Source organism: Gastrolobium bilobum, unplaced genomic scaffold (assembly GCF_033153095.1).
Source record: "Gastrolobium bilobum isolate Gb01-03AN ecotype WA unplaced genomic scaffold, APGP_CSIRO_Gbil_v1 utg83583, whole genome shotgun sequence".
Lineage (NCBI taxonomy): Eukaryota > Viridiplantae > Streptophyta > Magnoliopsida > Fabales > Fabaceae > Gastrolobium > Gastrolobium bilobum.
The window spans coordinates 130273-202038 of NW_026896548.1; the positions used below are offsets into that span (position 1 = coordinate 130273).

The 71766-nt window shown below is 35.2% G+C and overlaps 7 protein-coding genes across 7 annotated transcripts; 3 read left to right on the forward strand and 4 right to left on the reverse strand.

The window, feature by feature from the left end:
• Window positions 1-4717: 4717 nt before the first annotated feature.
• On the forward strand, window positions 4718-6246 carry LOC133300447 (probable disease resistance protein At1g61190). The gene is given in 2 exon segments (XM_061499991.1): window positions 4718-5261; window positions 5264-6246. Coding segments are annotated over 2 exon segments (1527 nt in total).
• A 3-nt stretch (window positions 6247-6249) lies between these two features.
• Window positions 6250-12687, forward strand: LOC133300448 (uncharacterized). Its single transcript, XM_061499992.1, has 6 exons — window positions 6250-7275; window positions 8098-8162; window positions 8451-8919; window positions 10261-10740; window positions 10898-11713; window positions 11938-12687. Exons 1-6 carry the CDS (start codon window positions 6250-6252, stop codon window positions 12685-12687), a joined length of 3606 nt encoding a protein of 1201 aa, XP_061355976.1.
• Window positions 12688-14501: 1814 nt separating this feature from the next.
• On the forward strand, window positions 14502-18229 carry LOC133300459 (probable aquaporin SIP2-1). Its single transcript, XM_061500016.1, has 3 exons — window positions 14502-14821; window positions 17460-17720; window positions 17846-18229. The coding sequence occupies exons 1-3, from the start codon at window positions 14531-14533 to the stop codon at window positions 18008-18010; spliced, it is 717 nt and encodes a 238-aa protein (XP_061356000.1). The 5' UTR covers window positions 14502-14530; the 3' UTR covers window positions 18011-18229.
• Window positions 18230-19349: 1120 nt separating this feature from the next.
• Window positions 19350-21961, reverse strand: LOC133300453 (magnesium-protoporphyrin IX monomethyl ester [oxidative] cyclase, chloroplastic). The gene is made up of 5 exons (XM_061500005.1): window positions 21401-21961; window positions 20999-21063; window positions 20566-20893; window positions 20117-20215; window positions 19350-19841 (listed from the first exon to the last, which is right to left on the reverse strand). The coding sequence occupies exons 1-5, from the start codon at window positions 21863-21865 to the stop codon at window positions 19578-19580; spliced, it is 1221 nt and encodes a 406-aa protein (XP_061355989.1). The 5' UTR covers window positions 21866-21961; the 3' UTR covers window positions 19350-19577.
• A 1714-nt stretch (window positions 21962-23675) lies between these two features.
• LOC133300455 (probable protein S-acyltransferase 4) lies at window positions 23676-34231 on the reverse strand. The gene is made up of 6 exons (XM_061500008.1): window positions 33649-34231; window positions 32919-33107; window positions 31624-31932; window positions 26572-26787; window positions 24372-24964; window positions 23676-24073 (listed from the first exon to the last, which is right to left on the reverse strand). Exons 1-5 carry the CDS (start codon window positions 33748-33750, stop codon window positions 24407-24409), a joined length of 1374 nt encoding a protein of 457 aa, XP_061355992.1. The 5' UTR covers window positions 33751-34231; the 3' UTR covers window positions 23676-24073; window positions 24372-24406.
• Window positions 34232-55081: 20850 nt separating this feature from the next.
• LOC133300449 (probable protein S-acyltransferase 1) lies at window positions 55082-58115 on the reverse strand. The gene is made up of 5 exons (XM_061499994.1): window positions 57978-58115; window positions 56700-56879; window positions 56306-56608; window positions 55750-55971; window positions 55082-55504 (listed from the first exon to the last, which is right to left on the reverse strand). Exons 1-5 carry the CDS (start codon window positions 58113-58115, stop codon window positions 55082-55084), a joined length of 1266 nt encoding a protein of 421 aa, XP_061355978.1.
• A 3871-nt stretch (window positions 58116-61986) lies between these two features.
• On the reverse strand, window positions 61987-66238 carry LOC133300454 (histone-lysine N-methyltransferase, H3 lysine-9 specific SUVH1-like). Its single transcript, XM_061500007.1, has 3 exons — window positions 66124-66238; window positions 63262-65693; window positions 61987-62334 (listed from the first exon to the last, which is right to left on the reverse strand). Exon 2 carries the CDS (start codon window positions 65491-65493, stop codon window positions 63310-63312), a length of 2184 nt encoding a protein of 727 aa, XP_061355991.1. The 5' UTR covers window positions 65494-65693; window positions 66124-66238; the 3' UTR covers window positions 61987-62334; window positions 63262-63309.
• Between the last annotated feature and the right edge of the window lie 5528 nt (window positions 66239-71766).

Genomic DNA, 71766 nt, shown 5'->3' on the forward strand with positions numbered 1-71766 from the left:
AAAGGTAGAACATATGTCAAGTTATGACCTCACCATTTGGTTAAGTATAGCCCAAGTTATGCAACTCAGAAGTTGGTCACTCCAAATCGAACTTTTGGCAATAGAGCATCAACTTGAAAACGGAACTGGATTTACTCTACTAATACAATGGTCCTAATATTTTGTATTTTAGGTTTGTGTTATCTTCTCGTAGGTTCAAACCACAATCAATTTGGAGCTCTGTAGCTCAAGTTATGACCATTTTACTAAAATATGTTTCTGCCTAGAGTGATTTAGTGAGCTGAGCAGGTATTTTTCACGAATTTAGCGTATTATAGCCCACTCCAGAGCGCTTTAGCATATGCTTCGGGTATTTTTCCCCCATATTTAGCATGCTTTAGCGCTCTCAACTCGAAAGAAATGACATTTCTAGGCCACTTAGAGCGCTTTAACACTCCCAAGGATGTTGGAAAGTTATTTTGAGGCATTGGACCTCTATTTCAAGTACGAAGCATTCCTAAGTGTACACAATAGACTAATTCAACATTTTACAATAATGTTTAACTACACAAAACACATTTTTGCTTGAAATCATATGTCATTCTTAGAATAATCACAATATGCCTCTTAGCATCCATTCTCACAACATTTATATACATGAACTTTAATCAATAGCTAGATACCAAAACATACATCTCATTCACAATTGAAAGCTAATTATACATCTCTTTATATACTTAAGTTTACAAAATATGGCTCAAGGCCCTCCAAATGACATAAATACATATATGACCAAATCATGCTTTCTCAAAAACAATGGACATCAAAATAGGTCCTAACATGCTACTTTGTCAAAAAGGATCAACATACGTAATAATATGTCATCTATCCACAAGTTGGCCTCTTGCCAAAACACATCTCATCTTCACCAGTCAATGCACCTGAAATATAATCCTCACACGGGGTGAGATACAATCTTAGTAAACTCAAGGTCCTTGGAGACTTCTCTAATCCTTGAGCTCACTCCATAATATACAATCATTAAAATAACATTTAGCACATTTCGAGAGAAGATACACAAAGGATGCACATCTCCCATCAATCAGTATATATATCTATACATAGCACTCCTGAGAGGAAACACATAAGGGATTCACATATCTCATATGACACTTCCAAGAGAACGCACACAAGGGATTCAGTTTATCCACGTAACTCTAGCTCCAAGGGAATTCCATATTTATTCTACTGGCCCGAGAATTTATCCGATCATGTAGTTATAAATAGCATAAATATGATCAATAGTTTAAGCAATAACACCTAATTTTGATTTCAGTGCACATCATGTCATGCAAACCATTATTCCTCATGTAGTATGGTGGAACATCAAGGGGAAAAACCCCCACTGTCCAAGAGTTTACCCTGTCATAGCTTTCCTTAATTCTCTTGTCTTTCCCAAGCAATTGCCAATTGCACAACAACCACAACACAACCTATTCCAAGGTAAATACTCAATCATTAGAACAACCAAAGCAACATACTCTCATTTATCATACCCAATGTCTCAAAGTCATGGTTTAGGGGCTTTCCCTCAAGTTCTTTAATCCCAAGAATACATCACTAACTCCCGATAGGTTCCAATGGTGATTCCAACATATAATCACAAATAGAATCAACACTCCTACATCATACAACAATGATTCAAGAATCAATACCATTACCAATGCACTAATTTTGAAATCCCCAAAAATCCTCATAAAACCCTAACACCAATCATGATATTCAACATAATACATAAAAACAAGATTTACTTACCTTATAATCCCCAAAGTCTCCTTCAATGAAGGATTTCCAAGCTCCAAGGAGGTTCAAAACTCCTTTCAATGGCTACTCGCCATGGACCCACGAAAATGGTGTTGAAAGTTGGAAGCTTTAGGGTTCTTTCTTGAGATCTTAGTGTAAAGATGATGGTGGGGCGAGGAGGATGACAATGGTTGTTTGATTCCAACATATAAAGTCGAGTCATAACATAGACAATTGAAGGTATGTTGGTGTATAAAGATAGGTTGTGTCTTGAATAGGAGTTGAAAAGGACTTTTATTGTTATGTAAAGGGCTAGGCATTCTATTTATGACATGGATAGAATGGATAACAACATAGTTCTATAGTTTTTTTAGAAGTTTAGATTGAAATAGATGGCATGAGCTACACCAAGAATATATCATTGTTTGCATCCTATAACACCATTTTGTTGTGGTGTTTGAACTCAATTAGTCCAATGGAGAATTTTTTTTGTTCATAACAATCATTCATTAGGAATTCAATTCCATTATCTATCCGGATACATTTAAGCATAGTACTAAATTTGTTTTCAATTCAGATAGTAAAATTCTAATATAAGTATGTGCAAATCTCATACTTGTGTTTCATAAGAGCAATCCAAATGAAACGAGGAAAACCATCGATAAAAGTAAGAAAGTTCTGATTTTCTTAAACTGAATTTATTGAGTAGAGCCAAAATCTATCAGAAATTAATAGTTTAAAAACATGAGTGCTTTTTGTAATACTAGAAGTAAATGACAGTCTATGATACTTGGCTAAATCATATACATCACATGGTGCAACATGAATTGAAGGAATGAAGGGAAATTTTCTAGCTACTTGTGTTAATACATATTCATAGCTATGGCCATTGTTAGTGCTATAAGAGAGGACTATCTAAATTTGAGTTGACAAAAGAAATAATTGTTGGTTTGATATTATGTATTAAGTTTTGGGAACCACCATAGCATAGAGTCTGTCCTGTGGATCAGTTGTACCAACCATCGCCTGAGAATGGGTTTATTTGATCAAGCAACAAGAATAGAGAAATTGGAAATATGTGTTGACTTTAATATGTTTATTACCAAAGAATCATGAAAGATTAGAAAACAATTGATGGACTTTAGCAACTTTGTGACAAACAATAATTTGATTTTAAATTCAACTACGCATTACACATCAAACAAGGTAATATATGTTGAAAGGATAATTGTTCTAGAGTAACAAGCATTCACATGTGAGCCATTTCGAAGAGAGATAGAGATAGACTTGATCTTATAAAGAGTAGTGAAATTGGAACGCAAATGGGCTATTTGGTCTATTGAACCCGTGTCAAGGATTCAACGATTTTGATGAGTACTTTTGAAAAGGTAATTATGCAATCATAATTACAAAGTGTGCAAGATTTAAGTTATGTACAGATGAAGTAAGGATAATGTGAACGTATGAGTGAACATGAGCAAATTGTACTTTTAGCCCCATCAAGATATGAATGCCATAACCTTGATCTCTGTATTTATGAACTTGTGCAACTGCTCCACAAGAATAGCTTAGTAGAGGTCTCAAACTTTCTAATTCATCCATAACTGGGTATAATATTTGTGGTTGGCTTTTCACCTTATTGAATGTGAAACAATTCTTCTTGTAAATCTAAAATGCAGAAGATATCTACCAGCAAGAACGAGCACGCAGGTCTTTCCACGCTTTTGAGGTAAGATCTATACATAAACTAAAACAACTTAAAATAGAAATCATAATTTAATAACATAGTGATTACTCATGAGAGAATTAAGTCTAAGGCGACTTCACCTTGTTGATAGTCCATTCCCCATAAGGGTGAAGGTTACATTAATTGTTTTATATTTCTCTAACACGCCCCCTCACACGAGAGCTCACTAGGCTTGAAGTATGGAAAATGCACAGGTCTACCTACCTATACTTAACAAACTCCATAATACTTAATTATTAATTAATTAAATTGAGGGCGGTGAGAATTGAACCTGTGACATTGATGCTCTGATATCATGTAGAAAACCAATTCAACCCAAAATATTAAGGTATTGAGTGATGATATATTATTTATTTTGTATCTTTTGCATCTCTCTAACATTTCCCCTAGGGGCGACTCCATCTAAGGGGCAGCCCTCTCCTTTCTCAATTAAGGTCAAATCATAATATCTCATCGAGGGCGGCTCCATCTCAATGATAGCCCTCTCCTCTGAATGTTGACCTTTCCCTTGGAGAGGCTTCATCGTACAGATAACCCTCGCCTCCAAGAATAAAGTATCCATATGTCAAATAAGGTGTGCCTAGACTGTTACCCTCGCTAACGGTTATAGGATTCTAACATGAACCCCAAAAATATATATACAAAATTTTGACTAATCATTTTTTTTTGGTTCAAAACAATTCATTTCTAATTACAAGTAAAATTATTGTTTGTCATTTGCCTACCTAATATAGCATTTAGATTGGTAATAACAAAATTTATGTTACCTGGAGCGTTCTACCTTTGATTTATTAGAATCTCCTCTCTGTCTTTGCCTTGAAATTGGTCATTATTAGCTTTGAAATTTATGTTACCTTGAAATTGTCGATTTTGAAAATGTCTACAATTTTTCACAGAAAAGAAAAGAAAAGAAAACAAAAAGTGAAATTTAAGTATATATCAAGAAAATAAAATATAATTTATCTTTTTTTTTAGTTGAACAAGTTCTTGAATTTTAATTTTTTTCCCTTTCAACTCACTTGTACTTCATTAATACCTTCTTCTAGCAAAAAAAAAAGGACAAAAATGCTTTTAGAGGAGACCATTTGCTAATTTTATTTGTTAAGCTAATTACTTTTCTTGATTAATTCATTCTCTGTTTTTTCTCTTTTAAACTTATACAGTGTAGACATTTGGAGAAAGAGGAAGATGGATTGTGTTACTGCAATTGCAACAGGAGTTGTATCCAAAATTGGAGAATTGCTTGTTGAGCCAATTGGTCAACAATTAGGCTATTTGATTTGCTATGATTACAATGTCAAAAATGTGAACAATGTGGTTCAAGCTTTAAAAGATAGGAAAGTAGAAGTCCAAGGAATGGTGAATGCTGACAAAAAGAATGGGCGTGTAATTGTACCACATGTGGAAAACTGGTTGAAAGAGGTTGATGATATGTTAGTTTTGCTACAAGAATTCAATGAAAATGAAGTCAGCAGGAACAAGAAGTGCCTTGGTGGATTGTGTCCCAATTTGAACTCTCGTTATTCATTAAGCAAGAGGGCTAAAAAGATGAAGGAGAAAATTGTGATCTTAAAAGAAGAGAAACTTGAGATCATATCCAACCCAGCAACTCCACTGAAATTGTCATCCATCTTTGCAAAAGACATTAAAGGCTTTGAGTCTAGAAAATCAATCATAAGAGAAGTCATAGAGAAGCTCAAGGATGAAAGGTTTAAAAGAATCAGCATTTGTGGGATGGGGGAGTGGGAAAAACCACTTTGGTGAAAGAAGTGATCAAAATTGTAGAAGCAGAGAAACTATTTGATGCAGTTGCATTCACGGTGGTCTCTCAAACTCCAGACCCTAGGAAGATCCAAGGTGATATTGCTTATAGTCTTGGCTTGAAACTTGATAGCGAGACATTGCAAGAAAGAGCACAACAACTCCTTGAAAGGATAAGCAACAATGCTACAACAATCCTTATAGTGCTAGATGATGTTTGGACAGAGCTTGATTTTGAGTCCATTGGTCTTCCTTCAAATAAGGATCACAAGACTTGCAAATTTATATTCACATCAAGAAATGAAGGAACATGCCACAAGATGGGAAGTCAAAAAACTTTCAATGTTAATATCTTGTCCAGGGAAGAATCATGGGATCTTTTCCGGGATATAACAAGTAATGATCTTGTCAATAGTCCTGATCTCAATTCCATAGCAAAAGATATTTCAAATGAATGTGGTGGCTTGCCTATTACCCTTGTTACTGTTGGAAAAGCGCTAGTAGGAAGTACACAGAAGTATGTTTGGGAGGATGCACTCAAACAATTAAGAAAGTCGTCAGGTTCTTTCTCAGATGTGCAAAAATGTATTGAACTGAGTTGCAATCTGTTGGATGAAGAAAAAGCCAAACGTTTCCTTTATCTTTGTTGCTTATATCCAGAAGATACTGATATCCCTATTGAAGATCTAATGCGGGACGGATGGGGTCTACAATTATTCGAAGATCAAGATGCATTATGGGAAGTAAGGAATAAAGTGCATACCTTGATAAATAATCTAAGGAGGCGCTACTTGTTGTTGGATAGTAATGATGAAGAGTGTGTGAAGATGCATGATTTTGTACGTGATGTTGTCATATTAATTGCATCCAGAAATGAAAATGATTTTAAGATACAATGTGATGCTGAAAAGAAGTGGCATGAAAAAAGTACATGGAATTCTAGTTGTGTAGTTTAAAGTATGATTGATGAGGTGAAGGAGTGCCCCAATATTGTTGAATATCCAAAGCTTGAGCTTTTACAAATGGCATCAAAAGAGGGAAAGCCCATCCTGATAAATTTCTTTCAAGGCATGACTAAGCTCAAGGTTTTAAGTTTGCAAGAGTTGAGCATTCCAAAAGTCCCATCTCTATTTCAAACCTCAAACAACCTTCGAACACTGCGTATAGAAGATTGTCAGGTTGAAGATGTATCCATAATTGGTAAGGAACTTCTGAAACTAGAAATTCTAAGTTTTGCAAACTCAAACATCAAGGAATTGCCAATTGAAATTGGGCAATTAAAAGCTCTAAGATTATTGGATTTGACAGGATGTGATGATCTTTGTAAGTTTTCTTCTAATGTCTTGACAAACTTATCTCAATTGGAAGAATTTTATTTTAGTGTAGAAAATTTTCCTTGGATGCAAAACAATGACGTCCTCATTGAGTTAAAAAAGATATCCCATCAGTTGAAAGTTGTTGAGATTCGATTAAGGAAGGTTGAACTATTCCCCAATGATTTGATTTTTGAAAATGAGCTGAGATTTTGGGTCTACGTGGTACCTTATGATAATTTTTCCCGTGGTGGATATTTGGAGTCAAATGTATTACAATTCACAAATGTTGATTACAACTCCATTAAATCTAGTATGACAACCAAACATTTGGTGAAGCAATGTGAAATTCTGATAGTTAAGAATGTGAAAAACTTGAAAAATGTTTGCGGGTTAGAAGAAAGTGCAGAACTTTCACGTTTGAAAGATCTAAAGATTAGCAAGTGTTCCAGTTTAGAGTATCTCGCAGAAGAAAGGGCCAAACTTCCACTTTTGAACTATTTAGCAGTGAGTGATTGTTCCAATCTCATGTATCTCATTGATGGCAGTAAAGCTCATAAATCGATGATTGATTTCTCAAATCTTGTGAACATGGAGTTGGTAGATCTCCCAAGCTTGATCGGCTTTAGTAAAACCATTGATTTGAACAAGTCACATCCATCTATACCACATGTAAGTAAATTACTTTGGTTTATTTTTGCATAATTATGATATATTTTTAGCAATTATTTTGATTTTGTAGTTATGCATTACATGTCACATGGTAAAATATAGTATTTCAAATGCTAGTTTAAATTATATTCTAGGTGAATTTCATGTAATCAACTTATCATTTATCTCGGTTTATACGTATCAATCTAATTTTTTTTTATTTCTATAAGAAAGATATTGAATAATAACTTATTTTCATGTATATGATGATGTTTTTTGGTTATGATCAATAATTTTCTCATTCGTGCTATGAAAAGTGTTTATTTTTTCAATTATTGAATTTTGAGAAATAGTGGAAGATTATAGGAGAACAAATTATTTGCTACTTGAACCAATAGTTATTGGAATAAATATCTGGACTTAAAATTTTGTATTTATGGCAAGTTACTCAATGGTATATCTGAATATATTAATATCATTCTATTATATTCAGATAGCATCCTCATTTTTTATGTTAATTTTTACTGATTATTTATTTTTTAAATAATTTGGTAAGAAGAATATATTCTTTTTATATGAAGTTCTAACATCAATTAAATAATTGATATTAACTTTTTAATCTACATGAATTTAATTAGAGTTAAACACAGGCTTAATCTCTATATATATATATATATATATATATATATATATATATATATTTTGTCTACCATGATAAAATATTTCTCCCAATTTTTTTTTTTTTGTTGCATTTGAGTAGAGATTATATTATATCACTAAATTAGTTTACTAAACAAATTATTGGTTAAGGAATGTCAACTAAATTTTGTTGCACTTGTTTAGGGGTTTAGCTCTACCACTGAATTAGATGATTCAACAATGGTTAAGGATGATGAAGTATTGAGCAGGTCCAACTCACCAATCAATACGAAGTGGTTTTCATCTAATTGGATGAAACAATTCCAAAAATTGGAAACAATTTTATTACAAGAATGCATTTCCTTAGAGATGGTGTTTGACTTGTAAGGATATTCAAAGTCGAATAGCCAGCTACAAGCTTTGTTGTTTCCTCAATTGAAAGAGATCGAGATATCATACCTCAATAGTCTAACATATGTGTGGGGTAATGTTCCACACTGTGTTCAAGGCTTTCAAAATTTGAGCTCCATGAGAATCTCAGATTGTGACTCTTTAAGGCATATATTCACTGTTGCAGTTGTCAGAGCAATGGTGAATCTTGAGAAATTGGAAGTACGCTCTTGCGAGTTGATGGAAAATTTAGTTGGATGGGGCATAGAGAAGGAAGAGGACAATGATAAAGATAAAACACAAGTGACAACTATTATGTTCAATAAATTATATTCTATATCACTTTCAACACTTCCAAAGTTTATCAGCACTTCTTCGGATTTTTTTGAGTTAGAATTGCCATCCTTGAGAGAATTCGAGATTGATGATTGTCCTATGTTGGAGATATCTATATTACCAAATCATATGGATGCGAATGGAAAAAATCTCAATTTCAAATGTTATGCAAACATAAAAGATGATGGTTTTCCCAATTTAAAAGAAAACAACTCAAGGTGTTTCAATTTGCCCATTGGTTTAATTTCATTGGTGCCCAAAATTATTCGCAAAGGAAGCACAAATAAGACAAGTAGCAAGGTATGAAATCCCTTTGCATATATTTTCTTCTAGTGTATATGCAATCTTTTATAATATTTCTCTTTCATCTTAATCTTTCAAAGCAAATGTATAATGGTGAGAAATATGCAAATTTAATTTAGAAGATATGAAATAGAAGTAAATGTATCACTCAAGTACTTTAATAAATTTCTAATTTTTATTATATTTTTTTCCTTATCCTATAACTAGTTTTATAGTCAAGTGTGGTAGTTAACCACAATGTTAAGAAACCCGGACCGACCAGGCCGGGTCGACCCGGGAACTGGTAAACCGGTCATATAATCGATCCAGTTCAAGCAATGGACCGGTCATGCATCAGAACCGGTGCGATCCGGTCTGACCCGACCGGTTTTCATGAAAATCGGTGACCCAGTCGGTTAACCGGCCCGGTCCCAAAAAATAATTCAAATTTTTTTTTTCAAAAAAAAAAATCATAATGGACATATTTGAATATTTTTTTGCTTATTGACTTACATAAGTTATGTACCTACAACACTAATATTATCTCAATTATGTACTATGCAGAAAATTTTGATTTGATTTATAGTTAGAGATGTCATTTTCTGAACCTAAAGCTCTGTATCACGATCATTATATTTTTGTTTGATCTTTTATTGGATAATAATATGTGATTTATTATTTTTTATGTTAAATATTTGAAATTTTTATCATTTTTTTAGATATTTGAGTATGTTTATAATTTTTTAATATAAATTATAAAATTGTATATAATTACCGGGTCATGCGGTTGAACCAATGACCCACTGGTTGAACCAGTGACCCAGTGCCTCGACCCGGTCAATAACCGGACCGGTTTTAATAACATTGGCTAACCAAGAATAGAATGATAAAAACAAATATTATTTTAATGAAATATAAAAAATGGAGAAAGAGAATTTATTTATTTTTTGGAACCAATGGAGACTTTTGCCTCTCTATCTTAATTCCGCAGACAAACATGAGGACATGGTGGGTAATGAAGTTATTTTCTGCTAGTATTTGGTATTTTTCTATCAAACATATAGATGAAAAATTGATTGTTAATAGAGAGACAAAGTAGCAAAGAAATTATGTTATAAAAATATTAATAATTCACTTAAACCGAAATGCATAATTTTACAACACTACATGTCAAGTTAATTTTTTTTTTAAATGAAAAATATTTGCTATACAGACAAAGATTTAAAATATCAAACATGGTAATTGAGGAAACTCAGACAATAATGATTGTATTGCTTTACTCAATGAACAGGGAATATAGCATGAAAAAGGTGAATTATGAAATAGCAGAGTTTGAAAATGATTTCCTTAATTTTGTAGGGTGCATATGAGGGAGATCACAAGAGGATAAAACTTGACCCTTTTATTGATGGATCCTTATTCTCAAACTTAACATCTCTGTTCATAAAAGCTTGTGACAAAATCTACAACTTGCTCTCCTATTCATTCTTGACAAGTCTTGAGAAGCTAGAAGTACGGGATTGCAAGAACATGGAAGAAATAATATCTCAAGAAGAAATGCGAACGAGTGAAAATAAGATTACTATTTTCCCAAGATTGCATCATCTATGTCTTGGAGGCTTACCTAACCTCAAGGCCTTCTGCAAAGGTTCCTATAATTTTAATTTCCCATCATTGCAAAAAGTGGAAATTAAAGATTGCCCCAATATGGAAGTGTTTTCACGAGGATCTTCTGACACACCTATGCTTGAAGATGTCACCATAAAGATCGAAACACACAGTAGCAACTATATACAGAGGAAAGACCTGAATGCAACTATACAAGGATTTAAAGCATTTGTATGCATCTTCTTATAAATTACTCATAAACTATAACTTTGATAATCAGTTACACTTAAAATAATCTTAATAGTTGATTAGGTCGCCATTAATTAGTAATTTTAGCAATAAAAGTAAGGCAATACTTTTGGAAGATGCATTAATGAATGTTTTGCAGGTGGCATTACAAAGATCCGAGACGCTGGAGTGGAGCAAGCTCAATGACGATGGCTTATTTGGATACTTCATCAAAAACTCAGAAATGAATATGACAAGATATCATAAACTTTTGGTGCTTGTTCAATTCAAGGAGGCACAGATGCTTCAACTTCAACATGTGAGAGAACTCAAAATAAAAGAATGTGATTCATTAGTTGAGGTGTTTGAATCGGGAGAAAAATTGGGTACAAGAAAAAGGGATGCCACTGCACATTATGAGTTGGAAAAGATGAAACTAAAAAATTTACCAAAACTGAGGCACATATGGAAACCCAATATCACGGGGCTTGTAAGCTTCTTGAAGCTAACGTCAATTACTATTAGAAATTGCAACAGTTTGAAGAGCTTGCTCTCCCATTCCATGGCCAGAAGTCTTGTGCAGCTTCAAGATCTAAATGTTTATCATTGCAAGATGATGGAGGAGATAGTTACAAAGGAAAAGGAGAATAACGAAGGAGGCAGTAAAATCAAGATATTATTTCCTCAATTGAAGACTTTGGATCTTAGTCATCTGCCAAATCTGGAATGTGTTTGTTCAGTAGATTATGACTATGATATCCCATTGTGCGATTTTGGAGAGGACAAGGATGTGAATAATAAAATTCATATTTTATTGCCACAATTACAGGAATTCTATCTTCTAAGAGTGCCGAAGCTAAAGTGTTTTAGTTCAGGAGCATACGACTATGACATCATGATGGGTTGCAATGGAGAAATAATTGAAGAGAGTCCAAACATCATAAATGTAACTCTAAGCACACCCAACCTTCATAACGTAAGAAGAAATGTATGGGGGCGGAGGCCAATGCGCACACTGGGAGACCTTAACTTGACAATACATTATATAAAAAATTCAGAGAAATACAAGGTATGTATGTATGTACACACATGAGTTAGTTTCCCAACTCTTCTTGAGTATATATATGGATTTCCTCAATTAATTAATTAATTAATTAAGTAATATGAATTTAAAGTAGACATACATTGGTGATTGTGCAGGTGGAGTTGCAAAAATTAGATACATTTAAAGGTATTGAGCAAGATGAAGGGCTTCTGGGCTACATCACAAGAGAAAGCGACCTTGTTATTGAAAGCTGTGAGAAGCTATTGAATTGCATACCATCTAACATGAGTCATTTATTCTCTCATTTGTGGTATCTCACTGTGCGAGAATGTGGCAGCTTAGATGAGATATTCGAATCAACAAATGATCATTACGAATACGAAAGGGATAGTATAATTCAATATGAATTGAGGTACATAAAGTTGGACCGGCTGCCAAAATTGAAGCACATTTGGAAAAATCATGGTCGAGTTTTAGGCTTTCAGAATTTAACACATCTAATTATCAAACAATGCCATGGTATGAAATATGTGTTTCCGGATGTTTCCATGGTCGGAAGCCTTCGTATTCTCGAAGTGAGTGAATGCAACAAGATGGAGGAGATCGTCCAAAGTAATTCTAATTCTAATTCTGTAGAGTCAAAAGAGGCTAAGATCGTATTCCCATCTTTGGAGTATATCAAACTTGAGAAGCTACCCAACCTTACTTGTTTCTCTCCAAGCTCTTGCTCTTGCTATTTTGAGTTGCCTGAATGTCAGCGCATAACAGTTAAAGAATGCCCAAAGATGGAGACCTTCTCTTACGATGGACCCGTATATACTCCAACTCTTGGATCATTATTTCTGGAGCACATGAAATTTGGCAGAGACGAAGAGTTGAATGAGGTGATACGACGTCGTAAATGATTATAGGGGCGAGTGTTGGTGTTGGTGTGAGGTATGATTTAAGAAGGAATCATGATTCATTTTGAATTTCAGCATTTCACATTTCATATTCACGTTTCTCTCTCTCCACTACCTATGCCTCCTTCCTCAGCCATTCTTTCTCCACTTTGCTCTCTTTCCATATATATATATATATATATATATATATATATATATATATATATATATATATAGGGTTTTATAAGAGTTATGTTGTAGGAAAAGTGATTGTGTAATGTTGTAGAGATTCGTTTTGCGTGCCTTAATTTTTTATTTATTTTTTTGTTTTAAAAAGTGTGGACCCCACAAAATGTTGTGAGTGTAGAAAAGTTTGTTGTGTTATGTTAAAGGATAAAATGAAAACCCATATATATATATATGCTCAGATTTATGTTTTCATAAAAACCCATCGTGCCCATGACTATGATGTTTTGATATATTGGTAATCAAATGATTATTTGGGTGTCCTTATACATTTTCCTGATCTTGTGTGCTGGATATGATACTTGTTGAGTTTCAATTTGTGGGTTCATTTGGACAACAATAAAGCAAAGAAATAGAATGCTGTAGGAATTATCTCTAGTAACGAATGCTGTGTGGAATAATATATTACAAGTCAAACTGTAAAACAAGCTTTATTACAAGAACTTTGAAATTTATTATTTATCCCTTCTTGTCATATATTTTGTCCGGAAATCATCACCATAATGCTCACACCCTATGCAGGCTGTGCTTCAAATCTTAAGTAATTTAATTTGTTGCTTTCTGGTGTCGAGCGAATGAGATGATTCTTTAACGTAGTGCCATTTTAGGATAAGGAATGAACTCATGAAATGACATCATTGTGTAAATAATTATGTTTTTTTGACAAATTTTTCTTTCTTTTCTTAACTCCAAATTTGTTAAGTGAGATGTTTGTAGGGACGAATTTAATTCTACTTATGATCAAAATTGCAAATTTTATGTTCCTATAATGTGTACCTTATCATTTCGTCCATATTAGAGGAAAATGTGATTTGTGAGGAATATTAAACTAGACTTTTATAAGAGTTATATTGTAGGAAAAATGATTGTGTAATGTTATAAAGATTCGTTTTGTGTGCCGTAATTAATTTTTTTTTTTTTGCTTCAAAAAGTGTAAGCCCCACAAAATGTTGTGTGTATAAAAAACTTTGTTGTGTTATGTTAAATGACAAATGCAAACTCCATTAAACTATAACGATAAATGATCTCCTGAGTGAGTGAGTATTAAAAGGAAATTATTGTAATAATTTAATTATGAGTGAGCGGGTACTTAGAGGAATTTTTTTCTTTCTTCCATGACCTCCTCCGATCTCCATTCTCTCTCTTAACTTTTTTTTTTTCTTTTTCTATTATGTTTCAGTTATTATTATCAAACGGTTATAAATAAGTGAAAAGAAGTGATAAATTTACGGGTTTGATGTTTTTGATTTAAAATTGCATGAGTTGTGTTATTTTAGAAGAGAGAGATAAGCACAAAGAATAAAATTCATTAGGAAGAAAGTGAGTGATTTTATTTAATTTAAATTTTAAATAAAAAATATTATTTTATGTTTATTTCTTAATAATTTTACGTCACTTAAAATAATAAATATTTTTCTCTAAATTTAATTTGATTGGTGAAAACTATATTCTACCCCTAATATTACTATTATTATTTTCTAGTTTCATACAGGGTCGAAGCATTGCCTTTGACACCCAGTTTCATACATAGATTTCGATGGGCATATATATTCAAACATAAGAGAGAAGAAGAGACATGGCCATGTAGTAGATTCTCTTGTTGTTGTTGTTGTTGTTGAAGATGGGAAGAAGTAGGCTTGTGGTGTCGGATTTTGTTATGTCTTTCATGTGGGTATGGTCTGGTGTTCTGGTTCGGATTTTTGTCTTCAAAATTCTGGGGTTGGGTCATGGTAACGGTCATCTCGGTGAGTTTCTGAAGGCTGCGTTCTCCGTCGCCAACATGTTCTTCTTTGCGTTCCTTTCCAAGGTTACCCGTGGTGGGGCCTACAATCCCCTTACCGTCTTTGCTGATGCTATCTCTGCTGATTTCAACAATTTCCTTTTCTGTGTTGGTGCCAGAATTCCCGCTCAGGTTGTGGTTTTCCAGTACTACAATTCCGGTTCCTTTCTTTTTCTTTTTCTTTTTTTCTTTTTTTAATTTTTGATAGTTTGGTTGATGGATTCTCTTCATTGAATTTGTGTTGTGGATTCTGTCTCTAGTCTTGTTATAAATTAAATGATGCAATTTTTTTGTTTTGGTCTTCTTTTTTTAATATCTTTGAGTAGGTTTTGGGTTTGAAATGAGCATGTTCCTGTTGTTGTTGTTGTTGTTTTACACCTATGTAATTCTTGTTGGCTATGCTAGAAAGCAACCCCATTACTGTTTTCTTTCCTTTAGTTGATTGTTGTTCATTTTCTGGGTACAGGCACCCTGGATAAGAGAGGAGAATAGGGGTCTAGTGGAGGATTGAACCTTTAACATCATCATCACACCCTTGTCTATGTTGGGGCCACTGCCAGTTGAGCTACAAGCTTTTTGGCATAGTTTCTTGTTTTTTGTATTTCTTCAATAAGTGTTCTGACTGTTTCTTGTTAATAATATTTGCAAATTTACAAGAGTGGGCCTCTAAATTGATGGCTGATGGTCTTTAGGATTGAATACGATAACAACAATAAAAAGGGCAAATACTGATACACAAGGCTCTTCGACCTTGCAAAGGTAGGGACCAAAGTCTTCCTAGACTTGAACTCGTGATTACCACTGTTCCAAGACTTGCCCTCTAATATGATAACAGTAGTAATTGAAAAAAAATTCTCATATGAAAATAAAATAGGTCCTGTCCTCTTCCCTTTTTTTTTTCAATTTACTTATAGCTCACCATTAAAGGGGGTGAACCGGAACAGTAGTAAAGCTGTTCTTTCATGACTGAAAGGTTATGGGTTTGAATCTAGAAAATAGTCTTTTTGCAATTATGCAAGGGTAAGGTTGCGTACAAGGATTGCCTCCACCCCATACTCGCTAGTGGGGTTTAACGGAGAGTGGTTTTTTTTACTTATAGCTCACCATTCTTTGTAGTTATGTAAGGATAAAATTACGTACAAGTATTGTCCTCTCCACATCCTTGCTAGTCAAGGTTTAATGAGGAGAGGTTACTTATAGTTCACCATTATTTGAGGGATTTGAAGGAAGGCAGTTATCTAAATGTAAACATTTGCTTACACTTTGTGCAAGTTTTTACTTTTGAATGCTGTAGGAGTATTTATACTTTTTGTCGAATACTTGTGGCCTAGGCTACAAGGCTAGGAAATTGTGTTTGGATATTTAAGAAGCACTAGATTGAATTTTAAGCATCAAAGAAAATCAAGGGTGCTAGTGATTAATTGATAAAACAGGACATTTGATATATATTGCCAGATGACTTTTGGAGGTATCTCATCTGTCGCATTGTCCACCCTGATTGGGTTGGGGCATGTGATGGTGAGGTCAAAAATAAAACCTCGTGATTTAGCCCTTTTGTACTCTGTCTTCCTTGGTCCTCTGTGATTTTTCTGATATATGTTTCTGCTCTTTTAAGCAGATTACACGTACCTATCAGCCTTTGTGTAGTAACAGAGAGTTTTTGTTTCTTGTGCACACAGTCCCCCTCTCTGCCTCACACACACACACACACTAGAGAGAGAGAGAGACACTGTCCCTAGGACAATATGCTTATATATTTCCTGAAGTGGGCTTATTGCTTGGCTTGGCTGAGCTTCATATTACTGAGATACTGCTGGAATTCTACTTTAGAAAATTCTCATTAAATGTATTTGAGCTCGTGATTGAATTTAATAAATTAATTAATGAAAATGATGATTTTAAATCTGTATCTTCTGTGTTTTGTCAAAATGGTGGTGTGATTGCTTTCAATATGTTATTGCCCCTGACCTCTACCATATCCCCAAAGACATATGAAATATGAAAATATTAATAACATTACAACATGCCTATCTTGCTTTATTACGAAGTACACACACACCATTGGCAGCCTTGGGTTATCAAGTTTTATGGAAATCATGTCTTCAGGACAAAGGTTTAATGTCACTATATATAATCTTTTTAAATTTTTGTAAGCATAAAACAAGCAAATATGACAAAGCCTTGCTGCAAAGTCTTTTTTATGTATGTTATTCAACTGAGAAGAGAAACGGATATGCTGTATGCTTCAAGATTTTACACCTTGAAAATTTGCCTAATATGTGTCTTCTGGAGATCAAACACTAGTGATTGTACCCACTATTATTATGGAGGATCTGTTGTGCATGTGATTCAGTATCAGGTCAAAATATGTAGAGTAATGCTTTCCAAACAGAAATGTTTTAATCATGCATTTGATTACGATGAAACTCTCTCTCCTTGGCCTGACTGAATATTTTATTGTAACATCATATCTTACTTGAAGCTCTAGCATTGCTCGGACCAGAATGAGTTGATGAGATACAAAAACAGAGGAAACATAGCAATGCTTAGATATAAGATTCTGCAGAAAACCAGTGTAAATATGGTGATGTCTAATTGTGAGGAACCAGGGGTATTATTTAAATTGACATTGCTCATATGTACAAAGTGTTATATCAAGTTTTAGTATAGCTGGACCATTTTTTTATAAATCTCAACCAATGAAGTGTGTCTCAAACTCAACTTGAATTGAAGATTATCATTCTAATATGTATGGTTTTAATCTCTCCAGGTGGTTGGATCTATTGTTGGAGTTAAGCTTATTATTGACACGGTTCCTGAAGTAGGACGGGGACCAAGTTTGAATATTGACATTCATCGTGGTGCATTGACAGAAGGATTACTAACATTTGCAATTGTAACCATTTCACTTGGTCTTGCCATAAAAGTTCGTGAAAGTTTCTTCATGAAGACTTGGATCTCCAGCCTCTCCAAGCTAACACTTCATATACTTGGTTCTGATCTGACTGGAGGTTGTATGAACCCTGCGTCAGTAAGTAATGCTGTATCTGAATTTATAAGTCATTACTTTGGTCAGGGAACTTTGGTTACATGAACCATAGAAGAAACCTTTGTTGTTTTCCTGCTAAAATAAGAAACCTTGTTTGACTTGTTTAGGTGATGGGATGGGCTTATGCTCGAGGGGATCACATAACAAAGGAGCACATCCTTGTATACTGGCTTGCCCCCATAAAGGCAACTATTTTGGCAGTGTGGACATTCAAATTGCTATTGAGGCCTGTAAAAGAAGATAAAACGGGCTCAAAAAGTAAATCGGATTGAAGAAACTCCATTTTGTGTGAAATGTCTGTTTCTATCTCGCATTCAATCATTGATCACAGTGTGTTATATTATGAACTATTGGTTTTTGTGTACTATTTCGTTCCCTACCAATTGTCTTGTTTGAGTTCTTGCACGTCTCGTGCATGCTCATGCATGACTCATGCATTGTACTTTCCACCATAATTTATACAAGTAACATATTACACTACATTTTCTATCTTTTCCTTCTGAAGAACACCCCAATCAAATTTCTCATTGGGTATGTTAGACATGGTTCTCAGTCCCACCCCAATACAGGTACTTCATTCGAAAGCTATATAAACCAAGAGATCCAAACTGCAAGCTTTCTGGTCTTAATGCCACTGGTAGTTGGTGGTGGCTGTGGAGGGAAAAATACATTTTTTTTTTCTTCTCTAATAGAGGAGCTATGATACACAGACTAAGCTGAAAGACAAAGAAACTTAAAAATGGAAAAATGTTCCTCAACCGTACAAACGATGAATTTTTCAAATGCAGAACTCCAATGCATCATCATAGTTGACAAGCTTAAAAAAGTCAATACTCTTTGCAATTGTCCAACTATGGTTGTCTTAGCATAATTTCTTTCTTGATTATTGAGTTTTTCATGACAAATCACATTAATCAATTGGTTTCCAATTTTAAATTCAATTCTTCATCCTAATAATTGAATATTAAGGCATGGTTATCTCATTGACTTCGACTTCAGCACTTTAGAAATGGGAAATTGTACCATTGTATTTTATAATAAGAGCATTTGAATATAAATTTTTTTGTACGCACATAGAAGATGAGTAATACAAAACCATTTTCTAATCTTTAATACGATATCACTCACCATCTTTATAATTGAATATTAAGGAATGATTTGCTCATTAGGTTTGACTTCAATCCAAAAGCAAACCTTAATATTCAATTATAAAGGTTCTGAACTCAAGCATGGTGTATTTAGAGTACCAATTTAAATATTTACTTTAACAATAATTATAATGACTTATGCCAAAAGGAATCAATTTTTGGTGTCCCTTGAATATTGTTTCCCAAGGAATCATTTTGTGGGGTCCTTTCTATACTGTTGCACGTTGGCACCTAATACTTGTATTCACATCCTTCCTTTTTTTTATAAAAGAAAACTATGCTGAATTTTTTGCTGCAATTTTTTTAAGAAACAGCATGTGCTGTCTAAATAGCAATATGAAAGCATGATTGTTAAACGCATAACACAGTTCGACCAACCAAAATCAACAGCTAAGGTACCGGGTTTGAAGGCAACATGATCAATGTTTGCTGTTTAGACCTTCCAATTGGATGATAGTGTGAGGAAAGAAAACATCTCCTGATAAGTAACTCATAAGGTGGAGATTTCTACTGAACTTCTAAAAAAACAAAAAAATAGATACAAAAAAAGGTTGAGAGAAAAGATGATTAAAACTAAAAAGGACCTCATCATGGTAAATTTTTCCTTACTGTTTGTGGCAGCAGTAATAGTAGCACTCAAGATGAACATTATGCTGCAGATCAAAAGGAAATAAGGAATTTATACACAACTTCAGTACACAAGCTGTGGTTCAAACTCTGCCAAATCTACAGATCCTGACTCAATTGGTGGCATTAGATATGTAGCCAAGAGTTCAGAGGCCAGGGCAGCAATCAGGGGGATCCTCTTTAAGTTCTTCACCACAGGAATGTCATCACTCTCACCAACAGCAACAAGCTTCTCATTTATCTCCACCATCCGGTCCAACTTCCGCTTGAACTCGGGGTTCTCAACATCAAGAACAGCTGGGAAAATCCGAGCTGTAGTGCGGTTTGTCTGCAAAAACAATCCAGAAATGAAGCTTCAGTAACTGCTTGTGATTTATGAGTTCAGCATTTGTTCTTTGTTGATCAAATCTTGTCACATATGTTTCTAAGGGTAACTTAAGGCTCCAGATTTCTTTCATTTGGTAAGTCAGTTACCAAATTCATCAAGAAGTATTTGAGAATGACTAGAAACAAATATTGATTATACCAAATAGAAATAAAAGGTAACACAAATTTAAATGGTTGTCAATGGTCATTATAGCAGATATTATAACACAAACTAACCTCAATGATGACATGCATGTCAAATTCTTTTGTGTTAAGTCCAATGCCTTCATAGAAATCTGTGCGTTGGCAATCATTGAGATACATCGTGACGTAAACCTGCAGGACAAATTTGATAATTATGTCTTAAGTAGGGTTATGATGGAGAATGACCACAAACTTATAATGAAAGACATGACAAATGTGATCTCTATGGTTAATAATAATATAAATTGTTTCATGATTCTAACGAATGCGTCTGAATGAGATTTTGCATATTGGATGTACTTGTCATCCATGTTCAATATTGGCTAAGGTTTCTAGTATTCTTTATGCCTACTTTTCTCTTGTAATCTCTATTACACTCTTTATAGCTGCTTAACTTAGGAACGAATTGGCACTAGCTATTGAGGTTTCAACTTAAGAATGTTAAAGGAAGACAAAAAATTGTATTCAAAAGAAAAATTTACCGAGAGACAGAAGAATCTAGCCCACAACTTTGCCTTCCAATCATTCAGAAATTGTGGCTGTGCCTTCATCAAGGCAGAGAAGAAGTCTCCATGCCTATTTTCATCCTGGCACCAGTTCTCAAAGTACTTAAAAATGGGATAACATTGGTATTGGGGATTTTCCTTGAGATGTCTGTAAATGGTTATGTATCTCCAGTATCCAATTTTCTCAGACAAATATGTAGCATAGAAGATAAATTTGGGCTTGAAAAATGTATATTTTCTAGCTTTTGTCAGGAAACCCAAGTCCAAAGCCAAATTGAAATCAGATAAACCCTTGTTCAGAAACCTGCAAAGAATGAAAAGGATGAGGGCATGCACTACCAAAAAAAGATATTAAATAGAAAATAAAAGGAGAAGAATTAAGAATTAAAGGCACAAGGTGTGTCTATACCCAGCATGCCTGGCTTCATCCCTAGACATCAGAGAGAAAATCTCAGCCACCACAGGATTGGTTTTCTGTAATATCAACATCCCAAGCAATAAATCAGAACAAGAATAACAGACCACAAGTGCAAACGAAGAACAATCTTGTCCAACATAGCCCATTACAGGACATGAAATACAGCCGAATTACATTAAACTTCCCAAATAATCATAAGACCATAACAAAAATTATCTTAATGATGACTTATATTTCCCAAGTCCCCAAAATATTTTCTTTGACACTTCTCTGAAAAAAAAAAATTTTTTTTTTTTTATAATTTTCCATTTGAATTAATTAAAACCACAGTTATCAATTATGCCAAGTTGAATGTTGAATCAGATTCAGGAGAAATAAAGAAAAGAACCAAACCTTGAGCCTCCTTCCAAGCTCTTTGTAGAGAAGGAATCCAGAGAATTCAGCAGTGCAAGACCTCTCAAGGAACTCAACAAAGATCTGTCTGAGAGGGCCTTCAAGTTTGTCAGCAGCTTCCTTGAACTCCTTGTTCCTAACAAAGTGAGTCTGGTTGTAGTCAGTTTTGAACTCCTGAAGCAAAGCTTCAAACTCAGCCTGGTTCAGGTTCTTGTTGATCTCAGTGTTGAAAAGGGTCTCCATTTCATCAAAGTCAGTGGTGTAGAACCTTGGTGTCAAAAGGGTCTCCTTAATGGCAGTTTTGTTGACTTTCTTGCTTGGCTTTGTGGCTGTTGCTGTGGTGGGGGTGGTGGACATTCTTATGATGCTGAACTTTGAGTATGAACCCATTCTAGGACTCCCAAATTTGGGTGTAACATTGCTGAATTTGGAAATTGGTTTCACAAGTGCCATCTCTGCTGCCATAATTGGAGCAAAACTTTGGTGGGGTTATGAGATGTTCGGAGGAACCAAAGCTCTGAACTTGAGATTGAGAACTAAGGAGTTCTTAGGACAAGTGAGAGAACCATAACTTAGGATATGAAGAGTGATAGAATCTCATCCTATGAAATCTTTGAGCGTTAATTGAAACTTGACACGTGGCAGGAATTTTTAAGTTTCTCCTTGTAACATGATTGGTTGTGATGATTACATGTGGATGAGAACTTGTGGCTTCCATCTACTTTTGTATTGGATACTTGTTTTAGGTTTTAACTCAAGTTTGTTTAGATTATTGTTTGCGGAATTAGCATAGGATGAAACTGATTTTTTAATTTTTGATGTTAATTAAAATTGAATTTAAATAATTTATGTATAAAAAAATTTATCGGCAGTAACATTATAATTTCAGACTAAAATCTTACTAAACGTGAAGTAGAATATTTTAACAACCAATTAGGATTATTACCAATCAATTTTTCCGTTAGATCAATTATGTTGATTCAGCGATTATATTTATTTTCATCTTTGTATGGTTATGATTTCTCATATTTAATGTGAAAGCATTAAATATGAGAATTGTAACCATACAAAGGTGAAAATAAATATGAAAAATTAAATATGAGAAATCATAACTTTACAAAGATAAAAATAAATATAATCATTAGATCAACATAATCGATCTAACGATGACATTGATTGATAATAATATTGATAGTAACTCTAAATAGTTATTACGATATTCTTTCCCAACTAAACGTACCTCAACTAAGATTTTATCAAATATGAAATTCAATTTGCACTCCGGCAATGTAATTAGATATTTCATTTTTCAGCATTTTCTTTTTCTAGCAATATATATTATTTTTTGAAAAAATATTTGTTAATATAATTTTATGTCTTTTTCTAATATATTATTTGTTAATAAAAATTTAGCAAAATAATAACTATTTTTTTAATTAGTGTTAAAATAATGGTCTAAAAGGAGGAAAGGAAAATAATGACCAAAATAAAGGGTAGCATAATAAAACCAAATCATGAAGGAAATGGAAGGATTTATCCCTGGAGAATTTGCTGCGTGTTGCAATAATAATGCCATCCAACAACAATAATGTATCTGATATTTTTGAAGATTAATGTATACAACTCAGATTTTGTTTTTCTCCGGCCGCAAAAGCACCAGCAATCACGACATAAAGCCAAACAAATTCAATAAAAACCACAATTTCATGACATTAGAGCTAGACCACAAAATTTCCCTTTTTTCTTTATTTCATTTTTTTTTTTAAGTTTCTTCAGCAAAAAAGCACACTCCACGACATTTTATTTCGGGTCAAAAAACGTATATACAGCTCTTGGAAAATTAAACAAAAAAACTATTTTATGTTTACAATCATTGCATATATAAGTATATAACAACGTTAGTAACAGAAGTATTTTTTTTTTTCCAATTATACAAATCATAGTGTAAACTTTTATTTCCCTTCAGTTCCCTCTTGGTTTAAAAACAAAGAACATAAATTAATTTCACTCAGCAAGAAAAATATTTCATGTATATACTACTTAATTAAAATGAGATTATTAGAAGATAAAAAGTGTAATTATTCCTTACCAAATGAGTTTAGTGAATCAATAAGAAATCATTTCCAACCCGATCAAATTGAACTGTCTTTTCCCTTTCATAATCCTAGATTTAAGTTTGATTGAGTGGAACTTTTCCTAAACAAAATTTTCAAGGTGACATATCATTTTAACTTTGTTCCTTTAAGATTTCAGCCTTCTCTAACGAGAACCTGAGGAGTGGAAACATACATTGCATTTTACAAAGAGAAATCAATGCACTACTTACACAAATTCTAAATTTCTACAGGCAAATAAAAAACAATCCAATCTAAATCTTAACAAATGGAAGAAATAGGCACACCTAGAACAATACCTAACATAAACTTAGCCAGACAATCTTTCTGCATTATTCTTTAATGCAAGTGCCATTTTACAATTTACAACAAACGCCATAATTATATACTAAAATGAGAGAGAAGGTGCAAGGTCATTCTCCCCATTTCCATCATGAATAGCATCAATCAACTTGCATTGAGTCCTGAATATTGGAAATTCTGACAAACCATTAATTGCTGCAATTATGGAAGAAAACTATCCTCTGTGTCCTACTTCAAGAGAGGACCTGCAGCAAACCTGAAATAAAGACCAATCAAGGAAACAGCTCTAGTTTGAAACTCAAATCACTTTTATTTTTTTTGGTTCTTTTGCAGTACATTATGCATATTCAGCATGAGGGTATTTTAACCAGATTATAGTATGATATATAGAGCCATGTTACTTAAGATTTAAGTCAGAATAAGCACTTTTCACTGCCAAGGACAAGGATCAATCTTAAGAAACATCTCTTTCATGGACAAATGCTGGCTTAAGCCAGAGTTGGCAATACCCAAAATTTTCAAAAAAAAAAGGGGGGGAAGACTGAGAAGAAAACCTCATCCAATAGAAATTAAATGCTGCCATTGTGGCTTAACATGAGTTATTCCTATCGTCAGGTTCTTTAAATGCATTTGTTCCATCTGCAGTAATTGGCCTTTGGGCAGATTCTCTGACTCCAACCCCAGCATGAGAGCTATGCACAGACTCTTCAATTCCATCTTCAGTTGTGCTGATTTGGAAATTTAAAACTGTAGCAACTGAGGTTCTGGCTGAGTCCTTTATGTCTTCCTCAACACTATAGAATGGATCAAAAGAAGGTTGTCCTTCCTCATCTGCAAACCTCAAGTCATCTTCAAAATTATCAAAATCAAAATTCCGCAGAAGTTCAGGAATTGGAATACCATCATCTTCTGCATGCATAGATCCCATTTCAATGTCAATTTTCTCCTTTGGACTCAAAATTCCTTGCATAATATTTGGTGTCAAAGACTCGGCCATCATATGTTCATCCTCCAGCACAAGTGATCGAAAATTATTCTTTGAAATGGGAATACTGGAACAAAGTGTTTCTCTAATATTTCTCAGTGATCCCCTATTGTATGGGTTCCCCTTCTTATCATATTGGTACCGAAAGTTCTCATATGTTGTCTGCAAGACAATAAAAGCAAATAATAATAATTCAGCTTGAACTAATAAACAATCTAATATATAAACAAAACAATCTACGAAGATAATGGCCATATGGACAAGTCTTTGACTATGAAAGTCCAAGTAGAAGCATTTATCAGTCCACTTAAACCCTGCAAATCAAATTTATAATGATCACTCAAAGAAAATGGAGTTATCCTAAAATGGCCAAACTCAACATGATGAAAGAATTAAAAGTTGAGGATAAACCTCAAACCTGAATTCTGCATGACCAAAGAAAAAATAGATGTAGTCATATTCTTGGTTAAGATCAAAATCGAAGTTTGGAGGCCAAAATTTAATTACCTATCTAATCTGGAAAGGAAAAAAATAAAAATAAATTCAAGTAAGCAGCTAAGACATCTGTTTTAAGTTTGATATGCCAGTATCCAACATCTTGGATTGCTTTCTCTTTCCCATTTAGAAGTCGTTTTGGAAGTTCATCAGAAAAACTGCACAATCATGTTATTTAATTTTATAAAACCATCCGTACTCTTGCAAAAGTATTAATATTGTTTATTCCGCTACAGTTGATGTCAACTAGATATCCCAATGTCATCAAGAGTACTTTATTTATCCAGAGCTAGCACAATAAAAAAAAAAATCATTTTTCCATGAATTCGGGAAAAGTAAAGATGAACTTGACAAGTATATTAGCTTTTTTAAGTTAAATATCTACTTCAAACTCAGCTATAGTACCTAGTGTTTTATTCTTCTCTCACCTTTTCTCCATTTTCCTTCCTCTTGGATAATAATAATAATAATAAAAAAAAAAATCTTTTATCATTTTCATTATTATACTTATCCTCTCCTACTAAGTTGTTCAATAAACTTCTAGTTTATTGTACCTATCATGAATTAACTCTTCCAAAAGCTTAATTTGTTAGATGAGGACACGTGAATGGTTTTATATTATATCTCTAACACGTCTCCTCACACAATAACCCTTTGATCTTGAAACATGGACAATGCACAGGCCCATCAACTTTATGCTGAAATTCAACTTTTTTTTTTGAAAAACGGGGCCGGCAAGGATTGAGCTCTAGACCACTTGACCATACAGGCTCTGATACCATGTCATGAATCAACTCTACAAAAAGTTTAAGTTTTTAGGTGAAGACACATTAATGGTCTTATATTACATCTCCAACAATACCACAACCAGTGTGTCACTTAAAAATTGATTAAAATTCCTGAACTTCTAGCTTTTTGAGCCAAAATCAATTTACAATTTCCTTCACTAAACCCTATTAAATTATATGTTCCTGTCAGTTATTAGTGATTTTGATGCTAGCAATGTTTGAAGCCATAGAAGAATAGTTTTTTGAGCTTCCAACTAAAAGAGGGTTGCTAAAGAACAGTTAATCACGCATTTAAATCTATGCATCTAGGACCTGAACAATAAATTAACATTATAATTTTTTTAGGTGAATTTGTCCATATGAAATTTTTAGCGATACCATAGGAGGAAGCAAAGAAATAAAAAAACGTAAAGCATATGTTTGAGATGAATCAAGAATCAGAAATCATTAAAAATTTCTTCACATTTTGAGAAGTAAAATAGTTACCTGGTTTGTACAAATGAGATAGAAATGGAAAGCTGTAAGGCCACCAACAAACCAGACAGCTATGAAGCAGTATACTGTGAGAAAATCTGAGACATAATCATGTGATATTGACTTCCAAGCATTATTCTGAGTAAGATTGATACAAGAGAACACGAAGATATATATGCACAAAATGGTTGATGTTGAAATAAACATGAAGAACCACCGATAGTTTCGCTGCAATTATATAAGCATGTAAGAAAACTGTTAGTTCTTGTAAGAAATAAAATGAAGGAGAATATTTGGACACTATTAAAATCCAACAATTCATATTGCTACTTCATATTGAATATAACTTCCTGTTGTTTTTCCATACATATATTTCAAACCAATTAAGCCAAGGCTAAGGGATCTCTAAGAAGAAGATATATTTAAACTAGGCGTTCTTCTCTCTCTCATCCTCTCCATAAAGGATAGGAGGGAGTTACATGCAGCAAGACCTATATACAGGTAATCATCATAGCCCCTAGCAACTGAAAATCAAAATGGTCCTTGATCAAAGAAACACTGCCTGAGCACAATCATATAGAAGATTGTCTAAAAACACTAAGAAAAATCTACAAGGCTGAGAACATTATGATTTATGCCCACTCTCCTGCTTATTTCCTTATGCATCCCAGTTGTATTATTAAGAAAATGATATCATTGTATACAGTTAATCATTGTATTTTAGATGTTCTTAGAGATTCCCTAGTTTCAGCACCATTACAATTTCTCCAATGGTATTACCTTGCGCAATTCAACTTACTCATGGCTTCTACTAAGGAAATGTGATTTGCCAAGAAAGCTGCTGCATATAGCAGTAACTCGTAAAGGAAATTTTGTATTTGAAAGGAAAATTTGATAAGAAGATTAACTAACTCAATACGCAAGCATGCTGGAAAAAAACACAACGTGCATTACAAATTGTTGCTCAATTTGCTTCATGATCAGGGAAACATGGGTTAATAAATCCAAATTATCTTCCACCAGAGGAACATGGAGATCCCAATATTTAGTAACATGTCAAATGCAAAATTTCCTCAATTCAAAATCAACATAAATTTGCAAGTTTATTTTTTTAAAAGCGATCCATGACATGATAATTGAGCAATATGCCATTCGATTTAAGGTAATCATCACTCAACTCAGACAAATTTTTTAAAAAAAGGAATAGCATTCAGAGCCTCAGATTTTCCTGCAAACACTCAATGATCTTTCAATTGTGAGGTTTGAGCGTAAATTTGATGCACTTACAGTTGGCCCATTGTACATGGCTCAACCACTGATTGAAGGAGCTCGTAGTCAACTAGAGTTGTGGCCTAATAAATATAGCCCAATTGTTGAAAAATGCAGTGATTTAAAATATAACAAATTACAATCAAATCCAAGTCTCAATAAAGCAGCAGATGTGATTGTGATTTGTTTGGGAAGAAAAAGAAAGCAACATAATGTGATTGTGATTTGTTTGGGAAGAAAAGGAAAGCAACATATTTCGCGTGATTTGAGATTAAAGATTTGGGATGTATTTTGAATTATTTATTTGTAATTTTTTATTTATTTTTAGATTTTAATTACTGTTATTTTATTTTAGGAAGTTTTATTACTTTTAGAATTTTAGATTTAGAATTTTGAATCAATTTGTAATTAGTCTATAAAAGGGTGCTTACGACCCTTATTCTAGGAGTTGAATTTTGTTATTTGATAATTAGAAATTGAGAATCGGAGGGTTACTCTTTTGAAAAAATCCTAACTTTCTGTTAAGCCACTTTTCTATGCGCTTTCGGCATTATTTGGTAATCAGAGCTCTGTTTGTCACATAAATGGCTGAACAGAACAATGGCGGTCGAGGTCAAGGTCGTGGACGACGGGGTTGAGGCGGCGATAGAGGGCATGTTAACACCTGATGTGCCTCTGGCAATGTGGTTTTTCAGTATTAAAATTGATTAGAATTGAGTCATAAGAGAGCAATTTAAATACATATTTGCTATTTATATTGATTCTTTCTATGTCAATAATATTCACCTTTTGGTTGTGTTTTTACAGGAAAAAGAGGAGTGAAAATTACAAATTATAAAAAGCCTGTTGACGCGACTCCACACACAGGAAAGTACCATGTTGCATCATGTCGCATAGGCCAAAGTCCAGAGAAATGGCGCAACTTGGAGCCACAGTGGCGCAAGTTAGCGCCATGTTGCATAGTACAAAAGTCCAGAGAATTGGCGCTAGTTGGCGCCAGAATGGCACAAACTAGCGCCACCATGCCAACCAGCGCCCAAGTCATGCTAAGTGGCGCCAAAGTGAAGGCATCATGGCGCCAAAGGGCGCCCAAACTAAGAGGAAAGTTGGCGCCAAGTGGCGCCCAAAAATGCAAAGGGTGGCGCCAACTGGCGCCAAGTCACGAGCATTCAGTTCCGACTTTTCATTTTGAGACAGTAGCGCGGCGCGAAGTGGCGTCAAACCGGCGCCAACTGGCGCCGGGTTGCGAGAAAATAATACCGTGTTGCCGTGGGGGTATTTTTGGAAGGAAGAAAAGAGGATTATAAATAGGATCCTCATGACAGAATTAGGGATTAAGACCTATTCTTCTGAAGAGAGACGACGGTGGTGCTCAGAGAGGATTCCTAGGATCAAGTTCTTCTTCTCCTTTCTCCTTAAATTTTATGCTTTTGAATATTGGATTATTTTTAGCCATGATTATGTTTGGCTAATTTACTTTTTATTGTAGTTAGGGTCACGAGCCCTATGTGAACCCTTTTTATGCTGGATTGATTTATAATTCTTCGTTTATATAATTATCTTTATCTCTACCCTGTTCGTAATTTATATTTTCTTTATTAGAATTGACCACTCTAATAGTTGATAATAGTCTGAGGGTTAGAACTCTAGATAGGAATATTGAGGTTTTCATCCTGAAAGGGGGTAGGATAACGGTTCGTATGCATGCTAGGAATAGATGTGTATTGAATTGCGGATGCCTAAATTATTAAGTTCATTGCTTAATTTTCATGAGGGGTTGCTAAGGGATTAGGATTCCAATTGAGATTAAAGGGTTAAATTGCCAAGGGATTGGATTTAACTAATTATTTTAGATAATAATTTATCCGAGTAATTTTATAAATGAATATTGTAAGTCAATCCAAAATAAGAAGTGGGGATCATAAGGTGAGTGCGCTCTAGCTACAATGCTTTTCATACATTTAGAAAAATCAATTCTTATTTTTATTGTCTATTTCTCATAAACAAAAATTACAAAAATAAGTCTTTAATTTCAGTTCTCAATTTCAAACCAATCGAGAATATTTGTCACAACCTTTGAACTCTTCCATTCTTAAAAGGAACAATTAATTGATATTCGACCCAATCCCTGTGGAGACGATACTTTACTTATCATTATATTACTTGTGCGATCGGTATACTTGCCGAAAGCATCAACACCCTTAACGTCGACGGCAAACAACCACACATTGACGTGCGACACACCATAATTGTAGCAATGGCTGCTACATTGGCAGAACATGGTAGGCGAATTCAGGAGCTCGAACAACTATTTGCCCAAACACAGTTGGACGAGTCAGATGAAGGAAGGGAATCTGAAAGATCATCTCATGAGGAGGAAAGGAGCAAAAACTCATTCTGGAATTGGAATGAGGAGGGACAAGGACGAAGTCAACCTCGAAATCAATCCTTTTTTGCTAATATTGGGGTGAAGATTGAGATCCCGAAATTCGAGGGCACCACTCATACAGATGAGTTTATCGACGGGTCACACACCGTCGAAAAGGTCTTTGACATCATAGACTTGACAGAAGACCAGAAGGTCCCGATCTATGATGAATATGATGAAGAGCAAGATGGTGAGAATCTTGTTATGGATGCTCCAATTTATGACGAGTTCCCTATCTACGATAAGTATGATTGGGAGCAAGACGATGAGAATCCAGAGGTAGAAGAAATCTCTTATATTGATTTCGGTGAAAAATCAGTTATTAGAAATTCTAATATCTCTGACAACAAAGATGAAGATCTACCCCAGTATTATGAATTTGGGGACAACGAGCATAACAACCTCATGCTCCATGGAGATAAAGATTTAACTTCTGATAAAAGTTTAATTGGAGATCGTCAGGGGCAATGGAAATTACCGTTACATCAGACAAAAATTTCCAAAGACGGATCAAAGATGCGATCATTGAACCAAACTATGGGCAATAGTCCTTTTGGAATAGTTTATGGGTTTTGTCCAGTTACTCCCTTAGAAGAACTCACAATATTTCTAGTTCCCAAGCAGTTCAATACGAATGCAGACGAGCGTGTCAAGAAAGAATTGCATTCACAAGTCCTAATCTTAATTAGGGAATTTGGTGATATTGTACCAGAAGAATTGCCACCTGGGTTACCACCTGAAGAAGTTCATATCAATGAAGACGAAGCAGATTCGAAGCAGTAACCAATTTGGCTAAACAGAAAGAAGAACGAAACAAGGATTGTGAGAAAATACTATTCTCTTTTCTTAATTTTCTTTAACCAAAAACAACCTAATAACAATAGGGTTCTCCAAGCCTTAAATAGGCAAAAACAAAATAACAAAAAGAGTAAATAACTATAATCATGCGCAATCAAAGGAGATAACGCACAATCAACGCACACTCAAACATAATCTAAAATAACAAAAGGAAATAACTAGTAATTATTAAAATTCCCTAAATAAAGAAATAAATTATGGAAATGCCCAATCCAAGCGAGTCAGCTCGGGTGCATCAAAATTGCTCAGACATAAGTTAGGAAAGTTAATAAAGAAATTACACATCGCAGTAAATACATGTAAGAAACCAGCTAGTAACTTCATCACTGCACTTCAAGACAAATACCAACTTCAGTCACCAAGTAAATTGTAGTCATCAAATAGATTCAGAAGATTAACTGTATCTACTTTCAAATTTACTCTATAATTCTTTTAAACTGATAAAAAAAACGGAATACTATCTCTCTTAATGTTTCTAAACTTCAACTTTTGCAGTAAAATGGACTTACTATTCCGATGCACTGGCCAACCCAGGGACAGTGATGATCAAATCTCTGGACACAGTTGTTGCATATAGAACAATGAGAAGTACGAGGAGGACGATAAAGCAAGCATGTATCGCAGAACTTCACTTTCACTGTGTGACCATTAACAATTACATCTTTAGTTCGAGGTAGTTTCAGATGAGGGGTTGTACCATTAATCCACTCCATGGAAGGAGTAGGTATATCAAGTGACTCATCAAATTCAGGAGGTCTTGAATTTCTAGGGACAATTCCAGGATCTCTCCCGGAAGTCATGAGGAGGAATATTAAATCCTGCAAGTGAGTTGTCCGATATATCAGCTTTTACTTTCAAAATAAGAAAGGAGCTCCCATCATAAGCTATAAGGAAAAAATAAAATTAAAAGGATCAAGGATCAATCGATCATGAGCATTAAAATGAAATAGTGTCATTATATTTAGAAACAGTCTGATGAAAAGTGTTAGAATATTAGGATCCTTATTGTTTTAGGAGACTTATTATCATAGGAGTACTTTTGGGCTGGGCTTGTCCTAGTTCAAACTATACTAGAGCTTGATCTTGAAAGTTAGTATAAATAGGTGCGTTGACTTATTGTTTTCTATGTGACACTATCACATCAATATTAAATTATTAATCTGAGTCCTCTTTTCTCTCCTCTTTGTTTTCTCTATTTCCTTCTTTTTCTTATAATCTCAAAATGATATTAGAGCCTCTATGACTAAGTGGTCAAGACATCCATCCTTGTATCCCCTATTATTTATAATTACATTTAAAATTCAGCATAACGTAAAATTGATGTGTATATTATTCACGCTACATTACCAAAGGGCTCTTGCATGAGATATAAAACATTTTCAGGCTTCTACTTAATTGCTTAAGTTATTCATATTTAGGGGAGAAGTTAGATATTTTGTCATAACTAAACAGTTAGAAATATATTCATTTTTTGCCTTACAAATAATAAAACTGATGCACACTACTTAAATAACATTGCAGTTCAGAAAACAAGGGGATCTGTAAACTTTGCAAAATTAATTTTCTTTTTTCAATATTCAATATTATAATTTCTTATTGCCGTATTATTTCATAATCATATCTTATTTATGCATTAGATAACCACATAAAATTTGGTTTTCAATTTTTATATCTGAAAAAAGGTGAAGCACAATAAACGAAAGATAAATAAGTATACTAAAGTAGAGGGAATAATTGAAAGAATGCATGGGTTGAAGACAAGTTTCAGTAAAATCTCCAAGTACAATCTGTCAAGGGCATTTACCAAAACAGTGAGAATTGAACCCACAATCAATACAGGATACCAAAGAGCATCATCGCCGGTTTTCCCATTCTTGATTTTAAGATATATCTTTGCACAAAATGCAATTGCAGGTCCAGCAATTAGGGATGTTGTAAGAAACAGGGAAGCTGCATCAGGACCAAAAACCAACCTCCCACCACAGAGAAACTTCTGAAAAAAAAAAAAAAAAAAAAAAACAGTATTAGTAAAATGTAACATGTGTGTCGTTGCTTCTAGATATCAAATCATACCTAAATAATAGACATTACTTATTTTCAACCCAATACAACAACGTGAAAACTTTTAAATGGTGAACAGTCACAAGCTTAAAAAATCCACAGCCACAACAAAATTTATCTATTGAAATGAAATTTTGATCATAAGAAAAGTGTTCCAATTGAAGAGGCAGTGGCATCTCAACAGCTTCACAACATCAAAACATCATGGACTTACAATTCACATCTGCAGGAGAATGGCCACAAGAAAAAGCACATTGACAGAAAAGGGAGGTCCAAAAAAATCACATTTTTCCATCCAACAGAATTAAAATAAAGACAAACAAGACATAAAGAGTTCAAACTGAGATTGAATTGTGACCAAACATGTAATCAACATCATTAGCAAAATCCAATTTTGAGTCATGAGAACCAATAACAAAATAATTATAAAAAAAATAAAAAACAACAAATAAAAAGAGCAGATAAGAACTCACGTTGCTTCCCCTCCAAACTTGATAAAGCCTCCTTGGGTTCATATTTTGGGCCGCACTGCCAGAAGGAGAAGTCTCCATTGGTAGATTTCTATTCCCAATCATGGCAGCACCACCTCGCGTGTCACCAAAACTGGTCTCTCACCTTCACAAAACCCATAAAACGCAATTCAAGCTTCAACCCAAAATCAGAATCCTCTTAAAAATTTGAGATTTCCTTCTGGGGTTCCTTAAATCAGCATCCTTTTGCAGTGAAAAGGGAAAATGCAGAGAGAGAGAGAGAGAGAGAGAGAGAGAGAGAGATGTTTGTTTTTGTTGATGTTGTTGTTGGGATCACAGCAATTTGAGAATCAAACTGTGACACCAAATCCAAACATGAAAATTTGTGTGCTTGAAGGTATCATCGGAAGACGATAATCTCCATGTCCCCTTTTCTAATCAAATACCTCAAAGTTTTCAAATTTTCTTATTATTTTTCTCTTTCTCTCTCTAAGTTTATATTTTTGTTTCTCTCTCTCTCTCTATCCTTCGAATCCAAAGTGCTGGCTGGCACCTTTGGGGTTCCTGGGCGGATCTTACAATTCTGGCGGCTTTCACGCGCGTAATGTTTCTTATTCCGTTACATAAATATAAATAAAGGTTTTATATGTATGATTTACGTATCATAACTTCACTTTCCTACAGACATTAAAGATTTAGATTCACATATTTTTCTTTATCTTTCATCATTTCACTTTCTCTCTCTTTTATTATGTGTGTTGGAAACTAAACTTATATTATGTAACATAACATTAATAAAACCCTATAAATAATATATTATATAACATAAACATTAATAAAACCCTATAAATAATATGAATGAGTTTTTTTTTTAAAATAAGTTATCAATTATGAAAAAAATAAAATAGAAGTAACAACTTAATTATTATTGATTCTTAAATATTTATAACAACTTTGGTATAAGATAATATTGTTCCGCTGCTTGCTTGTATCACCCTCCTTACTGACACAACTCATATTTACTAAAACAACAGTTCACATATAACATAATCTGTTCAGAAAATTTTATTTAAAATTGAATTTAATAGTAAATCTATATTTTGTACAATAACTATGACAATGTGTAACTAAATATAAACACGTTTCTTTGATGAGAGTGGTGTAGCACTTATATGCCCCAAATCACTATCATCTTCCCATGTCTCTAACCTAAGCCAACTTGCTTTCACACCACAATTTTTTATTTATTTTTTTGAGAAATTAGGCTTAGGTTTGTCCTTTTATTGTTTTTTATACAATAATAATAATGAGATTCCAACTTATAATCTTATATATATTATTCAAATTCCTTATTAGTAGACCAATTTCAAATAGTTTTGTTCTTCTATTATTTCGATAAGATGTTTAAATAATGAAATCTTTTGTCTGAATTTCTATTGTGTAAACTGTTTTAAGTATCATATTTTTTTAAAGTAAACATATTACCTTTGGAAAAAATAGAAATATTTAAACAAGCATCATTAATTAGTAAATATATTGACTTTATATTTTTATTTAGACATGTTGATGAAACTATCAATACATTTATGTATAAATTTTGAGAAAAATATTTGTTCTTTTAAATAATGATCATTTTAGTTAAAATTAATGTTTTATTTAAAATTTAAATTAAAAAGACCTTCCATTTTCTCCTCCATATTTTTTATTGTATATCTTTTTCTCTTTCTTAAAATAACATAATCATATTCATATGTCCTTTAAAAGGAAAAATACTAATTTCATAAAAAAATTTATGCTGGAAAATATTATGAGCTTTTATTATTTTAAATTTTCATGAATGATGATGTATGTGACGTTCTTCTTTCATGTAACATAAATTTATTTTGAATTTAATTCTGAATTAGAAAGTTAATAAACTTATCACATGCATAAATTTGTCAAAACAAATTAATTTCGAGTACAAGGAGTATAATTTCGAATATGGCAGGATAGTTTTATACTGTCTTAAAAATAAGAAATCTTACATTCTATTAGATCTGGATAGACCATGAATGTTCACCACATAGGTGTGAGGTATATGTGCTCAGAGGAATCTATACGAGATACACCGTACAGGCAAATAGCTAATGTACTAATCACTACACACTAACAATAAGCGTATAGCCAAGACGTGAGTGTGTGTGCACAGTGATGACAGCTAGAGGTGGCAAAATGGGCCGAGCCCGCCGGGCTGGCCTGCCCCGCTCGCCAAACGGGGCAGGGCGGGCTGAGTTTTCTAAACCCGCTGCCCGCCAAGCCCGCCAGCCCGCCCGGGCTGATTTTTTTTTTTTTTAATTTTTAGTGTAAAATGTGACGGGCTTGGCGGGCAGCCCGCCCCGCCCGCCCAAACGGAGCGGGGCGGGCAGAGATATCTAGCCCACCTTCAATGGCGGGACGGGGCGGGCCAGCCCGCTTTTTGGCGGGCAGGGGCGGGCAGGGGCGGGCAGCCCGCTTTGCCACCTCTAATGACAGCAATAGAGAATAAGTCAAAAAACGTATACATGGGATCTTTAGCCTCTATTTATAGAGTTTATCTTTATATGCTTGGGCCTCTCCATGTAGTTATGTTACTTGTCTTGATTGTTGAAGATAGGGATCTTATCCCTTGATCCTCTATAGATTATGTTGTTGTGATATCCCCCTTAATTCATTGCTTAAGGGGTTGTTGGGATATGGATCTAGTCCACAACAGTTGCCCCCAGCCCTGCAGTTCGATAGCTCGGACTGCTGGGGTGTATAGATCTTCTTATAACCTCGATCTCACAGTGATGCTTAGACTAATTGGAGCCCCTATTCGTGGCCGAGTTAGTACGTGCTAGCCGTGGTTGGCCTTGCGTTTATCCAAAGCGTTTTAAGATCTTTGACGAGGTCGTCTTCACATACAATCCTCAACCAGAGTCTTTTTGAATTTGATAGGTCGGAGTCAAGCCGAGGTGATGGTTTCGAGTTCGACTCCCTCATATAGTGGGGGGGAGACCGGGCTAGTTCCAACGTTAGCCCCTGAGTTATGATCACGCCAACGTGACCTTTTATCTTTTGACCATTTTTGTGATGGTTACGCCAGTCCACATGGCGTTCGTCAATTGGTGATTCGTGATTCGAGCCTTGCATGCTGCCCTTACTTTGGCAAATCAAGATGAAGTGCATTTAATGCTCTGAGTTATTTTATGATTGTGCCCCTAACCTTTCAATTTTCGCTCCCAGTGACTACATGTTTGCCCATTCGTTCATTTGGCATCATTTCGAACGTTGCTCTTCACTTCACATATTTTGGTGTTCTCTCTACGTTTTCTTTTTCGTTCAAAGGTTTCTCCAAGGTTCTCGCACTTTTACCCTCATCCTTCCCATTAGCAAGTATTATTCATACACATTCCTTCTTCTTTTGCCTTGCTTCTTGTTGTTTATTACTTAAATACTCTTCGTACACGTGATCTTGATAGTTTTCTTAGGTTTAGGAATTGTGTTTGGTGTTCAATGATCATTTCCCCCTCCTTTTCCCTTTCGGTTAGAAGGTTTTCTTTTTTACCCCTTAGTTTGTTGGATGAGGTGAGTGATCTTCTAGTTTTATGATGAGTACCTCCGGCCATGGCTCTGGTACGGCCCTTGGCCGAGATGGAGATAGTGGAGACCTTGCTAAAGAGCGAGCCCTAATCCAGAAGTTGTCCAAAAGGGTTCGCTACTAGTTCTGGGGTAAGGAAAACACGGAGGAGGATAAGCATCAGCTAGTTCTCCATGGTTACCGAGGTGGGGGAGGCAAGCAGAGGTTGATCCCCTCATAACGTGGACTGGGTCATGCCTCGTCGAAGAGCATGTAGGCTCAAATATCTCAGCTTAATAAGCCATTTGGATGAGGTCGCGCTCCTGCTCCTTCAACCCCGATGACACCTCCTTTGCTAGGGATACTTTCCTTCCAAAATTGGAATGGGGTATAGGGGGAGTTCTTCTTTTATCTCGGTGTCAAGCTCTTGTCTGATTGGGGATTTTGCCCATCCAATTGAGCTCTCCAACGAGTCTTCTAGTTCATCCCATTGTGAATACCACCCTTTAGAGCTCGAATTGGATTCAAGGATGGTGTTGTTGGAAATTATCAACAAGCAATCTTGGATGTCGGCTTAGGATATTGCCGAGCTTCCTATAGGAAATATTGCCAGGGTTGATCTCATTCTGGTCGGTGGTGATGCACAGTCCCCCTCTTTTTATATTTGTTCAGAGTATATACATCTCGAACAGGGTCCAAGACCAAAGAACAGAAAGGTTGGGTTACCCTCCGCAGTGTGGCCAACCTTGGCATCTTCTGAGTACTTATACAGTCTTTTAAAGGCTTCAAGGATCAATATTTCAAGGTGGAAATTCACTATGATTGCCTACCTTGGTTTTCTGATGGGGTATATCAAGATGGGAACTTGTTAGTTCGGTTCCAGCTTTATTGGACCCAGCATCATTATCTCAAATAGCCTAAGGACTATTCGACTCGTGAGTCTTCACTCACTGATGCAGAGTGACTGGGTTTTAATGTCTTGATGCCTTATGTTGGGGAATATGCCATTTTTGGTTTAAGTCAGACGATGAATAAGTTTGGGGATGACCTCCTTGAAGAATTTGGTATGTTATCCCGGGTTTGCTAAATCTTTCCATTTTCTTATGATAATTTGCTATTTTTGCAGCCTTTATGACAGGTTCTGACTACCACAAGTATCTCAAAAGCCTTCAGGAAAAGGGAACGGGGCCTTCGGACACTGCGGACGTGACTCTAAAGAAGCGAAGGCTCGAGCTCACGGGAGAAAGTTCGTCCCCCGAGGTCACTAACGTCCCTCAGGTTTCTGCACCTCAGCCTAATTTGGGGACGTGGTGCCTTGATCCTGGGGAACTTTGGAAAAGAGGGATCTCAGATCGCTTCCGCGTTGTGATGAAGCCACCTCCCTAATTAACTAACGGCTCTCTTCTTAACCTCGACACTCGTGCCGAGCTAAAGCAGATGGAGGAGGAATCTTTGAAGACAAACTCCCTGATCCAAGCATTCTAGGAGCTTCACTTAAAATGTGAGTCGTCTTGCTCCTCAGCTTTAGCCCTTACTCTCAAGGTTAATGAGCCTTCAAAGGAGAAGGCCAATTTGGAGAATGCAACTTTGCAAATGCAATTGAGCAAGCACGTGTTTTGAATCCCGACCTTATTACTGATGGGATGAACGTCAGCTATTTTGTGAAGGATGGCTCCATCGTTCTTGGTACCCCAGACTCAAGTGATACACAGGAGCATACCGAGGCTAGCACCTATGGGGAGGAGATTCCTCCGACAGTTGAAGGTTGAAGGGTCGGTATGCCGACTATAAGTGTAGTTTTTTTATTTGTAGGAACTTGGTCCCCTTTTTGGATCTGTAAGAACATTGTCGGGTTTTTCGATCTTTAACTTTTGTTAATGCTTTCTTGTGCTTTTAAATTGGTTGACTCAGATGCTTATCTTTTAAATTATGCTTCCGCGAAGCTTTATAATTGATGTCCTGGTTTTAATTTCTGAGGTTCATATTTTAAATTATTTTTGGGGTTTGGCTTTATTCCCAATACCCTTATACTTTCCTTTTTAAGGCGCGACTTTAATGCCGAGTTGACCTTCTGATCATCTCGCATTCGCACAAACGGTGTTAATGTTTGGTATGGGTAGACCGTGAATGTGAGGTATATACGCTCAGAGGTGTCTATACGAGAGACACCATATAGACAAATAGTCAATCTACCAATAACTGCACACTACCAATAAGTGTATAGCCAAGACGTGATTGTGTATGCACAGTGATGGTAGCAATAAAGAATGAGTCAAAAAACATGTACATGGAGTCTTTAGCCTCGATTTATATAGTTTATCTTTATGGATTTGGGCCTTAGATACCTCTAGGTAGTTATGCTATGTTAGAGATAGAGATTTTATCTCTTGATCATCTTTAGATTATATTGTTGTGATATCTCCTTTAATCCATTGTTGAAGAGGTTGTTGGGATATAAATATAGTTCATAACAAATTCAGTGTTGATTATTGATCCAATTGTATTTAATGACTCACAACTAAAAGATTATAATCATTAGATATAAATAGAATCATTGTAAAAATTTGGAGTATAACTTATGATATTAGAAAATAATCATGTATATATATATATAGAGGTAGGATCCTTTGACACTAGTGTCAAATTTGAAGTTTGACACCTCGTTTGAGAGCCGTTAGATCAAAAAAGATCAATGACTCTGATTTGTAAGCATATGACACCGTTGATCTTTTTTTATCTAACGGCTCTCAGACGAGGTGTCAAACTTCAAATTTGACACCGGTGTCAAAGGATCCTACCTCATATATATATATATATATATATATATATATATATATATATATATATATATATATATATATATGAAAAAGACATACACCCTGCAAACCTAACTTAGTTTTAATAAAACAAATAATGGCATATATACATAGGTAATGGTGGTTGACTATGAATGTGTATGTGGACTGTCGAGATTACCAAGAGAAAAAAGCATTTTCGTTCGCGATATGGGGGGTTTCTAGAATATGCTTTATAAAATAAAATCATCAATTATGTGAGAGGCAGATACCGTGCCAACGAAATGGTGGAGACAGATATTGTGTACTTATCTGACATTGAAGAAGGTGACATTTGGCAGAACGTGGCATGCAATAGCAACCAACTACAACTTGCTCCGTCAAGTTTCACCTTCAATTTCAAACTCAGACAAATCTCAATTTAGTAAAGGCTTTTATTTTTCTTATGTTTCTTTGTGTTGTATGTTATCTATTAAACTGTGACCCTTAAGGTCAAACGTCAAATAATGGTAGTTACCCGGTTACTATTATATTTATTAGATGTTATATTATAAATTAAAGTTTAATCGTTTTGATTAATAACCCACTAGTTGAATCCATTGGTTGTTGGTTCAAGGAAAGATACATCCTGGCAAATTTTTAACATCTAATTAAAGGGACCCATTAAGATGCATAGAATGATAGAAAGCAGAGTTTAAAAAGCAAAGAATCTCTATTGACAAAATGATGAGCCAGGATGTCGTTGGATAAGACAATTGGAAGAATAGTTCAATAGAATTTCTATAACAACCAGGTTGAACAAGACTATATGGATTCATGGATTTGTTTTCTCTATATCATTTTTATTAACTATTTTAATATATTGGTGTAGGTTATTCACTAAAATAAATTTTTTTTTAAATGTTATATTACTTATATAGATAATGCTAAAATGGTTGTCTATATTTGTCATTTTCTTGTTTTGCAAATATTGTTTACATAATATTTCCCTTTTAAAATTATTCTTAGAATATGTATGATTATATTGTTGCCAAATTTATACATTCTTACAAACTAATTAGCGTGGAACGAAGGTGGTGCATCTCAAGGTTTCATCAAATGGTATCAGAGCATCCATCATGTGGAGTTGTGCGAGGGCACACACTAGGGAAGCATGGTGGAATTGGGGTTTCATTTGCAAGGTATGGGACTTGAAGTCCCACATTGGTTGTATGGGCAACTAATGTGAGATTTATAAGACCTTAGGCACTCTCACCCTTTGAGCTAGCTTTTGGGGTGGTGCATCTCAAGGTCGCGCGATCTTTTGGTTTATCTTCTTCTTTTTTAATATACAATTTGAACTTGATTTATTTATCTGATATAAATATTTTTTTAATGTTTCACCTAAACTTTTATAGAAGTCTGTCATAATTAAAAAAAATCATTTAAAAACCTACCTAAAAATAAAGCTTTTAACTAAATTTACAAATCTACCTTTAAATAAGCTAGTGAAATTTTATATAAATTAACACGTCTAAGCTTATAACTTTTTCGAAATTAAATTTAATATAATATTATATAATAATAATAATATTTTGTAAAAGACATTTTTTAAAGGTTAAAATTTGACCCTTTTTAGTTAAATATGTTTTTTACACAGTCTTGGCTTAGCTTTTAGAACAAATGTTTTTTTTCCTTACATAATATTTATTAAATATGGACGTTATAAAATATGTTATTAGTTTTAAATACATATTATTTCTTTAATATACACTCTCTTTAGCTATAGAAATATATTGTGTTAAATATTTTTTTTTTGCTCATATATCCAGAGAATAGTGTTGGAGAACATGATTGTTGTCATGTTTATCCTATGAGGCTATGACTACAAGACTAAAGATGAGCCTAAAACACATAGCATAAAAAGGGGGCATTATGGTCATTTTACAAAAAAAATCTCAATAGCCTTGAGACGGAAATGTTTTCTCGACAAAAATAATCTTCATTCTTTTCTTCAAAACTGCTCTTTGGGATGCTCTATTTTGCTTCCTTTTTAATTGCTTCCTCTTCTGCAAAATCTCATGCATCCTTTTTGATAACTTGATGAAACTCTAAAGTCATATTCATTTCATTTTTCTTGGAAGTAGATTTTGGAGAAAATTTTGGAGTTAAGGAAGATAATCCAAAGAGAAAGCAATGCAATCCATCCCTTAAAAATTGACTTTTTGAAACCATTAAGAGTGGGCTAGTGGTGAGGTTTTAAGTAATTTACATGAAACTATAGTTTTAGACCCTAATGTCATCATTGTATCCAAAAAAATGTGTACTAAACAAATTGACTTTTTGAATTCTTTAAGATAAACACATTATCCAAAAATTTGAAAAAAAAATCTACATTTTTGCATAGATTTGTTTCGGGTAGATGCAATCTTGAGTTTTGAATATAAAATTAGGGATTTTATTTAATTTTCACAATCACCTATTGTTATTTTATCTTTAAATAATTTCTAAAGCATTATCAAAATATTTGTTGGTGCTCATATTGGTTATTCTTTCTTTTTTTTGGTAATCTAAATCATTTGCTTTCTCCAAAGTTGTTGGAAGTAATTTAGTTAGTTGTTCACAACTATGAGTAGATGATGATTATGATGGTAGAAAGATTTATCTCTTACAGATAGATATTTCTGTCGTAGATGCAGAAATACTTTTGTCATATTTTATCTTCATTATTATTTTTACAAATACTTTTGTCATATTTTATCTTCATTATTATTTTTACAAATTTTGTTATATTATTATTATTTAATAACATTTGTTATATTGCTTTGCGTATTTTCAATTTGCGTTTTAAACATTGCAATCTGATTTGTTGCGCTTTAAAAACCCTAACACTGCATTTTGATTCTGAATTTGAATTTTTAATTTTGATTTTGTTTCACCTTGTGGAATAGTGCTTTCAGGTTCTCCCTCATCTTCGTTGTCCACATACTCCTCCTCTTCATCCTCATAAAATGTTATCTGGCTTAACACCTGAGCAGGTGCAGATGAACGTACATTTGTATCTTCTTGAACAGTACACTGTGTAGTGGTTGTATGCACCGGTAAAGATGAAGACTGACCAGCATCAACTTCAACATATATCTCAATCAATTTTAATACTTTCCAGCCAACAAACGCATCTGTTACGAACTCCACATCTTCATCATCATTGATATCGTTACCAATGTAGTATATTGTATCCATATCCACTACAGTCTCTAACCTGGCTATCATGCGGTGAATGGATTGGATGCCTTATAACCCTAATTTTTGATGAATTCTCTCCTTCAGTTCATTGCATGTAGTGCCCACTTTGATTTTCATCATTTTGTTTTTCCTTCAAATCGAACACCGTTCGGACCTTAAAAATGCCTCCAATTGTAGTAAATAACTACAAGAAACATGTTTGGACTTGAACTCATCTTTCACACGAAAATTGGGTCTAGGGTTTCGATTTCAGTTTTGATTCGGATTTTTGAGAAAAAAAAAAGAATATGGAGATGTAATGCCAATATCCTCCCAAGATTAGGCTTTTTGAGATGATGGGATGAAATACATGTATGATGATTCAGAATAGAGATGTCAAGGGAGAGAGATTTTGGGAAAAATAAACTTATAACTCGTAACAATGGCTGAAACCCATTGATATTGGGGTTTCTGGCCGACAAATATCCGGGTATCCCCCTCCCTACCCGGGTAAATAACTGCATACCCAGGTATCCCCCTCCTTACTCGGGTAAATATTCAACATGTATAAGAACAGATTTATTTCGCGAAATATACCCGGGTATGGAGGGGGATACCCGGGTACCTTAATGGTCAATGGTCAAACAGGGGCAGATTGGTGTTATGTTTGTTGAAAAGGTTAAATTTTTGCAATAGTTTATAAGTAAGGTCAATTTGGTAATTAATTATTAAATAAGGGCTACTGTGGTCAAAAAATCCCATATAGCAAGCTAGGATACGATTCCGGATCCTAGGATACAGTTCCGCATTCTTATTTATTTATTTATTTTTAAAAAAGCAGTGTAGCCCACTTTTCTGTGTAAGCTGCATATAGCAGCCGCTGCAGAAATATTGTGCCATATGTATATATATATATATATATATATATATATATATATATATATATATATATATAGTATCATGTTGTAGGAGAATTATTTTTTTCTACCAAGGATCCTTCTATATTTGTGCAGCGTTTTCTTTTGTTTTTTTGTTTTTTTAATAAATGTGGACCCATACAATATATATCTATTGTATGAAAAAAATTTATCCTACTATATGAGAAAATTGAAACTCATATATATATATATATATATATGGGTTTTATATTTCTCATTCAACATGAGAATTGAATTCTCATGTTGTAGAGACAAAAAGCATGTGGGACCCGTATGTAAGAAAAAATTGTGTGTAGGACCCACGTTGGCACGAAAATCGAAGGGTGTGTAGGAAAATTCAAATTCTCATGTTAAATGAGAATTATAAAACCCTATATATATATATATATATATGTAAAATCATTTCTACAGCCACTTTACGTACAGCAACGACAGGTGTACGGTTATGATTTCCCTCATTTAATGTTTTCATCTTTTGTATGGTTATGATTCCCTGTATTTAATGCTTTCACGTGTATATATATGGCAAGTATTTGATTGTTGCACGTGCAGCAGCTGCAGAAATGTAAACCTCATATATATATGGGGAAAACATTTCTACAGCTGCTGTAGATAAACTTATCTACAGCTTAGTAAAATTACGTCGTTTTGGTCTTTTAAAAAAAAATTGTTTTCTAATATTAAACGTGATCCTGATTAACGCTCAGCGTGTTTGCTCTGTGTGGCGCAACATCTCGAAGGATCCTCTCCTTTAGTTTTAGGTCTCTGTTCGCTAAAATTAATTCCAATTTGTCGTCGTGCAGCAGAGAGCTTCTTCTCATTTGGTACCTGTCTTCTTGCCTCTCTCTGACCCTGAACTCCATTATTATTATTGTCTGCTAATTACAATTACAGTCTCAAGTTTGATTCAACATTAAATTTCTAACTTTCTTGTTTTCATTATCTTCAGATGATCATCAAGGTTGTCCTTTGTTCTTGGTTTAACTGCTTTGCTGATTTTCACAGGGCCTTCCTATACACATGGTTTACACAAAGGTAATTTTGGTTTATTTGAGATAATTGTAGTCATAAACACGTAAGATGTTTATGTATGTTTTAGAGACGTTGTAGATATAGCAGGATCATGACTGAGATTCAAATGATTGAAATACTTTCTTCAAAGCAATTTTAGAAACTAACTGATTGCGGGGTTTTTTTCCTATTTATTGTGATGAGATATACAACTGCAAAATAAGAAGAAAAAACATTGGGGATTTTTTCCAACAGGTTTAAAGGGGTTCAAAGAAGTGAGTTTACTCCATTGGAGCAAGCTCCACAACTATCAACTTCAACGGCTAATTAACATTTAATACCTTCAATTCAGTTTTTTTTTTTTTTTTTATACCTTCAATTCAGTTTTGCTTATATTATTTTCAACCTTACAAGTTTATCTTACTTTTTTTTCTGTGGTGTGTGTGTGTTGGGGGGAGGGGGTTGGGGAGGTGAATATGAAAAAAAAAAAAAAACATTTAACATCACATTATAGTTACATCATAAAGAAATAATTAAAAGAAAATGCCAATTGACATATTGTTGCCACTGTACATCACATTATAGTTACATCATAAATAAATAAGTAAAAGAATGTGCCAATTGACATGTTGTTACCACTGTCCTAAAATAAAATGTCCCGATAAGTAAAACGGTCGTTCTTTTGATAATGATAGATATATATAAGGAGCAAAGATTGACGAGAAATTGCATTGCTGTAAAGCCTGCAAGTGCAAGGATTGACCAATACACTAAAAACGCAAAAGTTATGAGATTCTCTTGCACTTTGATTTTGGAAGTCGCAAAAATGCTCACAACTAGTTCTTTTCGATCTTGGCCTCCCCCTTGAAAACACACTGCAACAAAAGCACAACAAAGCTTAAGTCTCCTCTTAAACTAGCCTTGTGTTGATTAGATCATCAAAGAAGTAATGTTGTGAGCAGTTGATAAGTTTCTCAGGGCCTCGAAAAGATTGGTAGTTACAACATTCTTTATGATCTGTGTATCTTCAGATAGCCTACTTAAAAGTTCCCCAGTTTGAGTAACATCAAAGAAGGCTATCTCCTGAAAATCATCATCCATAATAAACAAGTTTTTATTGTTAGCTAACTAGCCAAGGGTAAATACAAGCTTGAAGATTGAAAATTTCTATTCTTCAAGTGACAAAAAGTAAAACAAACAAAGAAAAATAATCCAAGAGTCATTATGATAATATTGTTTTACCTGATTTACAAGGTGACTGAACAAATTCTTTCTCAGCCGTGCAACAACCCTTTCACTAGCAGAAGAAAAAAGCCAAGCTCGAAGTGCTGTGCAAACTAAACTGTAAAATTAAGAAAACTCAATGAACCACTTGGGATCCCAGAAAATTTGTGACAGATCAGAAACCTGACTACATCCCAATTAAATTGTATCATCAATTGGAGAATAATCAAGCAAGATCATACCCAATAACAACAATAAGAGAGATTTCCAGTATGGTGCTCTTGACAGCATTCAAAGCTTTGTCTTTATCCTCGGGAGTTCGCATATCCCCTGAGACAATGTCGATTATATTCCCACCAAATTTTTGCTGCAGCAGAAACATTTCCACGTTCATTAGAAAACAGCTTTAACTTTACATCTGGCGATGTGGCAGCAAATGATATAGGGCTACCGGCGATGAAGGAGAAAAACCACGAACGCGAAGGAGAAGAACTATGACGGAAAACGATTTGGGGGAAGAGCAACCACCGACGAAGTAGAAGAAAGAAGACAGGTAGCAAAGGAGAAGAAGCTCTCTGCTGCACGACGACAAATTGGAATCAATTTTAGCGAACAAAGACCTAACACCTCACAATTTTAAATCAAGTAATTAAAATTTTAAGTGAGCAATCAAGTGATGGATTAGTGAAAATCCTAAAGATTAGGCCAAAATACAAAGAAAGGGCAAACGGTAATTAGCCAACACGCAACCCTAGGCAGATAAAAATTGAGTAGAAGGTCTCATATGGTAAAAATAACCCTGGAAATGGGTTCAGAATGAAAAATTGAGTGGATAGGCAAGTTTCAGAAAAATCAGTGAATAGTGTTTTTCGCGGGTAAAAATATCGCGTTACGATTGCACTGTAAAACGTGCCAGTGAAATTTTGAGCTCTAGGTTTCAAATATGAGTTATAAATGGTCTATAGAACTAGGAAATATAATTTCTGATAATATTTGGTATAATTAAGTCAGTTTGGGGAAGCGTGCCAATCGCGCGCAATAGCTTAAAACAGTGTTTTCTCCGAACGAATGGAGGACTCTGGATTCATCTGATCAAGCATAATTAAAGGAGAATAGTTAATGTTAAAAATTGGAGTTTCTAAATAGGCCTTGAATTTACGGACGTTTAGTGAGAGTTTTGACGCGTTTTGAATCGCGTGAGGTGGTGTGGGACCCACCCCACTTAAAATCACTTAAGTCCACCTCATCCTATCACTATTCATCATCTTCCCACCTTCCTCTCTCTCCCAAACCCGAGCCATCAGCCTTCCCCACCCCTCTCCATGCAAAAATTTTCTTCTCCCCTTTAATCACTCAAATCCTAACCAAATCCAACAAAGTTTAACTTGAAATTTGTTGGAAATTGTCTTCCAAAGCCATTGGTGGCCTTGTTGAGCCGTGAAAGTGAGAGGATTTTGAGATCTTCCCCCTCAAAGGCCGCGGCTCACATTGAAGTTTGGGTGTTCATGGAGTTTTCAAATGCTCCAATGGTGGAGTATACTTAGGAGGAGTCATTTGCCTTGCATTTGGGTGAGTTATTTCAACATTTCAATGGTTGATTTGTGATTTATGTTTATGAACCCTAAAAGAGGGATTTTATGATGTGTTGTGTTAGAGAGCTCAAATGAAAAATGTCTATTAGATGATAATGCCTTAGAATGATGTATTAATGCTAGAAACGCAATGAAAATTTTAGGTGAAATGTGATGATTTTTAACTCAGAATAATTTGATGGTCATGACATGGAATTTTGGAAAAATGTGTTGTGATGTTGATAATGAGTTTTTGTATGATAGAATGATGATATAATGTGATTGGTTGAGTTGAGGAATGGTTGAAAATGGGAAGAAATCCTTTGGGATTCCCTAGGGTATAATTCGGCCATTGTGGGGAAAATTGAGGAATTGATGTTGAAAAATGATTTGGATGATGATTGGTGTAGTTATATGGTACTTAGATGGGTTGTGTTGTGGTTGGAAAGTGTTTGAATCAATGGGAAAAATGAATTGTGTTTAGAGACCTAAATGAACCTAGAGTGAAATATTTCTCAAAACGGTGCGTAAATGTCGTAAAACGGAAAAACGACGATTGAACTAGCCTCTAAGCAACCTAAGGAAGCGTTATAAAATGAGGAAGAAAATTTAGAAAAATAAATCCCCAAATAACACATAGATGGCCGAACCTTCAAGGAGAAAAGGGGGGATTTTGCGGTTTTCGCGTTCTGATGTAATTCGACGCGAAAATGACGAAACGTTACTTGAATTGGCCTCTTGACAATCTAATGAGGCGTAACAAAATGAGAAAGAAAAATTAGAAAAATAAATCTCAAATTAACACTAGTTTGGCCGAACCTTCAAGGAGGAAGGGGAGGATTTTGTGATTTTTGCGTTTTGATGCTATTTGACGCGTACTGATGGATGTACGTAATTGTATAGGTTGCCGTACGTTGACTTGAATCCCGAAACTTGAATCTGGGAGTTGCCCTTGGTCCTGGACCAAGTGGATTGAGGTATGTAATTGGTTCAATGCATGTATAATTGTAAATTAGCATGTATTGTTTGAATTATAAGAGATTGGGAATGTCCTCTGTGTAGGCATTCTGTAGTGTACCAAATTGAGGGATAAGTTGTTGCGGAGCTTGTGAAAACAGTATTTAAGGTAACCTCTTGGTACTGGGGTTTGTTCCCCTTTTCTGTTCTACCTTGCCAGTTGATGGCAACGGTAGGAAGTTTGTATGAATAGTATAGAACACATGAGCATGCATGCATTATTACTGTGGGTACTTATGTACCGAGTCTCTGGCCAGTAGACAGTTTTATTAGCCTTCAGGCAGTTTCGGACTTCCGCTGGATAGGTCTCCAGGAGGGAGTTCCAGTTGACCGTGGGTCATGGTGTGTGATCCGGGTAGGAGCACACTAGGAATGTCTTTGGCATTTTGGATGGTTGGGGCATCATGGTTGTGGTTTCTTTGAACGCACCTTGGATGATACCCATAGGCTTATATATGCCCAGGGCGTACGTGGAATTGGGGTTACCATCTCGTATCGTCGTAGTTTGTATCTTTATATTCTTCATTTCTCTAAATCCCTTGCTATATCCTGTTTTCAAAGTGGTTATTTTATTCTATTGATATGCATCGAAGTGAACCATTGGGTGGAGTTTTCTCCAGAACCTCTTGGTTACTGAGATATATTCGTATATCTCACCTCGTCTCGGGGCATTTATTTCATGAGGTGGCAGTGGAGCCGGAGCAGCGGGCAAGAGGCCCGCAGAGTGAGCAGTGGAGTGCTTCACATTTTGCATTTTGTTGGTCGTGTGGCCTAGGCTAGACTTAGTGCATGAACATCTCATATGTATGTGGTATGAGCTTCATTAGCATATTTGTTCATGCCATTTTGCCTAAGTCTAGTAGTTATGTATTTGGTTATGTTGTCATTTGAATTTAAGTTGTAATATTGGAAGAATGTAAGTTAAAGTTTAAGTTTCAAGTTGTAAGTTGTAAAGCAATATTGTAATCGTATTTGACGCATGTCTATTTATGATGGAAGGGCTTTAGGCCTATTTTAGGGTATGATTACATGTATGATGAAAATATGCATGAAAAAGGTGTTAGTGATTGCAACTACTTAAGAATGATTAATATGAACTATATGCCTAATGACTATAAACTAGATTGGGTTGTAAGTGCTCCAAGGCGTTGTTGGTCCTTGTGTGTGCCACCCATTAGATTATTACTGTATTATCATGTGATTATTAGGTACATTTGAGGTTTAAATGATCTTTTAAAAATTTAGGATTATTGGAAAAACAAAGGAAACTCTGACGAATTTTCTGTAGAATTGGCAGATTTTAGGCGAACTTCGGGAGAGCATATCTCCCTCCATAGAGGTCCAATAGGGACGTTCCATACGCCATTTTGAAGGTGGAGATGTCCTCTATCTTGTGTCAAAAATTGGGGAAAATATGGGTTGATATTCGGCCTGAAAAAAATGGAGAAACGCGGACTGCTCATGTGCCACTGCATCTGAGGCAGTTCTGGACCTGATTTGGGAAATTAATTCCCGCTTCATTTCTCAGTCAAATTAAGCGTGTGATATATAAAAATGAAGTTTGAGATGTCTAGTTTGTAGGATAAAAATTTGAGAGCAAATGGATGAGTGGATTGAGTGCAGTAATTCGAGTAATGTGAGTGGTTTGGAGCTGTTTTTGGGGTTGGTTGGCTATTTGCTTATCCAACTTCAAACGGCGATAACCGGAGCAATGAGCTCCGAATTGAGCGTATGATAGCTTGTTAAAAAGGGAATTAAGTAAGACAAAGATATAATCTGAGAAAAAGGTTTGGTTGCGAGCGGTGTGGTCGCAGAAAAATTAAGAGTGAAACATGTCTGAATAGGTAAAAACGTAAAGTTTGGAAATTGGCTAAGTGGGTTTATGGGAACCCCTTAGTAACTTATAATAAGTAAAGTAAGTTATAAAAATAGTTTAAATAAGTCTTCCGCAAGAGTTTACGGTTACGGTCACAGCTTTTAATTATTACGCCTTTTTATGTTTTAAATGCTCGCGTAATAATCGGAAAAAGTTTATTCGCATTTTTATAAATGAATTACTGTGATTGTAACTGCGCTTAATATCATAATTAATGTTAACAATACCGGTGTACAACGGGCTGTTACAACAGCATTCAAAGCTTTGTCTTTATCCTCGGGAGTTCGCATATCCCCTGAGACAATGTCGATTATATTCCCACCAAATTTTTGCTGCAGCAGGAACATTTCCACGTTCATTAGAAAACAGCTTTAACTTTACATATGGCGATGTGGCAGCAAATGATATACCGGCGATGAAGGAGAACAACCACGAACGCGAAGGAGAAGAACTATGAGGGAAAACGATTTGGGGGAAGAGCAACCACCGACGAAGTAGAAGAAAGCTCTCAAGACGGAAAGAAGACAGATAGCAAAAAAGAAGAAGCTCTCTGCTGCACGACGACAAATTGGAATCAATTTTAGCGAACAAAGACCTAAAACCAAAAGCAGGACCCAAGACAGGATGAAATTATTCAATCCGAAAATATTGAAACGTGGAACTTACGAATGAGTGATGTAGTGAAGGAGATCATCGGTACCGAAATACTCGATGTTAATATCGAGCAAGTGGCCAGAGCTATAGTCAATTGCACGGCGACACATAATCCCCAAATCGTAGTCGATGTCGTTGAGATCACCAGAATTGTGCATGTCCACGGTGCGCCAAAGGAGAGGATCCTTCAAGATGTTGCGCCACACAGAGCAAACACGCTGAGCGTTAATCAGGATCACGTTTAATATTAGAAAACAATTTTTTTTTTTAAAAGAACAAAACGACGTAGTTTTACTAAGCTGTAGATAAGTTTATCTACAGCAGCTGTAGAAATGTTTCCCCCTATATATATATAATATATATATATATGGGCTTATCATTTCTGCAGCCGCCGTAGATAACACTCTCTACAGCTGACACAGAAAAGTGGGCCCCACGGCGTTTTAAAAAAAAAATCAAACAAGGATCCGGTGCCGTATCCTAGGATCCGCACGCGAATCCTGGCTAGCTGTAGGTACAGCGGCTACAGAAATCATTTTGCCTATATATGTATATATATATATGGGCTCATCATTTCTCAAGTTGTTTCAGATAACTTTTTTATCTTCGGCTACTAAATCATAACCGTACAAAGATGGATCAAGGGTGATAAAGGAAGAGAGAGAAAAAGGAAATCATTGTCATTCAAAGGTGAATTAACTAATATAAAGAAATAAATAAACAAAACGACATTTTTTAGGTAGACGGAGATAAATATATCTCAAGATGCTTGAGAAATATTTCTATATATATATATATATATATATATATATATATATATATATATACATATATATATATATATATTAATTATGAAAGAGAAATAATTATCTCATATTGTATAAGATAATTATCTCATGCAACAGAAATAAAGTAGTGGGGTCTACTATTTTTTCTTTTTTTTTAAAAAAAATGGTGGACCCTACTATCTTGTCTTTGTTACATGAGATAATTATCTCATACAACATGAGATAAATAGATCTCATTATAAAATGTAGGTTGATTGGCTAGCAGTGCTCGGGTTACCTTAACCTGTATGCGCATCATAAGTAAAATTTAGGTCATGAAAGTTATTGACAAAGATGTTTAGAACATTTCATTAGCAAATAATTTGATGTTAGCGAATATCTTCTTGAAAAATGAGAGTCGCATCTAATCCTTATTTGCATCCATCAAAATTATAATCAGCTTGATTTCTTCCTTATTAAAACAGAGGATACAACATTGTATGTATATTGCAAAGTCTACCCTGGAAAGCACTTAGCTATGCATTATATGTTGTGGTTTTTAAATTTTCGGTGTAACAAAATTAAAAAAAAATGCAAAGAAATATTCCTTAACCCCACAGTAAGATGGTGAAAAATAAATGAGTAAAAACAGTCTTAATGAGACAATGCTTAAAGATACTTCGAGAAGGATTTTTATTTAATTTAAATGAAAATTGAACATATAATCTAATATAATCTATTCAAACTCTTCACCACTAGATCAAATCTAATGGCTTACCTCGAGAAGGTTTTTGATTGTAACATTCTTCAAAGGAAAAAGTGTGTGTCATTTTAAAGGATATAAAATTATGTCAATTTTAAGAGAGAGAAAGAGATAGATAAAGGAGGAGAGAGAGTTGACAAAAAAATAAAGGTGTGAGTCTCACTTCTTTATGAGAGTGAAATGATATAAGTTGTATCATTTAAAAGGATAAATATTTTTCCCTTCTTGAAATCACGCAAAATAATTAAGAGAGTGGAGTTTAAAAGATGTGTACATAAGAAGCTTAACCACTTATCTTAGTACGAGGGATCCTATCTCTTATCTCTTTTAACTTACCACTTATCTTAGGATGTTAGTTCCAAAAGCTATTAACTCATAAGTGGAGTCCATATCACAAGTAGTAGAGATATGCAGTGAAAAGGTATTCAGCATTCACCAATAGCATGTGTAATGAATTAAAACATGACTAATTTAAGTTGTGTGGTCACACATCTACTAGTAAGGCTGAAGAGTTTTTCATGGGCTAGAAATGAGACTGATTAGTTTGACATTATTTTATATTTTAGATTTAGAGTTTATCTGGATCCTCTCTGTCTAAATATTGCTTTTAAGTTCAAGCTAAAAAAAAGAATTTAAAAAAAAAAGTTAAAAGTTATTTGGTGATTACATAAAAAATTTAGTTTAAAAATTACTTAAAAGCTCAAACCTCATTTCAAGAAAAACTATTAAGAACTTAAAAAAAAGAAAAAAAAAAAAAAAAAAAAAAAACTCCTCTAAGAAGTTTTTAGATTTTTTTCTTCCTTATAAAAAAAAGCTCTTTTATTATAAGAGTTTTTGTAAAAATCTGTTTGGCCTAGCTTTTGAGAAGAGAAACTTAAAAAAAGAAAAAAAGAATAAGATTTTAGATTTTTACAACAACAAGAGTTGGCATAATTGGTTTGCTTGATTTTAAATTTCAGTTTTCAGTTTTCCAGGTGATATATAATCCCACTTTAAATTCTCAATGAGGTTGAGGTTCCCCTAGCCTTCTCAATGTAAATTTTATCTTTAAGTTATTAAATTCTTTCAAGCTTGTTTCCCATAGTAGCTAACAAAGATATATGCTTTTGTTTTATATCAAGTCCAAAAGAAGGGAACCAGTCAGATGCAGTTATAACTATCCATGCCATGGATGTTCAAGCATAAACAACAAGTAATATGAAAACAAAAACTACTTAATCCATAGTATGACTCTGAATCAAAGTATGTTTGTCAGGAAAATGAGAGAGAGAGAGAGAAGCATGGTCCCCGGGTGTGTTGGGGAGGGGGGGGGGGGCTGAAACCTTAATTTCTTCTTCTAATAAGCGTTTGTCACAAATATTGAAGGAGAAAGCATGCAAGTATAAGGCATTTTACCTAAAATAACAGTGCAATTTGAATTGCAGACCATACAAAATCTACAATCCACACTAAAGAGAAGAAAGAACGGGCATAATAAAGCTCCTTCATTCATTAGAATGTCCTGCACTGTTATGTGAACATGTGACAATTTTTGTAACTTGTCAACCTTTTTCTCCATTTTGAGTATTGAGAATATTTGAATTTCCATTGAGATATATCATTCTTTCCCTTTACAACTTCCATTATAAATCAAGTCACTACCCTTTTCATGCCACCCCAATTCATCAGCAAAAACAGCATTCTAACCTCAAAATCCACTGCCTACAAATATTCCCTTTCAGGATATGCCCAAATGGATCTGCACCAAAAAACAGTTGAGACATTGTAGCCATTATTACTATCTGAATCATACAAGTCCTCAAGCTTCTGCGACCATAACAAGTTCTGAAAATATCTCATTTGTTTCTCTTTCTTGTATTTCAAAAATCAAAGAATGAGGTAGATATGTAAATGATTTTTACAAGTTCTTGATCAGGACAAAAGTTATGCATGAGTAATATTATGCCCCATGGAGAGTATTTTGTATATACATAGAGACTAAAGCAAACATCAAAATGGTACCTTAGTCACTAAAGAACCAGCAATGCAACCTGAAGGAGCTATTGCTTCCCTGCACGAGCATCAACTCCAATTTTGGATTTCCACTCAGAATATTTTAGATCTTGATCAGCAGGAACAAAAATATCAAATGCAGCATCTTTTGCTCCTGCCTTCTTCTTCAGATGATTATCAATGCCTGAATAGTCCAAATCCTCTAAAATACTAGGAACTCGAATACCATCCTTTCCATACATTGTTCCCATTTCCATGTCAAATTTTTGTTTTGAGTTTATAAAACCTTTTTCAAGATCTGAAGTAAAGGATTCATCTTGAACATCATCCTCTTCTGTAACCCATTCTCTAAAATTGATCAAAGGACTTGGGATCTTAGAACAGGAAAGTTCTTTAAAGTTTGTCACTATTCCCCTTGTGTATGGATTTTCCTTCTTATCATAGCGGTACCGGAAATTCTCATAAGTTGTCTATAGAAAGAAAATGTCAAAAAAAGAAAAAAAAAGGTGAGTGTAATACAGATAAACATTCCACTACTAAGGCAAAATACTATTTATAACTAAAGACCAACTTTAAACTTTTCTAACAATGATAACTAGAAATTGCACAAATGCATATAGAAAGAAAGAAAGCCAGAAATATTGCACTTATTATGAATTCCCAACCATAGCTTATAGAAGAAAATAATGTAGAGTGGGAAAAAGAGAGAGAATACCTGGTTGGTGGAAATCAAATAAAGATGGAACACTGTTAGCCCACCAACAAACCAAACGGCTATGAAGCAATATACAATGAGAGCAACAGATAGGATATCATGTGACATCTTGAACCACATTCTACCCTCTTGCCGAAGAAGGTTAATCCAAGAAAATGCAAACACGTATATACATAACAAGGTTGATGATGATATGAACAATATGAAGAATGGATAGTTACGCTGAAAAAACCATGAAGAGGGAGGAACAGTGTTAGATTCTGCTGAAGAAAGGTGGGGAAACATAAACATAAACATAAGTGAACTTTGAAAACAGAGAGGAAAGAAGTAGAGTAGTATGAGTCACTTTCTCATGTTTGTAGTATTTGAAATTTAAACTTAATTTCACTATCCATTGTTTAAATGAGTTCAAATAATCAAACATAATGAAAAAATGTGAAGAAAAATGAGATACATGCAAAAAAATAATAATAACAAGAAAAAGAAAACACACAAATGTTCTTAAATATATATGAATAGTTTGCTTGATAGATTGAAGGTGGTTTGGAAAACTTACTGATCCTATACACTGACCAACCCAGGGGCAATGATGATCAAACTTCTGAACACAGTTATTGCAGATAGAGCAATGGGAAGCACGTGGTGGACGATACAACAAGCAAGTATCACAGAATTTCACCTTCACTGTCTGGCCATTGACTATCACATCCTTCACTCTTGGTAATTTCAGATTTGGTGTTTTACTGTTCACCCATTCCATGGATGGTGTATCAAATAATTCATCTGATTCAGGTGGTTGTGAATTCCTGGGGATAATTCCTGGATCTCTACCAGATGTCATGAAGAGAAAAATAAAATCCTGTATAAAACCATTGAAGTGTCATGTTTAAAATATCATGAGCATGCCAAGTAGTCATTATTGATAAGGAAAACCTTATATTTTTACCAACCAAAATTGTGAGAATCACTCCTCCAATCAGTACAGGATGGCTAGAGAGAGGGTCTTCTTCTGTTATTGCTAATAGCATTCTTATGCAGAATGTTATTGCAGGACCTCCAATCAGGAATGACGTTAAAACAAGAGATGATGCATCGTGACCAAAGACTAATCTTCCACCAAATAGAAATTTCTGACATGAAAAAGAAGCTTTATCAGAATTCAGTTTTACATGATACTTCACTTAGAGTCTAAAAGTCCTCTAACTGGATCATAAATAAACATTTCAAGTTTTCACCCTTCAGAGGTGACTTGTTATCCCAGTTTCAACTTGACTCTTCACTTTTATATTTACAAATTCCATATGTTTGATATCTAAAACTGAAACAGAACAAAAAATCACTGTTCAGCGCATAAACTAAACTTTTCAGCATGCCTTCCACCAGATAAATAATCAGTGTTCAGCACACTTCTACCCACTGTCAAAGCACTTCTAACATTGAAAATGGTTTGAGCATTTCCAAGGAACAAATCTTGCACTTGTCTCTGGATCTCCATCAACTTATCCTCCTAGAACTCCAAATCATACATCCTTACACTAATCCAAATATCCTCTAAAATCCCAGTTTATTTTTATTTTGATCAAGAACAGCAAAATTACAATGAAGGACTGAATTGCTCCGCTTACCTATAAAAACTCAAAAATCTTAAAAACAAGAATAACGGCACAAATATATTTCTATATTCACTCAGGACAAATATCAAATACCATACATTTTCATTTCAAGCATAAAAAATTTCAAATTTTCCCCCTAGAGCATCAAATACCTCCTCACATTATCTTTATGGCATCTAATAAAGGGCAAACCCTAATGTGCAAAGCTCGTCAACTTTCCAAAGCAAGGGGTAAGGGTATTGTAAGCAGTCCTCTTGCATTTTTTCAAAGAAACTATTCTAGGCTTAAACTTGTGACCTGAAAATCACAAAAGAACAAACTTGCCACTGCTTTTAAAACTCACCCTTGATTATGTTATCTAACAACCTCAAAAATATGAAAAAAGATTTATTTTTTTGCCCTCCTTATTGATTTATTCCCTGTAAAACATCTGCACAAGAACCAAACATTACATTCTTGTTTAACCATGTTTGTTACGTGGCATAAGAAGAAAACTAAAACAGTCCAAGTTTTGATTTTGACCAAAGAAAAACAAAAAGTGACACCAACATTGAAAAGGGTCTATAAAAATTGAGAGAAAAAGTTAAAAATAATAATAATAATAAAAAAGTGTACATTGTTTCCTTTCCAAACTTGGTAGAGCCTTCTGGTTTTGACATTGGAAGGTTCCACTGAGACAGCCACGGAAGGGGAGGGAGAGGCCACCACGTTATCATTATTGTGATTATTAAGGTGGTGGCTATTGGTGCTCATAATGATTTTCTTCTATAAACTATGAATTGCTGTAATGATATCCTTTGTTAGCAAAAACCCACGTATGATGTTGTTGTTTTTGTTGTTTGTTGGGTTAAGATTTTTCCCTCACCCTTTTGAGGGCGAGATCAAATTGGCTGTGTTAGGGGAACAAGAAGAAGGGATTTGAATTTTCCCTTCTTACGTTCCTTTCTTTCTTACAATCTCATTTTCTCACCCCTTCTCTCTCTCTCTCTCTCTCCCTCCCTCCATGAAACCAGCACTACTCTAACGATTTTTTCAATCTCCACCGGTTTTTTCGCAAATACAACTATTTTAGAAAAATTTAAAGCTAAAATGCTATGAATTATTGTTTGCAAGACTAAGTGGAAATGACTTGGCATTCATATTCCCTTTTTCTTGTTTATCTGTTACAGTTGGAACATTCAACATCTTTAACTCATGTATACCTTATTGGTCAAAACAAATTTATCCTTTTTTTATTTTATTTTTGGTGAAAGAAATTCATTCTTATTTACAGAATTAGAATATTGTGTTGATGGTAAAATAGTTTTTTGTAATTTTTTTTTAATTAACACATGGCTTCTTCTTATTATTAATCACAAATAAAATATGTTTAATTCCATATTTATCTGCTTAATCAAATATTAAATCTTGTGGGATAAAATTTTGCATATACTATATTGCATGTTTATCTGCTAATTTCGACATTTATTCATGTTGATAATTTAGGCAGAAATATTTGAGAACAATTGTTCCGTTGAGTGGACCAGATGGTAGAGTTTCTCATACACTGCTTATATTTACCGAAACATCACGTTAAAAAGTGTGTATCATTTTAAAAGATGTAAAGTTGTATCATTTTAAGTGAGAGAAAAGGATTGAAGATAAGGGAAGAGAGTGTACAAAAAAATAAAGGTGTGAATCTCACCTCCTTATGAGAGTGAAATGACATAAATTATGTCATTTAAAAAACAAACATTTTTCGGTTATAACTTGTTGTGATTTTGTGACCTTCTCATGGAATGTATTTTTTTTTTACATCAGAGAATCCATTTTCATTTTGACTGATATATAATGATATTAAAAATTTAATAAAATTAGTCGAATGATTGATATTTTCAAATTCCGAGTCTTTGGCCATCTACTACACATCTATGTGTTTTGGATTGGCATATCTAGCCTCACACCTCGCCCAATTCCCTAATTCTCAATCGCTCCATGCATAACCGTTCTTACGTGAAAACCCGCTTAATAATTTAGGGACGCATGTTATGCTAAATAAATTTAAAAATTACAATTTAAATAATAAATTCTTACAATAATGTTATTTTAAGAAAAAATTATGCAATTAATAAAACCCACCCAAATTGATGTGTCAAAATGCACAGGACGCAACTATCACATAACAAGCTCTGGTAAATTACACCTAATTTAATAAGTAACTAGTTGCATGTCATTATGCACAAGAACTTGAAATGTGACATTAAGAGTTGTCATTTATGTAATATAAATGTGCATTTTAAAGTTTTTAGCCCGCATCTTACACTCACTCAATGTCAAAACATGCTTTCAAGTCATGGATATTTCTGTCCTTGGACCTGCTCCATGGTTGCCAAATTTGCGTCCCATTAAATAAATAAGAAAACGGTTTTGTTTTTCTTATATCACATAAGATAAATCTACTTTTCTACCCTCACAATAAATGGTGGGACCCACTTTATTTTAAAAAAAAAAAGAAAAGAGAACAACATAGAACACGGAAATCGAAGTGAGAGTAGGATATAAAATCTCTCTTATGTGACATAAGAGAAATAAAACCCATAAGAAAACGAGATAAAAAAGGGGAAACATATGGTGTAATTACGGAAAACAAAAAGAAGAGGATTACCAAAAAAAAAAAAAAAAAAAAAAGAGAAATAAGTTAGGGTCTGTTTGGATTGTGTTTTAATTTTGATTCTAAAAACAAAAACATAATTATAATTTTTAAAATTTTATTTACAAAACATACTTTCATTATTTTTTATTCTGAAAATCAAATTTTCCATTTTTTTTAAATTAAAAATCTAAACATAAAACAAAATCAACTAAAACGTATTCTCTAAATTCTAAAAAAAAATAACAATTTTTAAAATTTTATTTATAAAACATACCTTATCAAACAAATTTTATTTTTTTTCTAAAAATCAAAAGACTATTTTTAGAAACTGTTTTCAAACAAGACCTTAATTACAGAACAGTGACCAAAGTACCATTGTTTGGCAAATTTTTTATCCAAATGCCACCCGAACAGTACTTTTTACTAGATTGTCACGTGTCAAACCTTAGTAGCGAACTTCATGATGACCAATGATTTCGTGACATGTCTAGGGGTGTTCAAAATGTCCAAAAGAACCAAACCAATCAATAACCAAACTGCTCGACATTTAAAAAATGAGTTTTTTTTAAAACCGGTTTCATAAAAAACTACATTTTATTTTATAAACTAGTTATTAATCAAACCATAAAAATAATTGGTTATCCATAACCAAACCAAGCTGCTTATCTCAAACTTGAGCTCAACACGAAGAATTTCATGGCATTGGAGATTTTAAGCACCTCAGTTTTGTCAAGTTAGGGAAAGTTAGACGTATTTTGTGTCTCTTGTTTTGACGCCATCTAAAACAGACTACATGGATTTCATTCCATACCTCTAATCCAAAAAAAAAATTATATCATCATCATGTGCACAATGTCGAAAGATTGAGAATGAAACTTGTTGCCATTGAATCAGTGGTTATTCTCATCAAGCATTGACGGCAAATGCAAGCATTGACGGCAAATGCAAGTTGTGCATGTACAAAATCCCTTTATCATAGAAAATAGCACAATTCATCAAAACTTGATTTTGAATTTGTTGTAAAACTGATTTTTAACTTGATAAACGGTTTTTAAAACTGATTTTGAATTCAAATCGATTTAAAACCAGTTTTAAATCAAAACCGATTATGAACCATAAATCAGTTTTGGAACCGATTTGAAAAATTAAAAACCGGTTCGGTTTGAAAACCAAACCGTTTAAAATCAATTCGGTTCGATTTTTGTCAAAATCAGTTATAAACCGCTCCATGCACACCCCTACATATGGCCATATCGCATACCAAATTCACCATCACAGGTAGCAAACTTAGTTCAGTCAGCTTTTTCTTGCAAGAGTGTGTCATATATTACAAAATCATTGACACACTTGTGATAAAAAATACTATTCACATGACATTTGGATAAAATATTTGTCAAAAAATAACATTTTGATCGATCTTCCCCTTAATTACCACTTTTCAAAGTTAGAATCTTTCTTTGTTTTGTTCAAAAAAAAACAAAAGAAATCTTTCGTTGTCCCTCCATATGAAATATGTACTCTAGGTTTTTATACGATCAAAAATTGGGTAAAAAATTTTTATCTTGTTAAGTTCTATTCGAAGGAAGGGGACAAATTAAAGCAGTGATAAAACTATTCTTTCATGACCAAAAAGTCATTAATTCAAATTCAGGAAACAGCCTCTTAACAATTATGCAAAGATAAGTCGACGTATAAAAATTACCTCCACTCTACAATCGTTAGTCGGATTTAACGGGAGTAAAGTGGTTTTGGTTGGGTTCCATTCGAGATAAAATATTGTTGAGATAATACCAAACCATACCATATAAAAAGTTTAAGGAGCTGCAATGGGTGATAAAGTTTGGGACGCCAATTTTACTCAAGAAATTGAGTCTGAAACAATAGCTGCAAACGCCGTGGTAAATCATATCCCGCCCGTCTTTCCAAAAAGAATCAATAATAGTAATCATAATAATCCACGAAATAATTGGAATTTCACGGTTCAACTAGAAATTATTTCCAAAACAAAGAGCTATACTTTGATAGTTCAAACTAATTATTTGTAGGCCAAGCAAATGCCAAAAATAGAGTATCAACATAATTCTTGGGAATGATGGGAACAAACTAAACATAAAATTCATACTTACCATATGGACCTAAAAGCCCTATTCAAAATCCTTCCCAAGAGAGTAACATAAAGCTAACAGCAGGAAAAAAGAAACAAATTACACAAAATGTGTCTTACAGTTAACTTATATATCTTACTTCCCTTTGCCAATTCACTAGAACTTCCAAAAAGGAACAGTTGGTCTGCTAACATCTTTAAAAATAGTTCCATCCTTCTGTCTGCCATAGCTAGAGCTGAAAAAACATAAGCAATGCCATTCATTAAGTCACAGAACTATCATTCTTTCAAGCTATGTTCAAACACTGATTTAATGAGTAAGACAATGCAAGGAGACTGATTTCCTTATCAATTCACTTTCATCTTCTTTTTTTCAAAGGAAAACAAAAACCTGTTTATTAACTACAAACTAAAAGTTGCAATTCCAGAATGCAGAATTCCAATTGTCATTTTAAGCTTTTTCAATATATTGTACAAGGTTAAGAATTAAAAAAATAATAAAAAATTAAAAATTAACACTAAAAGGAAAACGATTTGCATTGGTCTAGGCTATGGCGAACTTAAGTCAAAGTAAGTATTTCTACTTTATACTAAAGTAATCCTTTGAAAGTATATTACTAATATAATAAGTCCTTTATTTTAATTCTGTCAGTTTTGCAAGGAAAATATTTTCTATAGCATTTTTTTATTTAAAAAAAAATCAATCAAAAGGTATCAATGAGGACAATAATAAAGGGGGGAAAAGCATTTCAATGATAGTAACAGGTCTTCAGGATGGAAATGCGATATAATTACTTCTATATAAAAATTAACTAACCTATGAAAATAGTCACTAACAGATAAATAAATAAATAAAAGATCACAAAGATAATCTTCCTTATGATACAAATGATTTCCAAAACTAACCATGTATTTTTCACGTAATTACATAAATCCACTAAACACCTGGCCTTAAGTTTCAATATTATAATTGGAACTGCCTTGTAAGTTCAGATATGACAACAACAGTAACAAAACAGGCCTAGAAATTAAAAAATGTACATTACAAACTTCCTAATGTCATAATTTAATACATTACCAACACCAAAGCTAGATAGAGGGGCAGAGAAAGACGAAGAATCATTTAGTACATAAGAAAGTAATTTGAAAAAATAGAAACTAACCTTAAGTATAATATTCAGGGGGCACCGCATCCAAAACTCATCAGACAACTAACAAAAGTAACCCCTGCATTTCGCAGATCCACAGAAGCATTTCTTTTTCTTCTGGCCTACTTTGAGAGGAAGAACTATCCCATAATCATAAGTTAACTCCATCATAGGAGGGATATGTCTAATTGCATAAAAAGCAATGTGGAGATCAGATTCATTCTTATTTTCACGTACGACTGGACGCCATAATACATTTGGAGAGCAGCTGTGATTCATAAACCGAGCAACATTCCCTTCATTTCTTGCTGTTATATAAAGGGGTGATGGGATCTTTGGAGCTTCAGTGTCACCAGGAAAAACTTCCAATTGCTGATAAATGCGAGTAGAATCAAAAATGTAATCATCTTCATTTTCACCACCTAGCTCCTCTACTCTAGCATTATCTATAACTTCCCCTGCATACTCACATATGAAGGTTCCAGCACGAATAGGATCCCATGATCTTAGACCCCACCCTTTATCCTTGGTTCTAAACACCTCCAAACGAAATTTCAAGCCACCTTGCGAAACCCGGTTTCGGCAATTAGGAGGGCACTGACACGAAGGACCACACTCATGAATCACGGATTTTAGGTCCGCAAGTACCCCATTTGCATAATATGGGAGATAACCTCCATTCTTTTGTATGCAAGGACAGTTAAAATTGCCAGGTTGGCATCCACCAATGCAAGAACATCCAGCATTAGATTCCAAAGGAGCTGTTAGCTTCAAATTCTTGAGACCAGGGCAGTAAGTGAAATATGCAGGGCCCTTCTCGTTATCAACATCGTTCACAAGACAAACAGGTAAATTTTCGGCCCCAGAAGTAAGATCAGGCAATATAACCCCCATTCTAGAAGCAGACTTCTCAGTCCATTGTTGAATGGATTTCCATATCATGTATGCTTCAGGCTGCCCAGGCAACCTGACTAATTTATACTTGAATACGTTGAAACCAGATTTTGCTTTGTCCACCCACGAATTCTGAATCTTGTAAAGACCATCGTAGACATATACCTTTCCAGTTGGATGCGCTATATCCTTCAAACCCCTAATTACTCTCACATCATTACCTCGATGCAGGCTCTTTTCCAATGCAAGATTACCCCTTTCAAGCTTTTGATCACTTGCTCCCTTTTCACGGCTAGCCCCGCCTTGGCCACTGTAAATCAGAACATCCCCATCATCCACATTATCTTCATACCCTCCAGATGAGACAATACTGACAGCTAAAGGCTCTTCCTCTTGACTGGCTTTGGAAGTCATGTAATCAATTCCAGCCATAGAAGGAGAATGCAATCCTACTAAGCACAATTCAAATCTGAAAAAGAAAATATCCCCAATCTCAACACCTTGCACAACTCCAAAATGTTTCTTGCTATTAGTGCGAACCCCTTTTCTCAACATAATTGTACCTGCCTTCAAATCAGGCCGTTTTGCTCCAGAATGGGCTTCCTTGGTTGTCTCTTCAATTTGTCCTAGCTTTCTTCGTAGCACTTCATATACCATAAGTGTATATGCAACTGCGTCCCTGCTACCCTCAGGTTGATTTAGTACATCAAACACTACGGGGTTAATTGTTTTGAGAATGTCATTAGCCAAAGCATCCGAATCATCACCACCAGAACCGCCACCCCGCCGTTCCTTTGCCGTCTTCTTGCGCTTTGACCTCCCATCCCCAGTACCATCTCCTGTGTCAATTTCACCCATCTCAACATTCTTCTGTGACTTGCGCCTCGACCTCCTATCCCCAGTTCCATCTTCTGCATCAATTCCACTCATCTCAACATTACTGTAACCATCTTCCTCTGTAAACTGTCCACGATTTCGGGCAGTCCTTCGCGATGAGCCCACATGTCCATTTGTAGCCCCAGTAGGTGTCCTAAATGAATTAATCGGAACTGCAGTAGATATTGGGGCTGCAGGTACACGTTGACCGGCAGGAGTTTGTGCATTTTGTTCAGAAAGCCTCTGGGACTCAGGTGAGATAAAGAAAGGGTAGAAGGGTGCAACCCCAGAGGGGAAAGGACCAGAGGGAGAAACACAAACAAAAGGAGCACCACCTTGTGGAGTTGAAGATGAAGAGGGATTAGATGGTGAAGGAAACACAGGGACAAGAGTTCTCAACGGCTTAACATTTAAAACCCTAGACTTATCAAAGGACCCAGATGCAGGAACAGAATCTTGACCGAAATTGTGTTCCATTGATACAATTTTAATGCAGTACAAACACTCTTCTACTAAAAACTTTCACCCAAGTTTAGAATCCAACAATCTCTCTGTACAAGACCAGCTAACAACTTTTATAGCTGATATGTCCAGAAAAATCAATGGAATGCTAGATAACATAAATTCAGTACAAGGGCTGAAAGATACAGTCAACTCTGGGAAAAACAACACAGTTCCTGTTAACATGCAAACAAATCTTGAGTCAGATAGCTAAATAAACAACCAAAAAATCTAGGCAAGATGTTAAAAACAAAAGAAGATAAAATCAATAAAAAAATTGGGTTGAACGAAATTAACCATAAAATTTCATCACAGTCATCCCCACTCGGAAAATAGAGATTAAAATATAAATTTAAAAAGAAAAAAGCATAGACTACAGAAAAACAAATTTAACAACAATCCTGAGGGAAAACGGAAGAGAAAATGAAAAAGAGATACAAAAATGTCAACTTTATATCTTAAATCTGAGGAGAAACGAAGATGACTCCTCAGATCAGATCAGAGGGTTAAAAAAAGGGGGAAAGAAAATCAAATCATGAGTGAACTCCGAGATTGGCCTATAAAGTTTGAAACTTTGAGATGCAAAGATGAAAAATTGAAGCAAACCTGAGATGGGTTTTGTGAGCTTCAGTTTGAGTCGAAGACCGTGAAACTTCACGAAAGCATAAACTGTAATTTTGGACAGAGAGAAAGTGAGAGAACAAAAAGAGGGTTTTCTCTGTCTCGGATTTTTTTAATATTGACCCATCCCCATGATTTATAGGGTGCACCTTTACCAAAAAAGGAAATAAAATTTCCATTTAAACCCTAATCTTACCATTGGGTCCCGGCCCACAATAAACATGCTCCTCTGTCTCTCTATCTTTACGGTTCTAGAAATTATCAAAATAATCCGACGGTAGCGAGCACGTTGAAATGCTGTTTGCGGATCACAATGTTGACGTGGCGAAATGTGATTTGATAAGACAAATGAAAGTAAGATATCAAAACGTGGTATTGTAGTGAAGCTCCGAAGAATGTGACCCCTTGGGTGAAGCGAAAAGCGAAAAGAGAATTGAACAGAAGCATCGGCAAAAAAAAAAAAAAAAAAATCATTTAAATTAAATAATTACACTGTTATTTTGTAAAAAATTATATATTTACTGTACAATGTGACGTCACTTTTGGTGTTACATGTGTGCTCTATATATTTCTCCACCCCCTCCATTCAATTCACACATCTTCTCTCACTCTTCATATCTCTCTTCTCCACCAACATTCATTTATCTTTAATTTAGTATTTAAATTTTATTTCTTATTCTATTTAAAAATGAGCTCAAATCCTGATTATGTTCGTGTTGTGTTATATTACAATGGTAGGAAGGTAGAAGGTCGACGAGGTGTCATCTTCGAAGGTGAAAAAAGACCGACACGTATCCAACGCAACACAACCATTGGCGAACTGCATCAGAGAATTCGGCAGAAGTTAAGTCTTCAAGACAACCAATGTATCACTGAGATCCCGACAAGGGTGTGGCAAGGTGATAAATACATTAATTTGAAAGTGCTTGACGATGAAGACTTGGAGATGACAATGGAAGAATTTTGCAACCAGTCAAGGACAGATTTTCTAGAGTTGTATGTCGACATCGCCGCAACCGAGAATGCTCCCTTACCGGTGAGGTCAGTTTATTTAAATTCTCCCCGTCTTCCAGCTTCTCCTGCCGCTCATGCGTCTCCAGTTGGTAACTTTTCTGAGGGAGATGAAAATGATCCGACTCGGAAAATGCACGACGAAGATGACGATGACGACGATGAAAATATAGCAGTGGAAGAACATCTTCTGGCGGAGGATGCTAGTGTTTCAGAAGGAGATGAATGTTGTTGTTGTCCGCGGTAATGATGCCTTGTAGTGTCATCATGACCTTCGACCGCTTAAGAACGGTGGATTAGATGTCTAATCAATCAAGAGCATTAAATGCAGCAGTGATTACGTGGGGGTTTAAGGAGAGTCGTGGGCGTTTTACGAGTAAAACGCTTCCCCTTCCCGCCACGTGTCCCATTAACCGGTGTTTTGTGTTTAACACGTTTCACGGCTTTTGGAGTATCCGTTGGAGAAAAACTCTTCGTGTTTGTGCCTTTTCTTTTGGAGGGAAGATCATTTGGTCACTTGTAGTGGAAAGCTTGCTTCGTCTCTCAGAGCTCTATTCTGCATTTTAGGTGGTGACACGTCCTGCTTTCTGCTGCGAAGTTCGAAAGTATAAATCTCAGGTGCGTGTTTGCTTCTTATCCTCTGTTTTTTCTACATTTCTGTGATTTAGTTCAACATTTTGTGACTGCATTCCTGGGGTATGCCGGAGAAGTATAACTATGCGGATTTTATCAGATTTCTTGACCGGTCTGGTTCGTCTAGTCCGCCGTCGGGACTGTTACCAAGATCAAAGTCCTTGGGAACCAGGGAGACAAGGCCTACTATAGGAATTCTAGCTCCCTATTCCAAAGCCTGTTCTAGGCATGTTCCCTTAAGTCGGACCCTTGAGTTAGGGTCAACCTCGCGACAACCTCCTTGCGAGAAGACATTGTCAGCCCATAGTTCGTATGTGTTTCCCCGATTTCCTGGAAATATGTCCAAGCCCATTGTGTTATCGAGTGATTCTTCTTCCAATTCGGATAATAGCTATAAATCGGCAGAGTCAAAAAGCCCCAAATCTCCTTCTTCGAGTTCATCGCGCGATTCTTCTTGCTCCATCGCGCATGAGTCTTCAAGACCGAAGAGTCCTAGTCCTTTGCCGTTGAATGTGATTTATCCAGCTGGATATCCTTTTAAGAAAAGGAAATTTGATAATTATAAACCTGTTTCCACTGATTTGTCTTCTTCCACTGATTCCTCTTCTTCTGAATCAGATTTTGTGTCCTCTCGTATCAAGGAGATAATGGCAAAACGTAATGCCCGTGATAAGAAGATCGTCTCAACGCAGTCTGATGGGAAGAAGAAAGTCGTACAAATTAATCATGAGGAAGAACCTTCAGAGACGCAGTCCCTGAACAGGCAAAGCATCCGGGATGTTGATACCCTGGGGTGGGTGTCCGACTCAGTTTTGAAGATTGAGTCGATATATTGTTCTCCTGGAGAGTTGGCGGAGGTAATCGCGGCCCTGCATCTGACCCCAGATAAAGCTTTTGACGACCAATGGGAGGTTGGAGTCGTCCCAAAGAATGAGCGCGTTTTCTCATCGCGGGCCGAGGGGTCAACCAGGCATTATATGATGATGTACTTTTATTTTTTCTTGTCCATAAGTGTCCATCTTCCGTTTTCTTCTTTTGTTTGTAAACTGTTAGCGCATTTGAATGTGGAGCCCTCGGAGCTGACCCCCAATGCTTGGGGTTTTATTAGAATATATGAGATGGTATGCAAGGCCTATGGCCTTTTCCAGTCAGTTCCGTCCTTTTTGTATATGTTCAGTGTGATGCCCCCTCGCAATAGTTGGATATCTTTTAGGGGTAAACAAAAATTCTGCGGGTCATACTGCAGGAAGATTAACAAATGGAACGCTAAGTATTTCAAGATCTATCCCGCCAAAGGTACTACGCCGTTTTTCCTAGGCAAGGATCAGGCTCCTATCTTCCCTTTGTACTGGTCGGAATACCCGTCAGAGAGTTCCGTGTTAAGCTATAACTTTACGGATCTGAGTGATCTAGAACAGCAGACAGTGACCGCTTTAGGTAAGATCACTCGTGAAGCTGCCGGTGAAGGCTCTCTGGATACGTATACCATTTTGAACGAGTATACTGAAACTGATGTTCGAGCTTATCTGGGTAATTTGAATCCTTCGTGTTCTGATATGTCTTAATCTTTATGTAGCGTAACCTGTATGTATTGACTAAGTATGCCTGACCATCCATTTCTTTGTTTCTATTGTGCGGAAAGTATAACGATGGCGCCCGTGAGCAAAATGAAGCAAATCGCTGCCAATCGCGCAGCTCTTGCTAGCCCCTCATCCTCCGCACAACCGATCAAGACTACGGCTGCTGTTGCTGAGTCAAGTGGTCAAGCCGCTGTGCAGTTGAAGTCTCCCTTAAGACTGTGTACCCCTCTTTCCCCTCCTCGAGAAGTTACCCCTCCAGTAGTAGTGGGAGAGGACATTGTGAGAGGGAAGAAAAGAACCTTTGACGCGATGTCCGAGGGGTCAGCTGCAGGGTGGCCGGATTTCGACTGGAGAGTCGTGAGTGACTTGCGGGCTCAGGGTAGGGATTTTGGCTTGTACTTAGAAGCTATGCCACGGGATCAATGGCGGCAGCTTGCCCAGGGTCTGATCACGGCTGGCCAATTTATCATGACCGCACCTGGTAAGTATATTTGGTTTTCCATGTTACTTGCTTGCTTGCATACTATAATATCGCGGTTGTATGTATAACCTTTTTGTGTTTTGTGTATATGACAGATTCAGTAGATTTCCTGAAGGAACGTATTGAGGAGTTGAAGGCTGAGAATGCCCAGCAGCGCGCTGCTTCTGATGCCAAGTTGAAGACATATGAGGACAAGGTTGCCATGTTGACGGCAGAAATGGAGAAGAAGGATGCTGACATGAAGAAGCTGACGACTGCCAACCGAAGCTTGGGGGCGAAGAAAATTGTTCTGGAGAAGCGCATACTAGAGCTTGAAGGGAACGCTGATACCTGGGCTGATGAGAAGGCCCACTTGACCGCTGAGGTGAAGAGGTATCGGGGTTTGTTCGAGAAGGAAGCAGAAGCTACCTTTGGGAACGTGATCGAACAAGTGTGTTTCTTCAACCCCTCAGCCAAACTGGAGAATGTCCACTTCTACCATTACTTCAAGGATGGCCAATTGGTGACCCTAAATGAGCAAAATCAAGAGGTCCCAGTGGAGCTGATTAGCGCGATGGATACAGACACGACCGCGCCATCCTTGCAAGTGCCATTGCCTCAAGATCCTCCAGCTGTTAATGATGAGCGCGTTGTTGAAGCTGACACTCCTCAGGATATGTCGATTCAGACCGTCTAAATTTGCTGCTGATCTTCTGATATCTTTCTTTTAAATTTATTCTTTTTACTTCTTGACTTGCTTTAATATTTGCAAATTTGTAAGGGGGATGTCCCTATAACAGTGATGCGCGGAAGTAGTACTGATCCCGCAAATTTTGAAGTTTATAACATTCGGATTTGTTTTGTCGAATATATGTATGTTGCTGAATGAATGCTTGCATTGTTATCTCACTGTAGACTGTTGATAATTGTGTGAAAGTTACATTCCTTGTAATAGGGTATTACCCTTCTCATCCTTCTTCATATTGCTCTTCACATTCTTTGTATGCTGGGTGATAGTTATAACGCGGATGGGTTTGTAACCCAGCTGAGGTTTTTTGTATGTCGTCGCGATCATATGCATGTCGTGCTTCATTATAAAGGACTCCTTTAAGTATAGAATCCTGTAAAGTGAATGAGATCGCGCTATGGTGTGTACTCCGTATGGCGCTTAAACACCATATCCGCATAGCGTCGCAATTGTATGCTTTGTATTTTGGGGATGTGGTGTGTACACCGTATGGCGCTTGAACACTATACCTGCATGTTGTATGTCTAGACAGTTTATAGGTGAAATTTGTAAAATATTTTGCATACCTTTGTTCATTTGTGCCATCGCGTTTGAGCGTGAAAGATCACGATATATCCTTGGGGATCGCGATCTGTATGCTTTTGCTCTGTTGGGGAGATCCTTGTTGACAAGTCTGTTGATTGGAGGATTCGTGAGAGAATCCTATAAGTTGATAGGAACCATGAGAGGTTTCCTGTTAATTGGAGGATTCGTGAGAGAATCCTATAAATTGATAGGAACCGTGAAAGGTTTCCTGTGTATTGGACGATTCGTGAGAAAACCCTGTAAATTGATAGGAACCGTGAAAGGTTTCCTGTATATTGGAGGATTCGTGAGAGAACCCTGTAGCTTGATAGGAACCGTGAGAGGTTTCCTGTTAATTGGAGGATTCGTGAGAGAACCCTGTAAATTGAGAGGAACCGTGTGAGGTTTCCTGTATATTGGAGGATTCATGAGAGAACCCTGTAACTTGATAGGAACCGTGAGAGGTTTCCTGTGAATTGGAGGATTCGTGAGAGAACCCTGTAACTTGATAGGAACCGTGAGAGGTTTCCTGTATATTGGAGGATTCGTGAGAGAATCCTGTAACTTGATAGGAACTGTGAGAGGTTTCCTGTGAATTAGAGGATTCGTGAGAGAACCCTGTGAATTAACTT

Coding starts and splice junctions, on each gene's coding strand:
- LOC133300448 (XM_061499992.1), top strand. CDS start 6,250: ATGATTGATGAGGTGAAGGAGTGCCCCAATATTGTTGAATATCCAAAG. Junction 8,163..8,450: donor GATGATGAAGTATTGAGCAG/GTCCAACTCACC, acceptor TGACTCTTTAAG/GCATATATTCACTGTTGCAG. Junction 10,741..10,897: donor TACAAGGATTTAAAGCATTT/GTATGCATCTTC, acceptor AATGTTTTGCAG/GTGGCATTACAAAGATCCGA.
- LOC133300459 (XM_061500016.1), top strand. CDS start 14,531: ATGGGAAGAAGTAGGCTTGTGGTGTCGGATTTTGTTATGTCTTTCATG. Junction 14,822..17,459: donor GTGCCAGAATTCCCGCTCAG/GTTGTGGTTTTC, acceptor TAATCTCTCCAG/GTGGTTGGATCTATTGTTGG. Junction 17,721..17,845: donor GTTGTATGAACCCTGCGTCA/GTAAGTAATGCT, acceptor TGACTTGTTTAG/GTGATGGGATGGGCTTATGC.
- LOC133300454 (XM_061500007.1), bottom strand. CDS start 65,493: ATGGAACACAATTTCGGTCAAGATTCTGTTCCTGCATCTGGGTCCTTT.
- LOC133300455 (XM_061500008.1), bottom strand. CDS start 33,750: ATGATTGGGAATAGAAATCTACCAATGGAGACTTCTCCTTCTGGCAGT. Junction 31,933..32,918: donor GTTCAATTCTCACTGTTTTG/GTAAATGCCCTT, acceptor ACTCACTTGCAG/GATTTAATATTCCTCCTCAT. Junction 24,965..26,571: donor ATCTCATTTGTACAAACCAG/GTAACTATTTTA, acceptor ATTGTCTTGCAG/ACAACATATGAGAACTTTCG.
- LOC133300453 (XM_061500005.1), bottom strand. CDS start 21,865: ATGGCAGCAGAGATGGCACTTGTGAAACCAATTTCCAAATTCAGCAAT. Junction 21,064..21,400: donor AGCTTGGAAGGAGGCTCAAG/GTTTGGTTCTTT, acceptor TTGATATTACAG/AAAACCAATCCTGTGGTGGC. Junction 19,842..20,116: donor ACATGCATGTCATCATTGAG/GTTAGTTTGTGT, acceptor TTGTTTTTGCAG/ACAAACCGCACTACAGCTCG.
- LOC133300449 (XM_061499994.1), bottom strand. CDS start 58,115: ATGAGCACCAATAGCCACCACCTTAATAATCACAATAATGATAACGTG. Junction 56,880..57,977: donor AAGTTTGGAAAGGAAACAAT/GTACACTTTTTT, acceptor TTTTCATGTCAG/AAATTTCTATTTGGTGGAAG. Junction 55,505..55,749: donor ATTTGATTTCCACCAACCAG/GTATTCTCTCTC, acceptor TTCTTTCTATAG/ACAACTTATGAGAATTTCCG.